Here is a 67,345-nt window from a genome sequence, read left to right as displayed (position 1 = left end):
CCTTGTTGTCTCGGATTCTCCAGCATCTGCAGTTCCTACTATCTCTGGTTCTCTGGACATATTGCTCCTACACTTCACCCTAAAGGGAACATGTTGGGCCTGTATTCATCCAGCGCCTTTTTGAATGCCTCCCACTGTTCTGTAGATTTGCCTGCAAGCAGTTGTTCCAGTCTACTTTGACTAGATCCTGCTTTATTTTCTTTCTCCTTTTCTATAATAAACTCAAAACATGAGGTCTTCTGGTCACTATCACTAAAATGCTCTCCACTGATAGCTCCAACAACACCAGTCTGACTCAATGCCCCAGAATTAGGCCAAGTACTGCACCATTCCTTGGAAATCTATTTACGTATTGACATCAAAATCTCTCTTCTTTACGTTTCGGGAAATTTGCCTCCTCCAAACCCTTTATATTATGATTATCCCAATTAATATTAGGGTGTCAAAATTCTCTAATATATATTACCTCATTGTTATTTTTACATGTTTAGTGAATTAATTACATATCTGCTCCTTGCCTGCTATCTGGGGCCTATGATACACTCCTTGCAGTGTGACCATTCCCTTTTCATTTCCAAGTTCTACCCACAAAGCCTCATTTGACCACGCTTCCAAGATAACATCCCTCCTTACTGTAGTAACTGTTTCCCCAACTAATAATACAACACCACGTCCACTTTTGCTCCCTCCCCCATCCCAACTGAAGATCCCATACCCTGGAATGTTAAATTGGCAATTTTGTCCCACCTCAACCACGTCTCTGTGATGGTAGCAATGTTGCAGTTCTATGTGTCAATCCACACCCTTAATTCATCTGTCTTTAATATTCCTGGCATTAAAGTAGAGGCCACCAGCTGCACTTTACTCCCTTGAGACACCATTTGGCTGAACTAGCTCTGCCTTGATTCCTTTTCTAAGTTATGCTGTGTTGCTGTAGAACTAATGCACTGTGACCTCTGTCCCTGCTGAGCTCGTAATGACCCCTCTGAAGCTTCTTTATCCTCAGACACTGTTATACACTCTTCCAGATTGCTGTCATCACCCTCAGCTTAAAAACAAACACCATTAGCTCCTTCAGTCTTTGTAGAATGTGTTTTGCCTCCTAAATGTGTCCATCCATAATGAAATTCTATGTTTTAATGCCTCCAATAGGGTTTCATCCCTACCAGACTACTAAAATAGGTCTTAATCACAACATACTACACATGTCATAGTTTTCTTGGGCCAATAAAACCTTTCTCAACATTATAAGATAGTCACATGATGAAATTGTTATGGATACTTAACTATTTTGAGACCCAATTCTCAACCTTACCCACATTAAACATCTAAATTTTTGCCTAATTTTCAGTGCCAATTCAGAAAATTTATTTTGCATGTGAATACTGAACAAATAGATAATGCTAAATTACACATCCAGTTGCAAATTTTGCTAACAGATTACAGTTTTACTGGCATAACACACTAATTGTTTCATTGACTGACATTTCAAAACTAATTCAAAGGATCTTAATTTGGCAAGGCCATCTGTTATTTGTTAGCATTGCCAAGTATTGCTGGTATGGGGAAAGGGTGTTTGTGGTTGTCTTTGAGGCACTGGCTATTGTAGTAATTGTAACAAGGTCAGCGAGCCGGACCTCATGGAATATGAGTTCCCTAATTGGGCTCTTAATCTGGTCCAATCAGGGAGTCCTGACTGACCTGTAAAAAAGGTGAGGGTCAAAGATACTGATACTCTGATATCTGATTCTGTATGAGTCAGTATTATAGTCAAGGACTACTCATGTGTAACATAGAACGTAGAACATAGAACAGTACAGCACAGTACAGGCCCTTCGGCCCACGATGTTGTGCCGAACTTTTACCCTAAACCTAAGGTCTATCTAACCTCCACCCCTACCTTATACTATCATCCATATGCCTATCTAATAATGCTTAAATGCCCCTAATGAGGCCGACTCCACTACCCTCTCCGGCAATGCATTCCACGCCCCTACCACTCTCTGAGTAAAGAACCTACCTCTGACGTCTCCCCTATATCTGCCTCCACTCACTTTAAAACTATGCCCCCTTGTAATGGCTACCTCCACCTTAGGAAAAAGTCTCTGGCTGTCCACTCTATCTATACCTCTGATCATTTTGTACACCTCTATCAAGTCACCTCTCATCCTTCGTCGTTCTAAAGGGAAAAGCCCCAGCTCTCTCAACCTTTCCTCATAAGACCTTCCCTCCATTCCAGGCAACATCCTGGTAAATCTCCTCTGCACCTTTTCCAATGCTTCCACATCTTTCCCGTAATGAGGTGACCAGAAGTGGACACAATACTCCAGATGTGGCCGAACCAGGATTTTGTATAGCTGGAGCATAACTTCACGGCTCTTGAACTCAGTCCCTCTATTAATGAAAGCTAACACACCATACACCTTCTTAACAACTCTATCCACCTGGGTGGCAGCTTTCAGGGAACTGTGGACATGAACCCCAAGATCACTCTGCTCCTCCAAACTGCCAAGAATCTTTCTGTTAACCCTGTATTCTGCTTTCAAATTTGTCCTTCCAAAATGAATCACCTCACACTTTTCAGGGTTAAACTCCATCTGCCACTTCTCAGCCCAGCTCTGCATCCTATCAATGTCCCTTGTAAACTAGAATAGCCCTCTGCACTATCCACAACTCGACCCACCTTTGTATCGTCTGCGAACTTACTAATCCACCCTTCCTCTCCGACATCCAAATCATTTACAAATATCACAAATAGAAGAGGACCCAGAACAGATCCTTGTGGTACACCACTCGTAACTGAGCACCATGTTGAATATTTTCCGTCCACTACCACCCTTTGTCTTCTAAGGGTCAGCCAATTCTGAATCCAATCTGCCACATTTTCCCCTATCCCATGCCTCCTTACTTTCTGCATGAGCCTACCATGGGGAACCTTATCAAACGCCTTACTTAAATCCATGTATACCACATCCACTGCTCTACCTTCATCCATGTGTTTGGTCACCTCTTCAAAGAATTCAGTAAGGTTTGTGAGGCATGATCTACGCCTCACAAATCCATGCTGATTATCACGAATCAAACTGTGTCTATCCAAGTGATCATAAATCCTATCTCTCAGAGCCCTTTCCAATAATTTGCCCACCACTGAAGTAAGACTAACTGGCCTGTAATTTCCGGGGTTATCCCCATTCCCTTTTCTGAACAAGGGAATGATGTTTGCCTCTCTCCAATCTTCCGGCACTATACCCGTGGACTGTGAGTACGAAAGGATCATTGCCAAAGGCCCTGCGATCTCTTCCCTTGCTTCCCATAGAATCCCTGGATAAATCCCATCAGGCCCGGGGACTTATCTATCTTCAAGTTCCTCAAAATTTCTAGTACATCTTCCTTACTAACATCCACCTCCTCTAGCCTACCAGCCTGTTTCACACTGTCCTCCTCGACAACTAGGTCCCTCTCAGCTGTGAATACCCAAGAAAAGTATTCATTAAGGACCTCTCCTATCTCTTTAGGCTCCGTCTACAAATTCTCTTTACAATCCTTGATCGGCCCGACCCTTTCTCTGGTTATTCTCTTATTCCTCACGTATGTGTGAAAAGCCTTGGGGTTTTCCTTGATCCTATCTGCCAAGGTTTTTTCATGGCCCCTTATAGCTCTCCTAAGCCCTTTCTTCAGCTCCTTCCTGGCTAACTTGTATCCCTCTAGAGCCTTTTCCGATCCTTGTTTCCTAAACCTTATATAAGCATCCTTCTTCCTCTTAACTAGTCATTAGACCTCTCTTGAGAACCAAGTCTCCCTCACTCGACCACATCTTCCCTGCGTGCTAGGGACAAATATATCGAGCACACGCAGTATGCATTCCTTTAACAATCTCCACATTTCTATTGTGCTCTTCCCTGACAGCATCTGTTCCCATTTTACGTTACCCAGTTCTTGCCTAACAGAATTATAATTACCCTTCCCCCAATTATAAACCTTACCCTGCTGTATCCTTTTTCATGACTATTGTAAAAGTAACAGAGTTATGGTCGCTACAGCCAAAATGGTCTCCTACCAACAGGTCTAACACTTGGCCCGGTTCATTGCCAAGCACTAAGTCCAAAGTGGCCTCTCCTCGTGTTGGTCTATCTACATGCTGTGTCAGGAATCCTTCCTGAATGCACTGGACAAAATCCGTTCCATCTAAACTATTACAACTAAAAAGTTTCCAATCAATATTTGGAAAGTTGAAGTCACCCATGACTACAACCCTGTGACTTCTGCACCTTTTCAGTATCTGCCTCCCGATCCTCTCCTCCACTTCTCTGCAACTATTAGGGGATCTGTGAAAAACCCCCAACAAAGTGACTGCTCCTTTCTTGTTCCTGACCTCAATCCAAACTGACTCCGTAGACATATCATTCCCGAACTGCCTTTCAGTAGCTGCTATACTAGCCCTGGCTAGCAATGCCACTCCCCCGCCTCTTTTACCGCCCTCCCTATTTCTTTTAAAGCATTTAAATCCCGGAACTTCCAACAACCATTCCTGTCCCTGAGTTACCCAAGTTTCTGTAATGGCCACAACATCGTAGTTCCAAGTACTGACCCATGCTCTAAGTTCATCAGCCTTATTTCTGATACTTCTAACATTGAAGTGTACACACTTCAAACCATCCCTGTGTCCACAATTATGCTCCATCGACTGCATTTCTTTAGTTGTGTCTGTTGGTAGGCTGAATACCTCATCCTCTGAATTACAAATCCGATTCCCCACCCCCTGCCAATCTAGTTTAAACCGTCCCGTATAGCTTGAACAAACCTCCCTCCCGGGATATTTGTGCCTTTCCGGTTCAGGTGCAACCCATCCTTACTGTACAGGTCCCAGCTTCCCCAGAATGTGCTCCAATTATCCACATAATGGAGGCCCTCCCTCCTATACCAGGCCTGTAGCCACGTATTGAGCTGCACTCTCTCCTTATTTCTTACCTCGTTATCACATGGCACTGGTAGTAATCCAGAGAAAACTACCCTGTTTGTCTTGGACTTCAGCTTCCAACCTAAGTCCCTGTACTCGTTTTTCACATTCTCAGTCCTTTTTCTACCTAGGTCATTGGTACCGATGTGTACCATGACTGCTGGTTGCTCACCCTCCCCCTTAAGAATCTTGAAGACACGAACTGAGATGGCACGGACCCTGTCACCCGGGAGGCAACATACCATCCCTTCGTCTCGTTCGCGTTCACAGAACCGCCTGTCTGTGCCTCTGACTATTGAATCCCCCACTACAATTGCTCTCCTATTCTCCCCCCTTCCCTTCTGAGCCACAGGGCCAAACCCTGTACCAGAGACCCGGTCCCTGTGGCTTACTTCTGGTAGGTCGTCGTCTCCAACAGTATCCAAAACAGTATACTTATTGTTGAGGGGATTGACCACAGGGAATCCCTGCACTGACTGTTTTCTTCCCTTCCCTTTCCTTACTGTCACCCAACTGCCTTCATTATTAGGGGTAACTATGTCCCTGTAGCTCATTTCTATCGCCACCTCAGCCTCCCGAATGATCCTGCGTTCATTTAGCTCCAGCTCCAGTTCCCTAACGCGGTCTTTGAGGAGCTGGAGCTGGATGCACTTCCCACAGGTGAAGTCAGCAGAGTCACTGCTGTTGACTCTTACCTCCCATATCCTGCAAATAAAGGGTGACTCAGTGATGGGATACTGGCCTCTGTAGAATTATTTCAGTGACAATGAGAGTAAAGCATGATCCTGAAGAAACTTGCTTGCAACAATTGTCTTTGAATGGAGGTAAGCATTTTTTTTTAACTTCATGCCTTTGTTTGGGAAGCTTGATTCTTTTGCCACACCTGTTGAGGATGGGCTTAGTATGTGGAATTAATGGGAACACAACATTGTGGCAGATGAAAAAACAATGAGTAATTATCCTAACAGCCTGGGGAGCTGCAGCTTTTCCAGTCTTTAGGAGCCAAACTTTCTCTGAGGCACCAGATACTAAACCTTTCAAGAATTGACTGACATAGTTAATGAATATTATGATTCCAAAACTCCTCTAATTCTCAGGTGCTATTGTTTTTACACAACAATTTGAGAAACAGGGAAATCTGTATTGGGGTTTTTGAGTAGGTAAGGATGACTCACAGAAGCCTGTGAATTTGGTTCAATCCCAACTGAGATGCTTAGATCATCTGCGATATAACAATGCAAAATGCCTGTTAGCTGAAGCTCAGCTGGACTACAAACAGATGTTACAATATAATTGGAAAATACAGCAAGTAGAGCGTGTCAGTTGTAAAGTATTTTGATAGCAGTACCAGTTTGGAGTTCTGGGCGATCCAAGATGGAGGACAGAAGAAAATTGTGGCTGTAAGAGCTGCTCTTTTTTTTGAGGTTTTTTTAGTGATAGAACTGATTTCCTCAATTTCTTGGAGCAGTAATTACTGTCTTAAGCTGTTGCTTTGTTTTGGAACTTATGAAAAAAAATCAAAAAAGTGCTTCAAAGTAAGACGGAGAGGAGGTACCATGTGGGAGGTGAAAAAAGGAGCAGTGAACCTGCACAGCTGATGACCAAGCAGTGAACTTTCACAGCTGACTGTCTGTGCAGTTTAATTACAAGTATCTGCAGACATCAGAATTTGGTCTAAGAAAAATAAAGTGAAATTCATAGCTGACCTTGGAGGAACCTCTATTGGGAACTGCTCACAGTAGGGGAACAGCTAAGTGTTTTTTAATTCTAACCATACTTTTATTTAGTAAATCTACAATAGTGAGTAGGGTAATTTTTTTGTTTGTTTACATGTTTTATTGAGATTTGTCACGAGATCAAACTTCTGTTAAAATATAAAACAGAAAATATAACATGTAGAGAGAGGTAAGGCTGTGCTATCTTCTAGCTCTGTAGATTAGGTGCAAAGATGGTCTTTCGTAGAGTGATGTGCTGTTCCTTTCAAATGTGGGAGATTAGGGAGAATTTCAATGTTACTGATGATGTCTGCAGGAAGTGTTTGCTTGTGAATCCTGTAGGATTGCATGGACAGGTGGAGTGGCAGTTAGAAGCAATGAGGAATTGCTAGGAGATGTGACAGATGGCAGTTTCAGGAAGGTAGAAAAACTACAGGTACAGTCCTGTAGATGGGCTACCTCTGGGAGAGGTAGGCAGGTAAGTGCAGGAGTCTTCTGTCATATCCCCATCTCAAACAAGTATGCTGTTTTGGAAAATATAGGGAGTGATGGACACTCAGGTGAATGTAGCACTGACAATCAAGTTTCTGATACTGAGACTGGCTCTACTGTAACAAGGCGTATATCAGGTTGTAAGCATTCAATTGTGATAGGGGACTGTCTTGTCAGAGGCCCAGACAGACATTTCTGTGGCCAGCATTGAGATGCCAGAATGGTATTGCCTTCTGGATGCCAGGGTCAAGGATGCCTCGGAGTTTGCAGAATATTTTCAAAGGGAAAAAGACCAGCAGGAGGTCATTCTACACATTGGAACCAATGTTCTGTGGAGACAATATAGGAAATTAGGCAGGAGGTTTAAAAAGTGGGTCCTGCAGGATAGTAATATCTAGATTACACCTGGTGCCATATGCTAGGGAGAGGTAGGAATAGGATGATAGAGCAGACGAATGCATGGGTGAGGAGCTGGTGCAGGGAGAAGGATAGATAAGACCCCTGGGCCAGAAGGGACATACCCAAGGTTGCTATGGGAAGCGAGGGAAAAGATTGCTGCCCCTTTGGCAATGATCTCTGCGTCCTCACTGTCCGCTGGAGTAGTACCAGAAGATTGGAGGGTGGCAAATGTCATTCCCTTGTTCAAGAAAGGGAATAGGGATAATTGTGGGAATTACAGACCGGTCAGTTGTACTTCTGTGGTGGGCAAATTGTTGCAGAGGATTCTGAGAGATAGTGTTTATGATTATCCGGAAAAGCACAGTTTGATTGGAAATCGTCTGCATGGCTTTGTGAGGGGCAGGTCACGTCTCTCAAGCCTTACTGAATTCTTTGAGGATGTGACAAAACATATCGATGAAGTTGGAGCAGTGGATGTGGTGTATATGGATTTCAGCAAGGCATTTGATAAGGTTCCACATGGTAGGCTCATTCAGAAAGTAAGAGGCATGGGATTCAGGGAAATTTGGCTGTCTGGATACGAAACTGGCTGTCCAATAGAAGACAGAGGGTGGTAGTAGATGGAAAGTATTCAGCCTGGAGCTCGGTGACCAGTGGTGTTCTGCAGGGATCTGTTCTGGGACCAATTATAAATGACTTGGATGAGGAAGTGGAAGCGTGTGTTAGTAAGTTTGCTGATGACACGAAGGGTTGGTGGAATTGTAGACAGCATGAAGGGCTGTTGTAGGTTGCAATGGGACATTGACAGGATGCAGGGCTGGGCAAAGAAGTGGCAGATGGAATGCAACCCAGAAAAGTGTGAAGTGATTAATTTTGGAAGGTCGAATTTGAATGCAGAATATAGGGTTAATGGCAGGATTCTTGGCAGTGTGGAGGAACAGAGGGATCATGGGGTCCACATCCATAGATCCCTCAAAGTTGCTACCCAAGTGTATGGTGTGTTGGCAGGGGAATTGAGTTCAAGAGCCGTGAGGTTATGCTGCAGCTCTATAAAACTCTGGTTAGACCACACTTGGATTATTGTGTTCAGTTCTGGTCGCCTCATTATAGGAAGGATGTAGAAGCTTTAAACAGGGTGCAGAGGAGATTTACAGGATGCTCTCTGGACTGGAGGGCAGGTCTTATGAGGAAAGGTTGAGGGAGCTAGGGCTTTTTTTATTGGAGCGAAGAAGGATGAGAGGTGACTTGATAGAGGTGAACAAGATGATGACAGGCATAGATAGAGTGGATAGTTAGAGACGTTTTCCCAGTGTGGAAATGGCTATTACGAGGGGGCATAATTTTAAGGTAATTGGAGGAAGGTATAGGGGAGATGTCAGAGGTAGGTTCTTCACACAGAGTGGTGGGCGTGTGGAATGCGCTGCCGGCTGTGGTAGTGGAGTCAGATACTTTAGAGACATTTAAGCAGCTCTTGGATAGGCACATGGAGGATAGTAAAATGTAGAGTATGCAGGGTAGACTGATCTTAGGAGGATAATAGGTTGGCACAACATCGTGGACCGAAGGGCCTGTACTTTGCTGTACTGTTCTATGTTCTATGATGCACATTTTTGGATCATTGGAATCTCTCTTCTTCTGGGTTAGAAGCAACCTGTATAAGGAGGATGGGTTGCACCTGAATTGGAAAGGGCTTAATATACTGTCAGGGAAATATTCTAGAGCCACCCAGGAGAATTTAAACTAGTGGGGGGACCCAAAAAATATTGAGAAAAGGGATCAGTCCGAGGTTGGTGCAGTTGGGAAAAGGAGCAAGTCAGATTGTCAAGGCAAGCAGGGGCAAACAGAACAGGGTAGGACTGTTAAATTAAACTGCATTTATTTCAATGCAAAAGGCCTGGCAATTCAGGCAGATGAACTGAGGCATGGTTGGGAAATGCGACCGGGATATCAAAGCCATTACAGTGACATGGTTCAGAAATGGACAAGAGTAGCACCTTAACATTCCAGAATATAGACACTATACGAAGGGTAGAAAGGAGGGAGCAAGATAGGAGGTGGAATTGTGTTTTTGGTCAGGGATAATATTACCACTGTACTTGGGGAGGATATTCTGGGAAGTACGTCCAGGGAAGTTATTTGGGTAGAACTGAGAAAGAAGAGAGAAATGATCACCTCATTGAGATTATACTGTGGACCCCCTCAATAGTCAATGGGAAATTGAGAAGCAAATTTGTGGGGAGATCCGTTATCTGGAAAAATAATAGGGTGGTAATGGTAGAAGATTTTAACTTACCAAAGGCCAATTTTGACAGTATTGGGCAAAAACTTTCAAAAGTTAATTGGGGGCAGATATTTGCAGGAAGGGATAGCTGAAAAGTGGGAAGCCTTTAAAAATGAGAAAATGAGTCCGGAGACAGTGTATTCCTTTAGGGTGAAGGGCATGGCTGGTAGTTGTAGGGAATGTTAGATGACTAAAGAAATTTTTCATGACAAAGAAAGAAGCATATGTCAGGTATAGATAGCAGGGATCGAGTGAATCCCTAAAGGAGTATAACAGCAGTAGGAGTATACTCAGGAGGGTAAAAAAGGACATGAGGTAGCTTTGGCAAATAGGGTTAAGGAGAATCCAAAGGGTTTCTACTAATACATTAAAGAAAAAAATTGTAACCAGGGAGAGAATAGAGCCCCTGAAAGACCAGCAAGGCCACCTATGTGTGGAACCGCAGGAGATAGAGAAGATACTAAATGACTATTCTGCATCAGTGTTTACTGTGCAGAATAGAGAATTTGGGGAAATAAATAGTGATATCTAAGTGTCCATATTACAGAGGAGGTGCTGGATGTCTTAAAATGCATAAAGGTGGTTAAATCCCCAGGACTGGATCAGATGTAGCCTAAATCTTTGTGGGAAGCTAGGGAAGTGATTGGGCCCCGTGACAAGATATTTGTATCATCGATTGCCACAGGTGAGGTACCGGAAGACCAGAGGTTGGGTAACATGGTGTCATTATTTCAGCAAGGTGGTAAGGAAAAGCCAGGGAGCTATAGGCCAGTGAGCCTGACATCAGTAGTGGGCAACTTGTTGCAGGGAATCCTGAGGGACATGTATTTGAAAAGGCAAGGACTGATTAGGGATAGTCAACATTACTTTGTGCATGGGAAATTGTCTCTCTGGCTTGGGTTTTTTTTGAAGTGACAAAGAGGATTGATGAAGGCAGAGTGGTGGACATTGTCTATGTGTACTTCAGTAAGGTGTTCGACAAGGTTCCGCATGGTTGACTAGTTAACAAGGTTGTATCACATGGAATACGGGGAGTACAAGCCAACTGGATACAAAATCGGCTCAAAAGTAGAGTGAGGATGGTGCTGGAGGAGGGTTGCTTTTCAGACTGGAGGCCGGTGACCAGCAGTGTGCCACAGGGATCAGTGCTGGGTCCACTGCTTTTTGTCATTTATATAAACAATTTAGATAGGAATGAGATTTGGTTAGTAAGTTTGCAGATCCTTCCACTATTATAACCTCCAAAATTATTTCCCAATTTTTCATTTTTTTCCAACAATCTGCCAATCTCACTAATTTACTATCAGGGACAAATCTTTCTTCTAATTAGTCACATCTTCCAATTTGACATTCGCTGCAAATTTTGATTTTGCTCTATTTCAAGGCTCAGATGATCCATAACTAAAGCATACCAAATACAACACATTGAAAGAAGTACAGAACAAACATCACCAGTTATTTTGCCCAGCTGCCAAGTTGAAAATCCAATTTCAATACTAAGTTTGCTTAGGATTGTGAAGGAAACATTGAAGTTTTGCTGGTGAACACATCAACATAAACATTTATCCGACAGCAACAAAATCTCTATTTCATATGTTATGTTGCAATTTGTAAAATATGTAGATTTGCTAATCCTCATGATTGGTCTGGAGTCTCCAGACATTGAGTCTCCAAGACACACTTGTGTGCAACCCTGAAGAAAATTCATAGCCATGGCAAAAAAGATTTTCTTTGTCATTTGTCCTTACCATTTGTATGATGTTGCTTTCTAAATTGGTTTAGGAAAGCAGTGCAACACAACCACGAATGTGTTGGCCCACTAATGGCTGGAGTGTGGGACGAGCAAAACTCCCAGGAGTATACTTAATCATAGTGGACAACCCTAATCGCTAAATAAGCACTTGGTGAGACACAGACCATATCAGTTCATGTACCGTTTCCTGTGGTAGGATCAAAACTGTGTCCTTTTTGAAGCTGTAACAGCCAGTTTTTCATCCAGAGGTCCAGAATAGTTACCACTCACTTTCTCCATTAGCAGTGAGTCTGGACACGAGGAAGAACATTATAGATCATTTTGATTAGCCTCACCGTTGGCCCTGAAAGAAGAAAAATATTCTTCAAAAGGGCGGAATTGGAAGGGAACCCACTTCCCATTGGCTGTGACGTCGATCCTGTCCCCAACCGGAACAGAGAATGTTTGTTTCAGACAGTGCGAGGGCAGACCAAGTGGCGGTTGGTCGACGCAACAGTTCTGGAGTGGTCAGGGACGTATAGATTTGTCGGTAAACTGGACGGAGCGAAGATAAAACTGGAGTATAAACCCGTTGGAGCTGGAATGAGCCGAGATAGACGCCATGATTAAAGTGGTTAGTGGGAATGAACTGGAGATAAACCAGTGAGAGTGGGATAGACCCAGAGAGAAATCGGCCTGAGCTAGTTTCAACAGGTTACAGCAGGATAGAGCCAGTTAGAATAAGGATAACCGCTTACAAAGGGATAGAACTAGTTGGAAGTAGCCGTTCAGCGGAGTTCAAATAGAAAAGGAGGGGAGAGAAAGAGAAATAACCTTTTGGGGGAAGGGGAGGAATGGCAAGACATTAGAGAGATTAACTGTTTAGACATGGTGAATCATTGGCTGCACTGTTGCCTCACACCACCAGGAACCCAGGTGCGATTCCACCCTTGGGCGACTGTCTGTGTGAAGTTTATACATGTCTTTGTGCGATTTCCTCTGAGTGCCCCAGTTTCCTCCCACAGTCCAAAGACGTGCAGATTAGGTGGATAGTGTCCAGGGCTGTGCAGGCTAGGTGGATTAGCCATGGGAAATGCAGGGTTACGGGGATGGGGTAGCAGGGCAGGTCTGGGTGGGATGCTGTTTGGAGGGTACGTGGACTGGAGGGGCCAAATGGGCTGCTTCCATACTGTAGGGATTCTGTGGCTGGTGTACAATGCCTTTGCATATCCATACTTCTCCTATATCTCCATTTAAATAATATTCCTCCTTTCTGTTTTTCTCACTGAGGTGTAAACTTCACATTTAGCCACAGTGTACTGCACCTGCCACTCCACTGAACTTGTCTGAACCATCTTGAAGCTTCCCTGTCACCACCTCGAAGCTTCCCTGTCACCACCTCAACGCTCAATCCTGTTCAGTTTTCTGTCATTAGCAAACTTGGAAATGTTGCTTTTGGTGTCCTCATCCAGGTCATTTATATATATCATGAATAGCTGGGCCCAAACTCTGCCCTTTAAATACCCCACTCGTCACTGCCTACCACTTAGAAAACCACCCATTTATAGCCACTTACTGTTTTCTGCCTGTCAGTCAATTCTCAATCCATTCTGACATGTTAACCCCTATCCAATGAGCTATAATTTTACCCTAACCTCTTCTGAGAGACCATATTAAAGGCCTTCAGAAAATCCAAATACCTCAAATCCACTCGTTCTCTCCACCTATACTACTTCCCAAATGTTCTGTTATCGTGTCTTTTATAATAGACTTCAGCATTTCACCTCTACTGACGTAGAATTCTTTTTTTTCTTCCCTTTTGCTTTTTACATAGTTTAGCCAGGTTGAACTTGTTTTACCCATGGAAGGGAGTGAAATAAGATTAAACAGTTTGGTCAGGGTTGACTAAAGGAGTGAGATGGACGTTAACCTGTTTTTCCAGCCACAAGGTGAGTTTGCTGATCCACTGCCCCAAACAGTAAGTTCCATTGAGGCTCATAGAATCATACAGTGCAGAAGAGGCCCTTTTTCCATCGAGTCTACACCAACACGTGAGAAACACCTGACCTTCAACATAATCCCATTCACTAGCACTTGGCTCATAGTTATTGTAATCCCATGTGTCATTGTTATGACATGTCAAGTGAATCCAGGTACTTTTTTGTGGATGTGAAGCAACTCGCTTCCACCAACTCCCTAGGCAGTACATTCCAGACTGTCACCACCCTCTGGATGAAAAAGATTTTCCTCTCATTCTCTCCCAAAAATTCCTGCGCCTCACCTTAAACCCATGTAATGTTGAGACTGACCCTACAACTAAGGGGACAGCTACTCCTTATCCATTTTGTTCATGCCTTTCATAATTTTGTACGCCTTGATCACATCACTCCTCAGTTTTCTCTGCTCCAATGAAAACAACCCAAGCCTAACCAACCTTACAATTTAAATTTTTCATCTCAGGCAGTATCCTGGTGAATCTCCCCTGAACCCTCTTCAGTACAGTCACATCCTTCTTGCATTGTCGCAAACAGAAATGCACACAGTACGCTAGCTGTGGCCTTTATTTCACCACCCTTCTCACATGTCCTTCTGCCTTCAGAGACCTTTGGCCAAAGACGCCAAGGTCTTTTTGTTCCGTAAACTTCTTAGTGTTACGCTGTTCGTTGAATACTTTCTTGTCAAATTATTCCTTCCAAAGCGATTCATCTTCCAGTTTTCAGGGTTGAATTCTATCTGCCACTTATCAGCCCATTTGACTATCCTGTCTATATTTTCTTGTAGCCCAAGACACACAACCTCACTGTTAACCACCCAACCAATTTTTGTGTCATCCACAAACTTATTAATCCAAACTCCCACACAGTAATCTGTCATTTATATGAATGACAAATAATAGAGGACCCAGCACAGACCTCTGTGGCACACCACTGGACACTGGCTTCCAGTCACTAAAGCAACCTCCTGTCACCACCCTTATTCTCCAACAACTGAGCCAATTTTGATTCCACTTTTTCAAATTACCCTGTATCCTGTATGCATTTGCCTTCTTAATAAGTCTCCTATATGGGATCTTGTCAAAAGTTTTGCTGAAATCTATAAACTACATCACCTACGCTATCCTCCATCTACATGCTTGGTCACGTTCACAAAAAAATCAAACAAATTTGTTGGGCATGCCACCCACCCACCCCCTGACAAAGCCATTGCTGACTATCCCTGATCAAGTCCTATCTCTTCAAGTAGATACAGATGCTGTCCTTCAGCATTTTCTCCAGTAGTTTCCCTCCCGTTATGTGAAACTCATTGATCTGTAGTTCTGTGGCTTATCTCTACAACCCTTCTTCAACATTGGAACAACTTTAGCTGTTCTCTCACAGCTCCCCCTTGGTTAGAGAGGAATTAAAAAATTTGGTCAATACCCCTGCAATCTCCTCCCTTGCCTCCTATAGCAGCCTGGGACACAATTCGTCTGGATCTGGAGATTTGTCTACCTTTAATCCTGCCAGCACTTCCAATACCTTGTCCTTCCCTATGTCAGTTTGCTGAAGCACCTCACAGTCTCTTCCCTCCCTGGATTCCATACCTTCATCCTGATTCTCTTGAGTGAAGATGGTTGTAAGTTATTGGTTCAACACTCTGTCAATGTCCTTGGGCTCCACCCACAGATTGTCCCTTTGGAACGTAATGGGCCCTATTCTTTCCCTGGTTATCCTGCTAAAAGCTTCTCTTTTCCTTCTCACTGTATCCTGAATATCTGTGGTTATCCATGATTCTCTGAGCTGTTACTCCTTCCTAGTATCCTAAAGGGAACATGTTGGATTGTACCTTCCCCATTACCTTTTTGAACACTACTGCTGTTCTGTAGATTTCATCGCTTGTAGCAGTTCCCAGTCTATCTTGGCCATATCCTGCCTTATTTTACAAAAAATGTGCTGTCCCCAATCCAAAACTTATTTTTTGTTTTGCGGTTTGTCTATTTCTTTGTCCATAATAAGCTCAAAGTGTACCATGTTGTGATTGCTATGACTAAAATGCTCCCTAAATACCATCTCAACCACCTGTCTAGCTTCATTTCCCAGAATTAGGCCCAGAACAGCTCCATCCCTTGTTATATCCCTCTACATATTGGCTTAAAGAGTTCTCCTGTACACATTTCGAGAAATCAACCCCATCCAAGTCCTTAGCACTATGTCTATCTTAGTTAGTGTTGGCAAAGTTGAAATCACCTACTATAATTACCCTAAAATTATTATTTTTACACACAACTGTGAATTGTGCACATATTTGCTCCTCAATTTCCTGCTGACTCTGGGGGTTTGTAATAAACACCTTGCAATATGGCTGCCCTTTTTTAAAAATTCCTAGTTCTATCCACAAAGTTTCATTTGATACCCCTCCAAGATCATAGAATCCTTACCGTATGGAAGCAGGCCATTTGACCCATTAAGTCCACACTGACCCTCCGAAGAGCATCCCACCCAGGTCCACCCCTATCCCTGTAATCCTGCATTTCCCATGTCTAAGCCACCTAGCCTGCACAATCATGGACACCTATGGGCAATTTAGCATGGCCAATCCTCCTAAGATGTCATCATCTTACTGCAGTAACTGTATCCTTAACTAATAATGCAACACTGCCTCCTGTTTTAACCCCGCCTCTATCTTGCCTGAAGATTCTATATCCCGAAACGTTGGTTGCCAGTCTTGTCCCTCCGTCAACCACATCTCTGTGATGGCTACTATATCACACTTCCATGTGTCAATCATCACCCTAAACTCATCCTTTTTACCTGTAATACTTTGACATTAAAGACCATCTTGCCTTGCCTAGAAAATTAATACAGCTGCACTCCCTCTGACTTGATTGTTTTACTACATGATTCTGTGCCATATTCTGCTAACAGACTGTGTTCCCTTCCCCTGCTGAATTAGTTTAAACTCCTTCCAACAGCACTAGCAAACCATTCTGCAAGAATATTGATCCTGCTCTGGTTCAGATGTAGACCATTCCTCTTGTACTGGTCCCACCTTCCCCAGAAATGGTTTCAGTGATCCAGGAATCTAAATCCATCCCTCCTGCACCAACACTTGAGCCACGCATTCATTTGCACTGTTCTCCTATTTCTGTATCCACTAGCACATGACACTGGGAGTAGTTCAGACATTACAACCTGAGAGGTCCTGCTTTTTAGTCTATAGCCTCGCCCCATGAATTATTGATACAAGACCTTATTCCTACTTTTGTACCTATGTCATTGGGACCAACATGTATGATGACCAGCATTGAGTCACCTTTGCCTTATCATTCCTTAGGATGCTATGCAGCCATACAGTGACATCCTGGATCCTAGCACCAGGGAGGCCAGACACAATCCTGGAGTCATGTTGACAGCCGCAGTAGTACCTATCTGTTCCCCTGACTATGGAATCCCCTATTACTATTGCTCCACCTTCCTTCATGTCTAGTCAGGCTGCTTGTGGTGCCAGAAGCTTGGCTCTGTCTGCAGTTCCTGGAAGACCAGAGCTGCCCTCAGCCTCTAAGATGGAATATCGAATTCCAAGTGGTATCCTGGGGTCTCATGAATTATCTGCCTGTTTCTTTTGGACCACCTGGTGGTCACCTATTCTATTCCTTCTTTAGGCCCACCTCTCTAAACATGCTGACAACATTTGAATATTGTGTTTGAATATTCAAGTGCCGCCCGTGTAGATTAGGTGTTATTTGAAAAGCCAAGTGCTCTTGATGCTGGCAAGCTGAAGTAAATAGGTAAAATGCTAGAAATATTCAGCATGATGAAACATTAACTCTGTCTGTCTTTTCATAGGTGCTGCCAGGCATGCTAAGTATTTCCAGCAATTTTGTTTACTGCATTGAATGTTGCTTCCAGGAGGCAATTGCACTTTTTATTTTGTGATTTTTCTTTAATTTGAGCACTGGAGGAATTAGAATCTGCTGATTGGTGGAACAGTTGCAGGGCAAAAAGATAGGCACATTGTAACGTGGTGTAATAAATACTTTTCCATTAATGGACCAATTATCTATCACTCTCTTTGAGGTGTTAACACTTGTCTGTGGCTGGACTTCAATATAAAAGTGAAATTTTAATCAACATAAATCTTCCAACTTGTGCTTTTTGTAAGCTTCATTAAAAATATAAAATTAGAATCTTACTCAACTTTTCAATGCTCAATAATAATTGTCACATGGTATTCAATTGTTCTCAAGATATAGTTTCAATTCTGGCTGAACTTAGTTTATAATAAATAAATGGTGTGACTGTTTATTTGTTATGTCAGTTATCTCTGTACTTGTCAGTCAGTTGCAAACAAAATTCTTGCCGTGGAAATAGTGTAAGTTATTGGGTGTGCTTTCAAAATAAAGTTGAGGGAATGGGGTCATTATCCTATCAAACCATGTTGCAGAGTCTCCCTCATCGTCTGAAGCAGTTTGTTGCGATTGTGAATGTTTTAGTTAAATGACTCAAAGGGGTTCTGGGATCAGGGATAGATCTAATGTATAATTTGTACTTTGTGCTTGGTGGTGGTACAGGTAGTGCTTGTAGGGTGAGATAGTTGAGTGTTTTGATGATTTGTGTGCAATCTTTGTCTTGACAAATCTCAGGAATGCTTTGACGACCCCTCTAATTTTTATTGTCCACTTGTAAATGTCATGTGAGAGAACTCTGATTAGAGCAGTTACTTCTAGGTGGGTGTAGATGCATGAGCAACATGTTCACCAGCAGAGCTGGTTTTGAGTGATTAGCATCTTAAAGTGGGCATATTGGTTTGGGAGAGGATATTGTTATTGGACCCCCTTAGTTGCCAATTGATTTGGAGAATCTTGAGCAGGCACCATTGGTAGTTCTTCTCCATTGCTTTGAGATGCCCTTTTATGTTCTTTTCGTGTAATGTAGGCATCGCTTGCCAGCCAGCATTTATTTCAAATTCCTAATTGCCCTTGAGAGAACGTGGAGAGCATCCTTCTTGAATTGTAGTCCATGTAGGGTAGGTAAAATCATAGTGCTGTTGAGAATAGTTCCAAGATTTTGACTCAGTGCCAATGAAGGAACACTAATATATTTCCAGGTCTGTATGGCGTGGCTTGGAGGGGAACTTGCACATGGCAGTGTTCCCTTGTATCTGTTACCCTTTTCCCTCTAGGTGGTACAAGTAGTGGGTTGACAAATGCTGTTGAAGGAACCATATTGCATAGCTGCATGGCACCTGAACCCTGGTCCTTCTGGAGTGAAGTTATAAAATGATTTGTGGAATAGGTCTCCTGGTTGTGTAATATCAAGCCATAACAGCTCATCTTCGTAGCAAATGGAATTGGTGGATGATTGGAGGGGAAAAAGAATCTGTTTGCAAATGGAAATTGTGCCTATGAAGTTTTGTACGGTTTCATTATCAAGTCATGGGGATGTCAGCATCAGGTCACTTATTAAAATGCAGACTATCCAATTCAGCGGATGAGCAGGAAAATAATTTGTTGTGGTTAGGTGATTCCAACACTGGAATTGCCAAATCTAATCCAGTTTGGCATTGTCTTAATATCATAGTCAAACTGACTTTAAATTAATTTGATGAACTCTGAAGCAATGAATTTAATGATTTTAAAACACTTTTAATATTATTAAAGGTATCTTCATACCATTACTTCATTCAATAAACCGTGCCACATGAATTCAATTTCAATTACTAGTTTCATATTTTTGCTTTCCCATTTAAAACTGGCAATGATCCACACCAACAGTTTAAATTTTATGTTCTACAAGTCAACTTGTGTTCTTAGAAATTTGAAAGGGTTGGTGATGTATGGTGGCAACCAAGGAATAGACGAGGTTTCACCCACAGGTAAGCTGAGGCAGCCACAAAGTTGGGCATATGAAGATGAAGGTGCTGGTCTTAGAGATTACAGATATACTAGAAACTCTTCATGGTTTGGCTGAAATGTAACATTAAGGTTGTGAGCCATCTGAATCAGCGTTGGACAATTTCCAGGGAGAGGGAGGAGTCAGTGGTGAGGAAGTGAAATATATGAAAGGAAAGGAAGGCAAGCAGACTGGTAGTTTAACAACAGTGAAGAAGGGAAGAGACCTATTTTCTAGCTTCATAAGCCTCATCTTGCTTCTGCTGTCCTTTAGATTTCTCTTCAAATGAACCTCCCTCTTGTCAAATTTGAATCCAGTAAAGGAATTGAGAAGACTCCTCAATAGTTCATTTCTGACAGGTACCTATTTTGGAAAAATGATTGCATTTGCAGCAGTTGCACTGACTTTTCCCATCATTTTTTTTTTCTATCCATTTGTGGGATGAGGGCGTTGCTGGCTGATCAGCATTTCTTGCCCATCCCTAGTTACCCTTGAGAAGGTAGTGGTGAGCTGCCTTCTTGAACTGCTGCAGCCCCCCTGCTGTAGGTTGACCCATAATGCAATTAGGGAGGGAATTCCAGGATTTTGGCCCAGCAACAGTGAAGGTATGGCTATATATTTCCAAGTCAGGATGGTGAGTGACTTGGAGGTGGTGGTGTTCCCATATATCTAATGCCCTTGCCCTTCTGGATGGAAGTGGTCTTGGGTTTGGAAGGTGCTGTCTGAGGATCTTTAGTGAATTTCTGCAGTGCATCTGAGTGGTGGAGCGAGTAGATACTATTGCTGAAGTTGTCAGAGTTGTGAGTTGATATCTCACATTCCCACACATGTGATGTCATAGCCTCCTGAAATAATTGGCACTTCCAGAATAAATTGGGAGCTAAAAAGAACATCACTTCCCCATAGCAGTCAGTGTCGTGGCCTCCTTACCAATTAATTTTATGGGTTTAAAGGAAAGATAGGTGGCCTTCAGAGAGCTTACTGTTTGCATCGGACTAATCAATTTACCCAGAGGCTGGCTTTCTCTATCCTAGACTACATTGCCTAATATTAGTATATCATGTAACATTTCCCAGCTGTCACCAGCAGATATAGTGCACTTGGATCTCCAAAATGCACTTGAGAAGGTGCTACGCAAAGGGCTATATGCTATCTTAGACTGAGTTCAGAAACAACATCGAGGTAAACTTAATCAAGTTTACTGGAGTTTGTGTGATATCAAGATTATATATGTACTGCTATGATCCTGGCATGCCAAATTTATGATCTGGGGATGTCAATGGGATACTAATAATATTATTATTAATCCAGAACCCATGCTAATGTTCTGAGCATTCTACAAAAGCTTTGGATCTTGTCAATATTTTGGCAATAGTACTGAAAGCTTTAACTCCTGAACTTGATGCGCCTTTAGCCAAACTATTCTAATACTGCAAGACACTTGTCATCTACCTGTGATATGGAAAATTGTACAGGTATATATTCTATACACAAAAAGCAGGACAAATCCAACCTAGATTGTACTGCCATCAGTTTGCTTTCAATCATCAGTAAAGGCATCGGTAGTGCTCTTAAGCAGCACTTGTTTAGCAATAGCCTGTTCACTGATGCTTTAATTGAGTTCTGCCAGGACCAGTCAGCACCTAACTTCATTACAACTTTGATTCAAACATAGACAAAACGAGCTGAACCTCTGAGGGTAGGTAGTGTGCCTGTGACACCAAGGCTGCATTTGACTGGAGCATCAGAGAGCTCTCTTCTGGTTAGAATCATAGCACAAAGGAAGATAATTGTGGTTGCAAAAGGACAGTCATCTCAGCTCCGGGAGATCTCTTCATTCCTCTATCAATGACCTTCACTACTTCAGAAGTGAGGCTGTGTGCTGATGATTGCATAGTGTTCAACATTATTTGTGACTCCTCAAATAATGAAGCAGTCCATGTTCAAATGTAGCAAGACCCGGATGATATGCAGGCTTGGGCTAAGAAGTGGCAAGTAACATTTGTACCACACAAATGCTAGGCAATGGTCATCTCTAGGAAAAGAGAATCTTACGATTGCCTCATGACATTCAATGACATTACCATCAATGAATTTCCCATGGTCAACAACCTGGGTATTCACTAAAAACAGAACAGGACTACCCATATAAGTACTGTGGCTATAAGAGTAGGTCAGAGGCTAGGAATCCTGCCATGAGTATCTCAATTCCTGACTCCCAATGCCTAATCTATCATCTACAAGGAAGAAGTCAAGAATGTGATGAATGCTTCCTACTGGCCTGCATAATTGCAACTCTAATAACACTCAAGATGAATAACACCACCCAGCACAGAACAGCCCACTTGATTGGCACCACATCTCGAACATTCACTCCTTCCACCACTGCACACAACAGCAGCTTAATGTACTGTCCACGAGATGCACTCCAGAAATTTATCAAAGCTTATTAGATTGCACCTTCCAAACCCATGACCTTTATTATCTAGAAAGACAAGGGCAGCAGATGTATGGAAATACTACCATCTGCAATTGCCCCTCCAAGCTATACATCATCCTGAGTTGAAAATTTATTGCCATTCCCTTACTGTTGCTTTATCTAAATATTGGAATTCCTTCCCTAACAGTACTGTGAATATATTTACACCAAATGAATAGGGGGAGTTCAATAAAACTGCTCACTACGACCTGAAGGGTAACTAGGGATGGGCAATAACTGATGGATTCAAATTCCCAGCATGGCACATAGTGAAATTTCAATTCAGTAATCATCTGGAATAAAAAGCTAGCCTAATGGCAATGATGTAATCATTAAGTTAGCATAAAAATCTACCTGGTTCACTAATGTAAGTTAAGGGCTGGGTCTGGCCTGCATTTGACTGTAGACCCAAAAAAATGAGGTTAACTTTTAAATGCCCTCTGAAATGACCAAACAAGCCACTCACTTCAAAGACAGTTAGGGATGAGCAATAAATGCTGGTATAGCCAGCAACACCTACATTCCAGGAACAGATAAAACAAGTTAATTTTTTTTGTTTAAAGTAGGCAAAGTTTGAAGTTCCAGTTACTTACTGATCTAATTAAAATGTAAAGCTCCACAGTCTTGAGCAAACAAAATAAACTTTATAAGGTTAGAAAAAGTAAAAATTAATATGACGTGAAATGTGAATTAATAGACAAACTGCTTGAAATTACCACAGTGCGCATCACATGTCAGATGCAGTTAAGACAGTTCCCATGGATTTCTTTGTACCCCATCCAGATGTTAGAACACGGTGAGTTACGAAATCTTATTATATTTTTGCCACCTTCAAAAGGGATTCAGATTCTTTGCTTTGAATATCTGGAGTCCAAATTTCCTTAAAAGCTATACTAACTTGGGCTGCCTCAATGATAGCTATCCTCTTGGTGGTTCACAGTGTGTCCCACTGAACTCAAAGCTCTCCTTCCTCAAATTCCAGCACAATTCAGGCTCTTCTGCAGACCGCTAACTTTACTAAGCTGGTGTCATCCCTGTGCTTCTTTGAACTCCAGTCTCCAAGCTGCACTAAACAAAGACTGCTCATTGGTTTCCTTCAGTTTCAACTCTCAGCTGTACAAAACAGTTCCTGGGAGCTCTACCCCTCAGCATCACAAGCCACCAAACACCACCTGAGACTTCTCCTGAGCCTCAACTGCACAAAGCTACCAGATGGCTCTAGGGATTTCAGTGAGGCCCCCCCGCCGCTCCAGCTCCTCGGAGTTAATAGCAGGGTTTCAGCTGTCTGGGTAAATCTTCCTTGGCTATTTCTTTCACCGATTAAAGCTGGTTGAGAACTGCAATGCCTTTGCCACCTTAAATTTCTTTTGCCCTCAAACAATTGACCAACTAACAGTTAAAAGGTAGCAACTTTCTGCTTTAACTGCCTCCAACCCACTGACTGAGTCAAATGGGTTTCCTTTTTCCACTGGCCTCGATCCTGTGGTCTCCTTTCACATCAATTTCCACAATATGGGGCACTGCAGTTAGAGTGGTCTGGCCCAGCCTATCTCTGCTGTTACAGTAGGATAACTTGGAGTATACACTGTCAAGTTGACATGCATATGCCAGGACTCCCAAGCCATGTGGAAGTTTGTGTTTTCAGCCTTGCTGAGCATTTCCTGAATAAACCTTTTTGGCATTTCTTCATAATATGACATACAAGTTAAGAGCAGAAGTTGGCCATTTGACCCCTTAAACCTTTTGATTACAATTCAATAATCAGATCTACCATGATTTTGGGGGCTCAACTCATGTCTAGCTCATACGCCCTTTGAGAAGGAAGTCAATCAAGAATCCATCTAAATTCAGAATTACAATATTCAAAGACCCATCCTTCTCTGGGGAAGAAAATTCAACAGACTAATGAACCTCGGAGAGAAAATAATTTTCCTCATCCCCATATTAAAGGGAGATCATTTACTTTTAAACCCTGTCCCTTTAGTTCTGGTTGTAGACTCCCATAAAGTGAATCCTTTCAGCGTTCATCCTGTCAAAATCCGTCAGGGTCCTGCATGTTTCATTTTAATAAGATTATCATCTTCTAAGCTCCAATGTATACAGGCGGAATATAGTCCAACCTTTTCTCATAATGCAGTCCCTTCATCACAGAAATCTCTGCTTCTAATTCCATTATGTTCTTTCTTAAACAAGGAAAGCAAAATTATCTACAGCACTATGTGGTTTCACCAATGCCCTCTATAACTGAGTGGAACTTCCCTACCTTTGTATTTAATTCCTCTTGGAATAAACAAATTCTGCAGTCCCTGTCCATTAAGTAACATATTGCTTTTTTATTACATTTTTTAACCAACCTGATGTTGTTGTACATCTCTGGAGCAGGTGGAACTTGAACCTAGGTCTTCTGGCTCAGAGGTAGGGACATTACTACTACACCAAAATCCCTTCCCTGCTTTTCTGTTCTTGGTTGTGAACAACCTGGTTCAGATGACAATGTAAAGTCATGAATTAGAATAGACCATATGACTCCCTAAAGCCTGCTCTACTATTCAGTGGAATAATGGCTGATAGTCCATCTCATTTCCATTTTCATGCCCAATTCCTATAACATTTTTCAATTAGGGTGAAGTGCCTGAGTGAAGCCCTAATTAAATACTCAGAAGTTTTGCAGGAAAGACTAGTGTGATGGACCAGACCAAACCCCTTCAAAATATTCATAAGGTAGTCTCGACTTAACTTTTTGTTATTTTAAAGGTAAATGCAAATTGTTGCATTCCAGATGCAATTTGATTGGCTAAACTACCGGATTTAAAGCAAACCACACTTTATTCATCCACTATGGTTAAAAAGCAACAAAAGAGAGAAGGAATTGGAATAATTTAACTCTACTGGAAAACCTAACAGAATAATAGATACAGTAACTATTACTAATTAACTGTTCCAACATAGTAACATGCCATAAACACACCCTTGGCAAAAGGTAAATTAAAAAAACAGACTGTCCCTTCAAGGGTGTCACGGTGGCTCAGTGGTTAGCACTGCTGCTTCACAGCATCAGGGGCCTGGGTTTGATTCCACTCTCAGGCGAGTGTGGAATTTACACGTGTCTGCATGGCTTTCCTCCGGGTGGTCTGGTTTCCTCCCACTGTCCAAAGATGTGCGAGCTGGGTGGATTGGCCATGCTAAATTGCCCATAGTGTTCAGGGATGTGTAGATTAGGTGGGCTATAGGGGGATGGGTCTGGTGAGATGCTGTGAGAGTCAGTGTGGACTTGTTGGGGCAAAGGGCCTGTTTCCACACTGTAGGGAGTCTAAGTCATATCTGAGGAGGAAAGAAAACATTGAGGAAATTTCTGAGAGAATGTAGCAGCCGGGAGAGATTTACTGCAGCTTCCACACCTGCTAAGACCCCAGCAACAACTGCTGCTCCTGAAAAATACTAAAAAACAAAACTGAAAATCTTGGTTCTATGAGAGCTTTGCCACACCCTGTCAGGCTGCTTATATTGTTCCAACTTTAAAAAAAAAAATCCAAGAGCCCATGAGCTGTTTACTGTAGTGAATCTGGTAGACTGCTTGTTACATTGTCTTAAAACCTCTCTTTAAAAGAAAACCGGACAAAATACACCTCTTAAAGCCACAATGTCATCACACTAGGGACAATCAAAGGAGCCAAGGCCACCTTATATGTTGACCAGGAAGAAATTCCACAGTTCGGCAAGACTTACCTCGTGCCACTTGCCTTACGTGCAAAAGTAACGGCAGAAATCGGGTGGCTGGAAAGTGAAGGAATGACCAAACTGGTACAATTGTGGAATGGGCAGCACTGGTCATACTGCTTGTAAAGCCTGATGGGTCGGTCTGCCTTTGTGGGGATTTCAAGCAAATGGTAAACTGCTTCTCAGAGAGGACTTGTACGCAAAAGTGGTGGAGAGGCTGTACTTCATGAAGCTGGACATGAGCCATGCATATCCTGAATTGCGAATAGATGAGGAGTTCCAGAGGTGTGCCATAATTAATACCTATAAGGGCTTGAACTAAGATACCAGACTGCCTTTTGGGGTATCATCACCCTGTGCCATTTTTCAGCAGATGACTCAGATTATTTTACAAAGCCTATCCCAGGTTGTCACTTATCTATGACATGCTAATAACCGGGAAGATGGATAAAGAGAACTTGGACATAGCACTTAAATGTTTCTCCCAGGTGGGTGTATGCCTTATGAAAAAAAAGTATGTTCCAGGCACCAAAGTGACTGACTTGGGCTACAGAGTTGACCAGACAGGTTTACACCTGTTGGAAGATAAAGTGAGGGTGATCAAAGGTGCCCTACCTTCCATGTCAGTACTGGAGTTTAAGTCTTTCCTTGGGTTGATAAATTATTATGGAAAATTCATATGTAACCTAGCCTCCATCTAGGTGCCCTTACATGTGATGTTGAAAAAGGGTCAACCTTGAAAATGGTCATGAAGCCAAGAAGTAGCTTTTAGGGAAGGGAAAAAGCAGTTATCATCGTCGAAGGTGTTGGTCTACTATGATCCCAAGCGAGAGGTGGTGCTGACATACAATGCCGTCCTGTACAGTACTGGGATGGTGTTGGCTCACTGGCTGCTTAACAGAGAGGAACACCCAATAGTGTATGCCTCCTAGACTCTGGCTGATGCCAAAGGTCAATACACATAGAAGGAAGGTTTGGCGGTCATCTTTGGTGTGAAAAAGTTCCACCAATACTTTTACGGATGTAAATTTGGAGTTGTAATGGACCACAAATCCCTGATCGGACTACTGAAAGAAGACAAGGCCATACTGCCCATAGCTTCTGGTTGAATTCCGTGGTGGGTCCTTATTCTCAGTGCACACAATTACAAGTTAGAACACTGTACTAGAGGCCAACTGGCAAATGCGGATGCCTTAAGCCACTTACTACTGGCAGATACACCACTGGTGGTGCCTCCCTGGAAGAGTCTGCGCTGGTTTTAAATTTTCTGGACACCCTTGCAGTCCCACTGACAATATCTGACTGTGGACACAAAATGATCCCACCCTGACAAAACTAAAACAGCTAATGGTGATGGGCGAAGCAAAAGGGCCATCACAACCCAAATTGAAACCTTTCTGGACCTGGCAAGACCGTAGAGGATGACATATTATTACGTTGAGCAAGAGTGATTGTTCCGAGTAAGTGTTGCTGCCAGGTACTGTCTGATCTCCTCCAGGGTCGTCTGGGGGTTTCCATAATGAATTTGTTGGCAAGAAGTTATATCTGGTGGCCAGGATTGGATGCTGACATAGATGTGTTGGTGGAGCAGTGCCCAGTGTGTCGACAAGACAAACATTACTGCCATCAGTTCCCTGAAATTTGTGGGAATTGCCACAGTTACATGGACTCAGTTACATGGTGGCTATGCAGGTTGTTTCATGGGCTCAATGTTCTTGGTCATTGTGGATGCCCATCAAAGTTGTTGGATATGCTTAGTGTTCATTCGTCAAATTCAGGAGTGGCGATTGAGAAGCTGCGAGCTTCGTTCACAATTCAGGGACAATTGGATGTCATTTACCAGCAGGGATTTAGAGTACTTTCTAAAGTCGAATGGCATCAGCATGTTCTGACAGCTCCATACCATCCATCATCCAATGGTCAGACAGAAAGAGCAGTCCAAATGTTGAAGGCAGACTGAAAAGAAACAACCTACACCTTCACTCGATATCAAATTGGCTGGGATCCTGTTTGATTATAGGACCACCTGTCCTGCAGCTACTAGGATAACTCCAGATTTGGTGAAGAGAAGACTCCACATCAGCTTAAACCTAATATTCCCAGACTTGGGGGGGAGAGTGGAACAGTAGCAGGAACGCCAATGCCAGCCACTTGCCTCCTCAAAGCAAGAGAGACAGTTTACTTTAGAGGCCGAAGTTTTGTGTCGAAACCACAGAAAGGGCCCTGCATGGGTACGAGGCAAGGTCGACGGGAAGTCAAGTCTCATGACGTACAACGTTCGGCGAGGTGAGGTGGTCTTGACAAACATGTGGCTCACATGAAAGCAGCTACTTCGCAAACAGGGCAGGGGCAAAACATATCCGGCCCCTCAGAACAGCCAGAAAGACTGTCAGAAACCGTGGGTCCTCCCCCTCCATCTAGCTTCGAGGAAACCTCAGAGTCCGAGATGCAGTTGATATCCCAGCCTCGAAATTATTAGTGCCTGAAGAAAAGGAGGAATTTCTTCTGAGACACTCTAGGGGCAAGAGACAGGCTATGATCCAGTACACGCTGCCCATGTCTGAGTCAGAGCCAGAGGAACCGGACTTGGTATGAAAATGGCCCAGGAGAAGCTACAAGAAAAAGAACAGGCCTATGTTTCCAGACAAAGTGGAGGGAGGGGTGTAGTGTTTGGAACAAGATTGGCCAGGTGGACCTCATTGTGTATGATTTCCCTGATTGGCCCAGGTTAACAACCCCAATCGGGGTGCCCTGGCTGACAGATATAAACGGGAGTCTCTCGGAAGTCATCCCTCTTTCCTGTAGAGTCTGGGGTGGAAGGTGTTGCATGCAGCAATCCTGTGTAACCGCAGATTGCAGTGGTTCATAGACTCCCGGCCCAACTGTCTGTTTTACAGTGCTGTGGAGTCTGTGGACCATGTATATCTTGGGTGTGGGCGCTTTTCAGTTATATCAAAGACCTCCTTTTGTGTTTTTGGTTGCATTTCAGCCCCACGCTCCTGATCTTTGGGCACCCAGTACGGAGGGGGGCGCCAGGTTAGAGGATCTCCTCGTGGGTCTGCTCCTGGGCCTGGCCAAGCTGGCCACTAATAGGTCCAGGCAGTGGGCCGTGGAGGGGGTCGTTATGGCCAATTGCCTGCCCCTCTTCCGTGGCTATGTCCGTGCCTAAGTGTCCCTGGAGAAGGAGCACACAGTGTGCACTGGCACTCTCGATGCTTTTCGGGAGAGGAGGGCACCGCAGGGTGTGGAGTACTTTGTTTCCCCTACAAACACTATTTTGATTTGATCCCTGCCCCCTCCTCACTTTCTTTCACATAGGCATTGCCCCTTAGTGGCTCTGCTTGCCACTGGTTCCTTGGTTACATGGGGCATTTCCTCGTGGTGGATTATCAATAAAGTTATTTACGCACCTGGTGTTTTTACTGTGTCTCCCACCTCCACAAATGAAAGAAATATAAACAGGGGATTTAGAATCTCCTTAGTTCAAAAAAAAAAGAGACCAGAATCTCCAAGAAGAAAAAAAAAAGGGAGTCTCAGATTCATGTTAAAAATAACTGGAGTTACGGAGATTCTCCTTACTCTCAGGACCAGCTCTGAGCTAGCTGGTCAGAGTCTATGTACTATGCATATGTAAGTAAAGGTTGACTTGGTGACAGGTTACCGGCTTTGTTGGAGTTATTTCAATATCCCCCTGATTACTTCGGAGTCTAAAAATCTGTGGTGCTCAACCATGAAGATATTCAACAGTTGAACATCTGAAGTCCTCTGATGTAGTGAATTCTGAAGACTGAGACCACTGTGAATGAAAAAAAATTATTTTAGTTCAAAGTTATCAACAGTGTATCCCAAGATCCCCTTTGTTCTGGACTCTTCAGCTAGAGGAAGCAGTTTTCCATATTTACTGTGTGATACCCTTTCAGAAATGTTACTTAATGAGATTAATTCCTATTCTTACTCCGGGTATAGGCCCATTCTACTCAATCTCTTCTCATAGGGCAACACTCATCTCAAGAATCGGTCTTCTAAATCTTTGCTTCCTGTCTTAAGGGAGGTAGATCCTCCCTTAGGCACAGGGACTAAAACTGTACATGGTATTCCAGGTGTGTAATTTAGCTAAAGTCCTTTCCAATTGCAGGAATATTTCCTAATGTTAAAACTTCCTGATGAAGGCTAACATGGTATTTGACTCTAATTGCTTACAATACCTGTGTATTAACTCTGTTTTGTCTTCAAAGATGCCAGCATTTAAAAGTGTTATGTTTTTCTATTTTTCCGACTGAGTGAATGAGACTGCACATTTTCCCACATTAGGCTAATGTGAACCTTTTTTGTCCACTCATTTTTACATATACATAATCTGTTTGCAGACTCTGCCCTCTTTACAGCTTACTTTTCCACACAGCAATGTCTCATCAGCAATTTTGAATATATTACAGTGGGTCCCTTCATTTAAATCATTGGTATGGATATCAATAGCTGAAACTTTATCACTGATCTTTATTCCACCCCTAGATTAATAGACTGCCCCTTTATTTCTATTCCTTGCCTATCCTTTAGCCAAACATCGTTTCAGGCCAAAATATGAACCCTGTGCATCAGCATTTTAAGTGGTAATTATCAACATACCCTTAAAAAACCAGGTACATGGATGACATCCACTTGTTCCCCTTCATCTGTCTTTTAGTCACATCTTCAAAAATCTCAGTACATCTGTTAGGCCAATTTCCCTTTTATAAAAAGCACATTGATTGCATCTAATCACGAGATTTCTCTAGGCTATCACTTGCATAATGGTTTCCAGTATTTTCCCTGTGGTTGTAGTATGCAGATTGGAAATGGAGATGTTTACAATATCTAGAAATAGGAAATGGGGATGGTAAGAAAACTAAATTTACAGTTATAACAAACTGGGAAATACTGAATTTGAAAACAGGCTGATTTAATACAGAGGAACCAACAGTTTGGGAAAGAGGATTCATGAACATCAGTTAACATAGACATACTAAAGTACTGAGAATTGTGGAGGAGGTGTAGAGAGGCAGTTTTCTACAAATCATGATGGTTGGAAGGGATTTACAGATACAGTTGAATTGATTCTGTTGAAGTCAGCAGTACAATAGAGCAGGTGAGATCTCGGTCTCTATTTAGCTTGATAGATAGAGCACATTGTTTTTATTTGACCATGGAGTGTGGGCATTGCTGGCAAGGACATTATTCATTAGCTATCTGTAATTGCTCTGGAAAAGGTGCTGTTGAGCTGCCATCTTGAATCACCTAAGGGGTAGGGACATCCACAGTGCTATTAGGAAGGATTTTGACCCAGAAACAATGAAAGAATGTTGGTATAGTTCCAAGTCTGGATAGTGTGTGGTTTTGCGAGAAACTTGCAGATGGTGGTATTCCTATGCATCCGCTGCCTTTGATCTTCCAGTTGGTAAAGGTCATGAGTTTGGGAGGTGTTATTGGAGGAACCTTGGTGAGTTACTGCAGTGCATCTAGTAAATGATGCATACTTCTGCCATTAATGTACTGTTTCATCAATATTCAATGTTGAAAGTGTTGAAAGTGGTGATTGGAGTGCAGCCAAGTGGGTAAAGTGGAGCTTCTTGAATATTGCAGTATCTGCATTAATCCTATCAAGCAGAGAGTATTCAATCACAATCCTGGCATGTGCCTTGTAGATGGTGGGCAGGTATTTGAGACAAGAGAGGAATTACTGCAGAATTCTTAGCTTCTGACCTGCACTTTTTAATGTGGCAAGTCCAGTTCATTTTCTTGTTAATAAGACTATAATGAATAAGAACAGGAGTAATCCATTCGACCCCTCGAGCTTGCTCCATCATCAATAAGATCATTGCAAATCTGATGTTCCGCATGTTCATTTGTCCATTTTCCTGCCCTTTCCCTATAACCCTGGAGTCCCTGAATGAATGAAGAATCTATTTATCTCAGAATTAAATATACACAAGGACTCTGCCTCCATAGCTGTCTGTGGCAAGGAGTTCCAAATCTCTCAATCCTCTGAAATTAGCCAACCTTAATTCTGAGATAATGCCCTCTGGTCCTAGACTCACCCATCAGGGCAAATATTCTCTCAGCATCTACCCTATCAAGAATTGTATATGTTTCAATATTTAAATAGTTTCAAATTCCAATCAGTAGAGTCCCAACCTGTTTAACCTTAAGACAACCCTACATATTAGGATCATCCTAGTGAACCTTCTCTGCCTCCAATGATATAATATATTTGCTTAAATAAGTGGTTCAAATTGCTCACAATACTCCATATGTGGTCTCACTAGCACCTTGTACAGTTGCAGCAAAACTTCCATACTTATATACTTCAACCGCCTTGAAATAAAGGGTTGAAATAAAGCCTTCCTTATTATCTGCTGCACCTGTGTGCTGCTTTTTGTGTTTCGTGCTCAAGTACTAATAACTCCTAGGATGTTGATAACAAGGTATTCAGTGGCAGGTATATAGTTGAATGTCAAGGGGTTAGATTCCCCCTTGTCAGAACAAGTTACTGCCTCGGCATGTGTGGTATGACTGTTACTTGCCACTTATCAACCAAAACCTAGATGTTGTCCAGATCTTTCCGCGTATGGACATGGACCGCTTCAGTATCTGAGAAGTTATGAGTGGTGCTGAATGTTGTGCAATCATCAGTGAATGCCCCTAATCCTAACATTATGTCAGACAGAAAGTCATCAAAGCAGCAGAAGATGTTAGGTCTGTGGACACTGTCCTGACAAACACCTGCAGTGGTGTCCTGATGCTGAGATGGTTGATCTCCAACTACCACGGCCATCTTCCTTTGTTTAGGTATTATTACAGACAGCATTGTGTTTTTTCCCCTGATTCCTATTGATTCCAGGTTTGCTGGTGTTCGTCAGTGCTACATTCGATTGAATGCTGCCTTGATGTCATGGGCAGTTGCTCTTAACCTAACCTCAGAAGTTCAGCTCTTTTGTCCATGTAATGAAGTCAGGTTCCAAGTAGTCCTGGCAGAACCAATCAGTGGCAGTGAGCAAACTATTCCTTTATAAGCGTCTCTTGATAGCACTGTCGAGAATCCCATCCATCACTTTAATGATGATTGAGGCTTGAGTGATAGGGTGGCATTCAGTCAAGTTGGACCTGTCCTACTACTTCTGTACTTGACACTTTTCCACGTTGTTAGGCAAGTGTTATACTATTGTAAATTGTGTGTTTTTATGAAATGGTTGTCTGATCCCATTCACAGACACAGACTTCTTAAAATTGCTCAAAGACATTTCAGAATTAGATTGATAGTCAGATTCATATAAAATAGTTCATAACTGTATGGATGCATGTAAGAAGGCATTTTCATAGAAACCGAAGAGGTTGGCAAAGTAAGTGTTCATATAATTCAAACAGGAAGTGAACATAGTGGGCCAAAGCTAGATATTATTCACTCATTGCTAGTTATTATGGATGTTAAATCCTAGAGAGGTCTTGAACTAGAAGTTGCAATATACATTAAGAAATAATTATTAAGTATCTATCCAAGTGTTTTAATGGACAGATTACAGAATCTTGAACGCTTTACATCAACTTTGGTCAGTTGGCCAGATCAGTGGCACATGGAATTAAACCCTGATGAGATGAGATGTAAGGTGATGTTACTTCTTCCAAAGTTCAAGAGAATACTCAATGAATGGCAGGATATTAGGAACAGGGAGGAACAGAGGGATCTTGGGTGCTTGTACGCAAAGATGGCAGGGCATTTCAGTAGTGTAATTAAGAGGGCATATGGCGCATTTGCCTTTATTAGTTGAAGTATAAGAATAGAAGAGCAAGAAAGTTACCTTGGAGCTGTGAAGAAATTTGGTTAGGCCACAACTGGAGCACTATGTGCAGTTCGGGCTCCAGGAGGATGCGATTTCAGTAGAGGGGTCTGAAAGGAGATTCATCAGGATGTTGTCTGGAATAGAGCATTTCCCCTACGAAGCTTGGGTTGCTTTCTCTGGAGTGCAGAATGTTGAGTGGAAAATTGATTGGAGTGTATATGATTATGATGGGCATGGACAGGGTGGATGGAAAGCAGCTGTTCAGTCAAAGGGTAAAGAACAAAGAGGCATACATTTTACAGTGAAAGGTAGAAAGCTTAGAGGGGATTAGAGCCATAGAGATATATAGCACAGAAACAGACCCTCTGGTCTGACTTGTCCATGCCGATCAGATATTCAAAATAAATCTAGTTCCATTTGCCAGCATTTGGCCCATATCCCTGTAAACCCTTCTTATTCATAAATCCATTGGACGCTTTTTAAATGTTGTAATTGTACCAGCCTCCACCAGTTCCTCTGGCAGCTCATTCCATACACGCATCACCTTCTGTGTGACCCTAAGGTCCCTTTTAAATCTTTCCCCTTTCACCTTAAACCTATGCCCTCTAGTTTTGGACTTCCCTACTCCGAGGAAGACCTTGTCTATTTGCCCTATCTATGCCCTGATGATTTTGTAAACCTCTGTAACCTCAGTCTCTGACGCTCCACAGAAAATAACTCCAGTCTATTCAGCCTCTCCCTATAGCTCAAACCCTTCAACCCTGGCAACATCCTCGTAAATCTTTTCTCAACCCCTTCAAGTTTCATCGCTTCCTTCCTATAGCAGGGAGACCATAATTGCATGCAGTTTTCTAGTAGTGGACTAACCAAAGTGGACAAAAGGGTAACAGCTGCAACATGACCTCCCAACTCCTATACTTGATGCACTGACCAGTAGAGGCAAGCATACCAAACGTCGTCTTCAGTATCCTATCTACCTGTACTCTACTTTGAAGGAACTATGAACCTGCACCTCAAGGTCTCTTTGTTCAGCAATCCTCCCAGGAGCTTACCATTAAGTGAATAAGTCCTGCCCTGATTTGCCTTTCCAAAATGCAGCACCTTATATTTATCTAAATTAAACTCCACCTGCCACTCCTTGGCCCATTGGCCCATCTGATCAAGATCCCATTGTACTCTGAGATAACCTTCTTTGCAGTCCACTACACCTCCAATTTTGAAGTCATCTGCAAACAACCTCCTATACTCACATACAAATTATATATATAAATGACGAAAAGCGCTGGACCTAGCACTGCTCTTCTGGCACACTGCTGGTCACAGGCCTCCAGTCTGAAAAGCAATTCTCCACCACTACCCTCTGTCTTCTACCTTCAAGCCAGTTCTGTATTCAAATAGTTAATTCTCCCTCTAAATCTAACCTTGCTAACCAGTCTACCATGAGGAACCTTGTTGAATGCCTTATTGAAGTCCATATAGATCACGTCCATTGCTCTGCTCTCATCAATCCTTTTCATCATTTCTTAAAAAAACTGAATCAAGTTCATGAGATACGATTTCCCATGCACAAAGCCATGTTGACTATTCCTAATCAATCCTTGCCTTTCCAAATACATGTAAATCCTGTCCCTCAGTATTACCTCCAACAACTTGCCCACCACCGATGTCAGGCTTACTGCTGTATAGTTCCCTGACTTTTCCTTACCATCTTTCTTAAATAGTGGCGCCATGTTAGCCAACCTCCAGTCTTCTGTCACCTTATCTAACTATCAAGGATACAAACATTTCAGCAAGAAGCCCAGCAATCACTTTCCTAGCTTCTCACAGAGTTCTAGGATACCCCTGATCAGGTCCTGAGGATTTAACCACCTTTATGAATTTTAAGACATTCAGCAGCTCCTCCTGTATAATATGGACATTTTTCAAAATGTTGCTATTTATTTCCCCACATCATCCACAGTAGACATTGATGCAAAATATTCGTTTAGTATCTCCCCTAGCTTTTGCGGTTCCACACATAGATGACCTTGCTGATCTGTAAGGGGCCCTATTCTGTTCCTAGTTACCCTTTTGTCCATAATGTATTTGTAGAATCCCTTTGACAAAGCTACCTGATGTCCCCTTTTTGCCCTCCTGATTCCCCTCTTAAGTATACTCCATTATACTCTTCTAGGGATTTACTCTGTCTCTGCTGTCTATACCTGATGTATGACACTTGGTGTTTGCGATCCTGGCTCCAGGGAGGCAACACATCATTCTGATATCTCACTGTCAGCAGCAGAAATGTCTGTCTGTGCCTCCGACAATCGACTGCTTGGAACCTGGCGTACTCCACATTACATTATAGCCAGTCTCAGTGCTAGAAACCTGGCTGTCAGTGCTACATTCCCCGGAGACTCCATCACCCCTTACCTTTTCCAAAACAGCATACTTGTTTGAGATGGAGAGAGCCACAGGAGATTCCTGCATTAACTGCCTGCCTCTCCTACCTTTCCTGGAGGTCACCCATCTACCTGACTGTTTGTAAAAACCAAGTTACTGGAGAAACTCAGCAGGCCTGGCAGCATCTGTGAGGGGAAAAAACAGAGTTAACATTTCGGGTCCGGTGACCCTTCCTCAGAACTGATGGTGGCTGGGAAAAGGTCACTTTATATACAGAAAATAGGGAGGTGGGAGGGGTAGGGAGTAAACGATAGGATAGAGCCCAAAGAGAGAGAAAGACAGTTGGACAGACAAAGAAGTTGCTAACGATCAGGCTGGGAGGGTGAATTGTTGTTAATGGGGACTGTTAGTGACTAACAACAGGGGGTGTGTAATGGCAGGCTATGTGGTAACAAGGCCTGGCGTGTGGGGTAGGGGGCTGGGACATGGGAGAGTTTAAGCCCTAAAATTATGGAACTCAATATTGAGTCTGGAGGGCTGTAGGGTCCACATCCAGAAGATCATCAGACGCCATTTCTGCCACCTCCAGCGAGATGCCACCACCAGACACACATTCCTCTCCCCTCCCTTGCCCACCTTCCGCAGGGACCGTTCCCTCCGGGACACCCTGGTCCATACTTCCTTCACCACCAACACGTCCCCACAGCCCTATGGCACCTTCCCCTGAAACCAGCGAAGGTGCAACACCTGCCCATTTACCTCCTCCCTCCCCAGTATCCAAGGGCCCAAACATACCTTCCAGGTGAAGCAACACTTCACCTGCACTTCCCAGATTCTAGCCTACTGCATTCGCTGCTCACAATGTGGCCTCCTGTACATTGGGGAAACGAAGCATAGACTTGGCGACTGCTTCGCAGAACATCTACGCTCTGCTCGCAAAAAAAGGACCCTGAACTACCTGTTACCTGCCACTTCAACGCACCACCCTTCTCCCTGGCCAACGTCTCTGTCTCTGGCTTGCTGCAGTGTTCCAGCGAAGCCCAACACAAGCTGGAGGAACAACACCTCATTTTCCGCTTGGGGACCCGACAGCCCTCCAGACTCAATATTGAGTTCAATAATTTTAGGACTTAAACTCTCCCATGTCCCAGCCCCCTACCCCACACGCCAGGCCTTGTTACCACATAGCCTGCTATTACACACCCACTGTTGTTAGTCACTAATAATCCCCATCAACAACTATTCACCCTCCCGGCCTGATCATTAGCAACTTCTTTGTCTTCCAACTGTCTTTCTCTCTCTTTGGGCTCTATCCTATCGTTTACTCCCTATCCCACCCACCTCCCTATTTTCTGCATCTCAATTGATGTTTTCCCAGCCAACATCAGTTCTGAGGAAGGGTCACCGGACCTGAGACGTTAACTTTGTTTTTTCCTTCACAGATGCTGCCAGACCTGCTGAGCTTCTCCAGCAACTTTGTTTTTGCTCCTGATTTACAGCATATGCGGTTCTTTCGGTTTTTACCTGACTGTGTGGTCAGTTTATCTTCCTCCCTGCAACTGCCATCCATCACACCCCCTAGGTCCTGTAAATTCCTCATTGCCTCTAACTGCCACTCTAACCGATCCATGCGATCTGATAGGATTCGCAACCATGCACTCTTGCTGCAGACATAATCATCAGTAACAGGAAACACTCCCTAGTCTCCCACATCCAACAGGAAAAGCACATCACTCTACTAAAGACAACAAGGTGCAGGGCTGGATGAACACAGCAGGCCAAGCAGCATCATAGGAACAGAGAGGCTGACGTTTCGGGCCTAGACCCTTCATCAGAAGAGGGGGAGGGGAAGGGGGTTTTGAAATAAATAGGGAGAGAGTGGGAGGCGGATAGAAGAGGGATAGAGGAGAGGATAGGTGGAGAGGAAACAAACAGGTCGAAGAGGCGGGGATGGGGCCAGGAAAGGTGAGTGTAGGTAGGGAGTTAGGAAGGGGATAGGTCAGTCCAGGGAGGACGACAGGTCAAGGGGGCGGGATGAGGTTGGTCGGTAGGAGATGGAGGTGCGGCTTGGGGTGGGAGGAGGGGATAGGTGGGAGGAAGAACAGGTTAGGGAGGCAGGGACGAGTTGGACTGGTTTTGGGATGCGGTGGGGGGAGGGGAGATTTTGAAACTTGTGAAATCCACATTGATACCATTGGGCTGCAGGGTTCCCAAGCGGAATATGAGTTGCTGTTCCTGCAACCTTCGGGTGGCATCGTTGTGGCACTGCAGGAGGCCCAGGATGGACATGTCGTCTGAGGAATGGGAGGGGGAGTTGAAATGGTTCGCGACTGGGAGGTGCAGTTGTTTGTTGCGAACCGAGCGTAAGTGTTCTGCAAAGCGGTCCCCGAGTCTCCGCTTGGTTTCCCCGATGTAGAGGAAGCCACACCGGGTACAGCGGATGCAGTATACCACATTGGCAGATGTGCAGGTGAACATCTGCTTGATGTGGAAAGTCTTCTTGGGGCCTGGGATGGGGGTGAGGGAGGAGGTATGGGGGCAGGTGTAGCACTTCCTGCGGTTGCAGGGAAAAGTGCCGGGTGTGGTGGAGCTGGAGGGGAGTGTGGAGCGGACAAGGGAGTCACTATCCCTCTTCTATCCGCCTCCCACTCTCTCCCTATTTATTTCAAAACCCCCTTCCCCTCCCCCTCTTCTGATGAAGGGTCTAGGCCCGAAACGTCAGCCTCTCTGCTCCTATGATGCTGCTTGGCCTGCTGTGTTCATCCAGCCCTGCACCTTGTTGTCTCGGATTCTCCAGCGTCTGCAGTTCCTACTAACTCTACTAAAGGCCATCTTTGTACCTTAACGATCTAAAGACCCAGAAAATAGCAGTTTTTCTGCTCTAAAAACAGTGCTCCAGGCTAACTTAGTACCTATGCTTTTTATATTTTTAAAGTTTAATCAGGAGACAGATCTCAATAAAAACTTATAATCAAAAAAGAACTCACTATTGTAGATTTACAATAAGAAAGTAAGGTTACACTTTAAAACTAGCCACTTAACTGCCCCCCTGCTGTGAGCTCCCCCATACAGGTTTCTCCAAGGTCAGCTATGAATTTTGACGTTTGTTAAATTTTCTTAGACAAACTCTGATGGCCAGAGATACTTAAAACCAAACAGCAGAGGCAGTTAGCTGTGCAGGTTACTGCTGGGTCAGACAGCCATGTGGGTTTCCTGCTCCATTTTGATTCACTTTCCATGTGGTCACTGCCTTTGTCTCTCTTCTTCCTTTTTAAAGTGCAGTTGTTTTGATCTTTCTTTTCCTCAAAGTTCCAAGGCAATGCAACATCTTATAATACTGTATTTACTGCTCCTAGAATTTGAGGAAATCAGCTCCAACACTGAAATTGCCGTAAAAAGAGAGCAGCTCTTACAGCCACATATTTTCCCCCTTCTTCCACCTTGGCTTACCGAGAATCCTTGAAAATGTTTTCACCCAGTGGGTGGTGGAGGTATACAATGCGCTGCCTGGGCGGGTAGTTAAGGCGGGTAACCTCACAGCCTTTTAAAAAGTTCTGGGTTGAACATTTGTGTCATAACGTTCAAGGCTAAGGGCCTAGTGTGGGGAAGTAGAACTAAGGTAGGTACGGGTAGTTCTCCTATAATGCAATTGTTGCATTCTTACGTGACCTCGTGCTATAGAAATTCGCAATATAGGGAAATCGCTGTAGAAAATTGTGATACCTGTACAGCAGAAAGTTCGCGTTATACAAACACTATTCACATGCACTATTCATCAATCATGTTAGCCAATTCGTGTTAATGAAACACACGTTATAGCAGAACTATCTATAGTAGTATGTTTTTTGGCAGTACAGATGATGGGCTGAAGGACCTTGAAATAACCATTCAGAGACAGGCATTCCATTGCCATTCACACTTTTTGTACAAATGCATAGCCTTTGACAATAGTACTGCCTCTCACTCTCAGGCATTCAGCAACTCAGTATCTCTGACATTTAGCTTTTTATGTCAGCCAGACCTCCCTGATCAGATCAGATTAACCACCCCAATCAGGGAAGTCATATTCTATGAGCCATGGTAGACTTTCACTCCCTTCTTCCGGAGACCGAAGTGTCGAGGTAACGACTTCTGTCATGTGATTTAGATACTTCTGATTCAGAGGACTCCACCGAATCGTATTCCCGGCATTTTCAGGTAATCTGTCCTGTTGGTGGAGGGAATGAAGGATCAGTTGGCCCAGTTCCCAAAGAACATGGCCTCCCTCTTGCCTCAATTTACCTTGGCACCTGAGGCCAGTTCGAACTTGTTGCAGATTCTCATGTTTGATGGAGAGGGTGAATCAGTGGGAACCTCAAGTATTCCTGAAGGGATCATGGGGCAGAGCAAGTTATGTTCCCACACAGTCTGCGAATTTGCAGCTTTCAAATGGTTCACGTGCTTATTCAGGACAGTCACACCTACCCAAACTTTATAAGTCACTGTAGTGAACTCATATCAGTCATGCCTCTTACCTATGCAGGGCTAGTTCTGTGATGCTTGCACAAAATTTTGTTATTTTTATCAAACTCTGTCTCTCACTTGGTGGAATCTTGGTTTGGCATTGGAGTTCCTGATGACTTTTCAACCTCCCTCCCCAGGTCTGAGAAGATCAGACTGAGCCTGGTGCAGAAACTAAATATTAGCAACTCTGCCAGTGCTTTCTTTGAATTTGCATGTGGTGTGGTCCTATAATCGAACAAGAAAGTTGTATATGGTAGACTAAAGGTTGTTTCTTCAGTCCAATCTTCCAAGTTTTGGATCATTTTTTTTTTGCCAGGTCATTGGATGATGTCTGTTATGGAACTGTCCTAATATGTTGAATCCCATTCGACTTTCAGGAGTAACTAAACAATGGCTCGTCTTCTGTGATCTATTTCTCTGGGACGCCACGTGTTACAAAGGATGGGCACAATTTTTCTATCATTGTTCCAGTATTCGATTAATGGACTCTATGCATGTCAAATCACTTGCATACTGAGCTGCATACTGAGTATTCGGCACAGTCACCACGACTAAACAGCGGAGACCTGCAGGTTAAAGCCTCCCTGTACTTGGATGATGTTACAGTTTTCTGTCAGTGTTTAGACTTACGAGCATCTGTGACAAGTTTGAACTGGGCTCGGGTGCCAAGGTAAATTGAGGCAAGAGGGAGGCCATGTTCTTTGGAAACTGGGCCAACTGATCCTTCATTCCCTTCACCATCAGGACAGATTACCTGAAGATGCTGGGGAAAAAGATTTGGAGGGGCCAGGATGTGCATAAAAACTTGGGAGGAGCGCATTGCTAAAGTGAAGCAGTAAAACTTGGTCATCAGGTGCTCTCTGTTGTATGTAGCACAGGTGTGGCCCCTTCCCCAAAACTGTGGTTTTTGTCAAGGTTCGTCCCAGCAGTTCTGTGTCACGGGACTCTGTGCTCTACGATCTGTTCCCTGGGATGCACACCGAACAAACATCGACTGCGCCTGGAGGACCATCAACTCAGTGAAAGACGCTCTTTGGTCTGCCCAAAACTTGCTGGTCTTCCAATTGAAAGAGTTGACTCCAACTGAATGTGGCAGACTGGCGCATTCCACGGTCCAGGACTATGTGCTGATGGACACTTTAAAGCTTGGGGCAGCTGCAGCCAAGATGCAGTGGGGAAAGACCACCGTGTAAGGTCTTTCTGCCAAAATATAACGAGGTCCATCTAGCTATCAGACCCTCCCGATGCATCAGATAAATGCCTATCGTTAAATTATGAACTATAATTTAGTTTAACAATGCTAAATTCCAATGTTTGTTTTCTTCTCTGTGAGCAAAGGTGACATAGATCTGAACAGCTTCATTAACTGTGTATGTACATACAGATTTCCTTCAATGAATAAAATATATTTTTGCAATAAAAAAGTTCTGGAAGAAATCGGCGCAGTTGCCATGACTGAATAGCGCCGAATAATTCCCCAGTGATAAACAGAAGGAACAGCATCGAACAGAGGGTGGTAGAGAGACTCCACCAAGGAGCATTCTGGGAGAATCCTTATTTAATAGTTGAGAATCAGGAAAGCTTCCCAATCAAATCTGTAGCCAGGCAGCTTGCCTTGTTTTGTGTGTGTTGTATAGAGCCTTTTGCTGACTCCAAGGAAGAATGTGAGTCTGAGAGGGGTTACTGTTCCAGGCAGCAGAGGCCTGCAGGTCAAGGCCTCCCTTTACATGGATAATGTCGCCATTTTCTGCTCGGATCCGCTATAAGTGCGCAGTTGCAAGCATCTGCGACCAGTTCAAAGTGGTCTCAGGATCCAAGGTAAATCGAAGCAAGAACAAAACAATGTTCTTTGATAACTAGGTCAACTAATCCTCTGTCCCCTTCACTGTAAGACGAATACCTGAACAACATGGGAATATGGTTCAGAGGGGACGGGGCATACGCAAAATATTGGGAATAGTGCATCGTCAAAGTGAAGCAGAAACATCTTTTTGGAGCACTGCTCCCTCTCCATTGTGGGTAAAAACCTGGTCATTAGGTGTGATGCACTCTTTCTGTTGTTGTACACGGTGTAGATCTGGCCCAGCCCCAAAACAACACAGTTTCGATCAGCTGAGCCATCTTCTACTTCATTTGGAGGCCTAAGATGAGCCGTTTCTGCAGGGACTCCATGTACAGAGCTCTGGAGAAGTGGGAGAGGAATGTACCCAACATCACCCTCATCCGCTACATTTGTGTGCAGCTGCATTAAGCTGTGTGTTGTTCCTCGGTATGCAAACATTGTGTGACTATTGACTGAGGTTCTACCTGTTGCCGGTTTTGTGAAGGGTGGGACTGGCTTTGTTGCTGTGGAATGCTCGAAGTAGTTGGACTATTCTGTATCATCTGTCGTCTGGAGAAACTTGCAAAGAGAAACAGCTTTGACCACAAGTCCGGCAGGAAGTCGTCAGCACGTAGGATCGAGAGACTCTTCAGGAAAAGGAGAGGGTGGATCCCTGAGCAGACTGTCAAAGTCATTTGATAGATCGCTTGGCTGGTGGTGAGAAGGCCACTACCTGTGAGATGTTTCATGTATGCCCAGTTGGTTTGCACCACCGCACACTGCCCTCAAAGCGGCTGCAGGGGTGTTGAGATTGTCACAGGAAAGGAAGTCTGGAGAAAGATGCAGTGGTTTTCGTCAAGGCTCGTTCTGTGCAGCTCCATGACACGGGACTCTGTACTGTATGCTTGATCCCCAGGATGCACCTGAAACAAACATCAACTGCGCCTGGGGGACCATCATCTCAGTGAAAAATGCTCTTTGGTCTGCCCTAAACTTGTTGGTCTTCCAAAACAAAAAGTTGGCCTTGACTGAGTACTGCAGACTCGCATGTCCCGAGGTCCACAACCACGTGATAATGGACATACTAAAGCTTGGGGCAGCTGTTACCAAGCCGCAGTGGGAAAAGACCACAGTCTGAGGCCTTCCTGTTGAAGTTAAATTGGGGTCCCTTCAGTTATCAGACCCTCCTTGTGCCTCAAATATATGTAAATTATAGTATTGCGACTATAAGAGAGGCCTTTGATTTTTTGCATAGAGTCAAAGTCCAATGTTTTGTTTGTTTACTTGATATGCAACTATGCAGAACCAAACTGCATTTGTGACAATGTATCTATACAAAGAGATTTTTTATGAATGAAGTACTTTTTCGAAATAAAAGAAAATTCTGGGAGAAGTCGGCGCGTGTTGGAAGAACCTGGAAGAAACTGGCTTATTGATCTAGGGGTGCGATTCTCACTTTGGTGTTTCTATTCAAATAGTATGCAAGAGGTCCCGGGTTCAAATCCAGGATGATCTCTGGTTGTTTGGTTGTACTTTTATGGGTGGCGCGGTGGCTCAGTGGTTAGCACCGTTGCCTCACAACGCCAACAACCCAGGCTTGATTCCACCCTCAGGCAACTGTCTGTATGGAGTTTGCACATTCTCCCTGTGTCTGCATGGGTTTCTGCTGAGTGCTCTGGTTTCTTTCTACAGTCCAAAGATTTTGATTGGCCATGCTAAATTGCCCATAGTGTTTAGGGATGTGTAAATTCGGTGGATTAGTCATTGGAACTGCAGGATTACAGGGAAAGGGTAGGGTAATGGGTCTGGGTGGGATGCTCTTTGGAGGGTCCATGTGGATTTGTTGGGCCTAATTGCCTGTTTCTGCACTGTGGGGATTCTATGAACCCGGTGTCAAGGAATGGTAAGCCCCAAACATTACGTTACTGTAGCGTTTCCATCCTGCCCTCCTCCTCTAGCCAAAAAAAAAGAGAGATTGAGAGAGACTGTTAGAAAGTTTGTTGTAGCCTTGAAGGTACTTGGTCTGTTTGTAAAGACTGCATTGTAATTTAAGTGCCCAGTTAATTAGAAATTACCAGCATAATAGTTTGAGAGGGGCTACTGTGTGTTGGAAGTGCTGCCTGTTGGTACAAGTGCAGGCTTCGGTGAATACTGGGCTTCAGTGAGAAAGGCAAGCAAGGTAAGATTCTTTTATCTTCCTTAGTGTAAAGGGACGGAGATGGCAGTTAGGGCAGTGCTCCACCCGCCAGATATGGGGGAGATCAGTGAGCAGTCTAGTGTCCCTGACGACTATGTCTGCGGGAGGTGTGACTGGCTGCAAGTCCTCACAGACCAGATTATTTGGTTGGACACATTGAGGAGCATACAGGGCACAGAGAGTGTGATAGACACTAGTTACGGGATCAGTCAGGCAGATGGGTGACTGCCAGAAGAGGCAGGCAGGTAATGCGGGCGACTCCTGTGGTTATTCCCCTCTCTAACAGGTATACTGTTTTTGATACTGTTGTGGGTTGGAGTGGTGGGGAATAGCCTCTCAGAGCAGTATATGAGCAGCAGCCAGGCCTGTGGCACCACAACTGCTGTGGAGCAGAGTCAGGCAAAGTCCAAGTGAGCAATAATGGTAGGAGTCTTGCTAATTTGGGGTACAGACAGGCGTTTCTGTGGCTGTGTTCAAGACTCCAAGATGGTTTGAACCAGGGTCAAGGACGTCTCTGAGTGGTTGCATGGAATTCTTAACGGAGAGGGTGAGCAGCCAGAGGTGGAAGGGCGCATTTCTGAATGGAGGGCTGTGACTAGTGGTAATCCTCAGGGATCAGTATTGGGACCTTTGCTGTTTGCAATATATATAAATGATTTGGAGAAGAATGTAACTGGTCTGATTAGTAAGTTTGCTGATGACACAAAGGTCAGTGGAATTGCAGATAGTGATTAGGACCGTCAAAGGGTACAGCAGGATATAGATCAGTTGGTGACTTGGGCAGAGAGATGGCAGGTGGAGTTTAATCCGGAAAAATATGAGGTAATGCATTTTGGAAGGTCTAATCCAGATGGAAAATATACAGTAAATGGCAGAACCCTTAACAGTACTGATAGGCAGAGGGATCTGGGTATACAAGTACACAGGTCACTAAAAGTGGCAACGTAGGTGGAAAAGGTAGTCAACAAGGCATACGGCATGCTTGCCCTCATCGGCCGGGGCATTGAGTTTAAAAATTGACAGGTGATGTTGCAGCTTTATAGAACCTTAGTTAGGCCGCGTTTGGAATATTGTGTTCAGTTCTGGTCGCCACATTATTGGAAGGATGTGATGGCTTTGGAGAGGGTACAGAAAAGATTTACCAGGATGTTGCCTGGTATGGAGGGCATTAGCCATGAAGAGAGGTTGGAGAAACTTGGGTTGTTCTCACTGGAATGACGGAGGTTGAGGGGGGACCTGATAGAGGTCTATAAGATTATGAAGGGCATGGATAGACTGGACAGTCAGAAGCTTTTTCTCAGGGTGGAAGAGTCAGTTACCAGGGCCATGGGTTTAAGGTGTGAGGGGCAAGCTTTAAAGGTGATGTACAAAGCAAGTTTTTTTACACAGAGGATGGTGGGTGCCTGGAACTCGCTACCAGGGGAGGTAGTGGAAGCAGATACTATAGTGACTTTTAAAGGGCGCCTTGACAAATATAGGATTAGGATGGGAATAGAGGGATACGGTCCCCGGAAGAGTAGGGGGTTTTAGTTGTGATGGGCAGCGTGTCGGTGCAGACTTGGAGGGCCGAAGGGCCTGTTCCTGTGCTGTAATTTTCTTTGTTCTTTGTTGTTCTTTGTAGATGTGTGTGCACATTGGCACCAATGACATAGGTAGAAAGAGAGATGAAATCTTGTAGAGTGAGTACAGGGAGTTAGGAAAAAGGTTGAAAAGCGGGACATTGAGAGTAGTAATTTCTGGGTTACTACCCGTGCTACGTGCTGGTGAGGCAAGGAATAGAAAGTTAAGACAGATGAACGTGTGGCTAAGTAGCTGGTGCAGGGGGCAGGGTTTCAGGTTCTTGGATCATTAGGACCTCTTCTGGACAGGGGTGACCTGTACAAGAGGGATGGGTTGCACCTAAACTGAAAGGGAATCAATATCCTCACAGGGAAGTTTGCTAGTGCTACTTGGGAGGGTTTAAAATAGAGTGAGAAGGGGCTGGGAACGAGACAGCAGGTCACCAAGTAGAGGGATTGAGGGGAACGTAGATGCTAGGACCAGTAAATCAGAAAGGAAGGACAGGCAGAGACAGATAGATGAACACGATGGTACTAATGGGCTGAAGTGTGTCTATTTCAACGTAAGGAGTATTATGGGTAAGGCAGATGAGCTTAGAGCTGGAACAGCACATTGGACTATAGTGTTGTGGCCATTACAGAGACTTGTTTGAGAGAAGGACAGGACTGGCTGTTCAATTTTCCATGGCTTTGTTACTTTAGATGAGATAGAGATGGAGGTAAAAGAGGTGGAGGAGTTGCGTCACATCTGCACTCAGAGAGGACGTACTGGAGGACTTATCCACTGAGGCAGTATGGGTGGAGCTCAAAAATAAGACAGGTGCAATTAGAGTAATAGAGTCCTACTGCACGGAGACAGGTCCTTCAGCCCAAACTGGTCCATGCCGACCAAAATGTGAATTTATACTAACCTCATTTCCCTGCACTTGGCCATATCCTTCTAAACCTTTCCTATCCGTGTATCTGTCCAAAGGCCTTTTAAATATTGTTAATGTAGCCGCCTCAACTCTTCTCCTGGCAGCTTATTCCATAAGTGTACCACCTCTGTGTAAACAAAGTTGCCCTTCAGGTTCCCATGTATTCTTTCCTCTCTTACCTTAGACTGATGCCCTCTAGTCCTGGAATCCCAAACCCTGGGAAAAGACTGAGGGCATTCACACTATTCCTGCCTCTCATGATCTTATACACCTCTGTAAGTCTCCTACACTCTAAAGAAAACGGTTCTAGCTTGTCCAACCGCTCTTTATAACTCAGTCCGTTAAATCCTGGCAACATTGTTGTAACTCTCCTCTGCACTCTTTCCAGTTTAATAACATTCTTCCTAAAGCAAGGTGACCAAAACTTGGGCGGCATGGTGGCTCAGTGGTTAGCGCTGCTGCCTCACAGCACCAGGGACCCGGGTTCGATTCTACCCTTGGGTCACTATCTGTGTGGAGTTTGCACATACTCCCCATGTCTGCGTGGGTTTCCTCTGGGTGCTCTGGTTTCCTCCCACAGTTCAAAGATATGCAGGCTAGGTGGATTGGTCATGCTAAATTGCCCGTAGTGTTCAGGGATGTATAGATTAGGTGGGCTGTAGGGGGATGGGTCCGGGTGGGATCCTGTGAGGGTCGGTGTCAACTTGTTGGGCCAAAGGGCCTGTTTCCATACTGTAGGGATTCTATGATGATAATGATCAAAACTGAACACAATACTCCAAATGCGGCCTCACCAACGTCCTGTACGATTACAACATGACTTCCCAGCTTCTGTACTCAGTGCCCTGACTGATGAAAACCAGTGTGCCAAAAGGCTTCTTCACTGCTCTGTCTACCTGTAACTCCACTTTCAGAGAATTGGGCAGCTGAATTCCAAGGTCCCCCTGTTCCACTACACTCCTAAAGGCCCTACCATTCACCATGAAACTCCCACCTCGATTTGACTTTTCAAAATGCAACACCTCACACTTATCTATATTTAACTCCATTTGACATTTCTCACCCCACTTCCTCAACTGATCAAGATCCTGCTGCATTTTCTGATAAACCTCCTCACTGTCCATGATACTGCCTATTTTAGTGTCATCTGCAAACTTACGAATCATACCTTGTACATTCTCATCCAAATCATTGATACAGGTAACAAACAGCAATTGGCGCAGCACTGACCCCTGAGGTACGCCACTAGTCACAGGCCTCCAGTCCGACAAGCATCCTTTCACTATTACTGTCTGCTTCCTACTGTCAAGCCAACTGTGTATCCAATTTGCCAGCTCTCCCTGGATTCCATACGACCTAACCTTCCAGAGCAGACTTTCATGTGGAACCTTATCAAAGGGCCTTACTGAAATCCATATAGACTATGTCTATTGCCCTGCCCTCATCAACCTTCCTGGTCACTTCATTAAAGAACTCTAACAAATTTGTGAGGCCTGATCTCCCACAAATGAAGCCATGCTGACTACTCCTAATCAAACCCTGTCTTTCTAGATATATGTATATCTTATCCCTCAAAATCTTCTTAAGTAACTTACCTGCCACAGATGTTAAACTTACTGGTCTATAATTCCCAGGTATGCCCTTCTTGAGTAAGGGCACAACATTTGCTACCATCCAGTCTTCCGGGACCTCACCCATAGCTAATGATGATGCAAATATGTCAGCCAGGGCCCCCGCAATTTCTTCTCTAGCCTCTTACAGTGTTCTTGGATATATCTGGTCAGGACCAGGAGATTTATGCACTTTCATACATTCTAAGACTTCCAATACCTCCTTTACTGTTATATGGACTATTGGAAGATATGGCCACTAACTTCCCCAAGTTCCCCAGTCTTCATGTCTTTCTCCACGATACATATCGAGGAGAATATTTCATTGAGGATCTCACCAATCTCCTGCGGTTCCACACATACATGCCCACTTTGGTCCTTCAGGGGTCCTATTCTCTCTTTAGTTATTCTTTTCCCTTTAATACACTTAAAGAATGTCTTTGAATTCACCGTAATCTTCTCAGCCAAAGCTATTTCATGCCCTCTTTCACCCTCCTGATTTCTTTCCTCAGTAAACTCCTGTATCTCCTATATACTTCCCTTGATTCCGTAGATCCCAGCTGCCTATACTTGAGCCATGCCTCCTTTTCTCAGGTCAAAGCCTCAGTACCTCTTTGTCACCCAGGGTTGTCTACTCCTGCCAACCTTGCTCTTCACCTTCACACGAACATATAAACCTTGAACTCTAGCTATCACACTTTTAAAGGTCTCCCACTTGCCAGCAGTCCCTTTGTCTGCAAACTATTCCAATCAACCCCTGCAAGCTCTTAAATAAAAAGCGAAAGAACTGTGGATGCTGTAAATCAGGAACAAAAACAGAAGTTGCTGGAAAAGTTCAACAGGTTTGGCAGCATCTGTGAAGGAAAAAATCAGAGTTAATGTTTCGGGTCTGGTGACTCTTCCTCAGAACTGATGATAGCTGGGAAAACGTTGGTTTATATGCAGAAGAAAGAGAGCGGGGTGGGGTAAACGATAGGATGAAGGATAGAGCTCGAAGAGAGAGAAGAGCATTTGGATAGACAAAGGAGTTGATAATGATCTGGCTAGGAGGATGAATAGGGACTGTTAGTGACTAAGATTAGGTAGTCTGTAATGACAGTCTATGTGATAACAAGGCCTGGTGTGTAGGGTAAGGGGCTAGGATATGGGAGAGTTTAGGCCCTAAAATTATTGAACTCGATTTTGAGTCTGGAGGGCTGCAGGATCCCCAGCAAAAAATGAGGTTGAGCTTTGCTGGAACACTGCAGCAAGCCAGAGACAGAGATGTTGGCCAGGGAATAGAGTAGTGTGTTAAAGTGGCAGGCAACTGGAAGCACAGGGTCCTTTTTTGCAAGCAGAACGTAGAAATTCTGCGAAGTAGTTACCCAGTCTACACTTCATTTCCCCTATGTAGAGGAGCCCACATTGTGAACATTGAATGCAGTAGACTAGATTGCTTCACCTGGAAGGTATGTTTGGGCACTTGGATACTGGGGAGGGAGGAGGTATATGGGCAGGTGTTGCACCTTTACCGGTTACAGGGGTTCCATATAGGTGTTCCTGTTCTGCTTTGCGTAGTTCCGGGTTGCTGCAGTGTGTTGTGGCTCATTTAAATAGTGTGCTGATGCAGCTCTGTTTGTGGGTGTTGGCGTGGATGCTAGTATAATTGAGTATCTGGTCCGTATGTGTGGTCTTTCTATATACGCTAGTCTGGGCTTCCCTGTTGCTTTTGTGTTCTACAGTTATGTTCAGGAAGGTTAGTTGGTTGTTGTTCTCTTCTTTTGTGAATTTTATCCCGCTGAGGATGTTGTTTATGTGTCAGTGGGTTTCTTCTAGTTCTGTGCATTTGATAAGCACGAAGGTGTCATCTTCATACCCAAAACCAGCAAAACCGGTGTAATATACAAAATACCATGCAAGGACTGTGACTACATAGGCCAAAACGGAAGAAAATTGGCAATTCAGATACACGAACACAGATGCTGCCAGACCTGCTGAGCTTTTCCAGCAACTTCTGTCTTTGTCCCTGCAAGCCCTTGTTTAATTCCATCAAAATTCGCCTTGCCCCAGTTTAGAACTTGAAATTGTGGACCAGTTTTGTCCTTCTTCATGAATATTTTAAAATTAATAGAACTATTCACTCTGAGTGGATTTTGCTATATGCCCCTGAGCAGCCTCCGAGACGTTGAAGAGCAAAGAGGTAGGCAGATTATGGAAAGATACAACTACAATAGGGTTATCACAGTGGGTGACTTTAACTTCCCCAATATTGACTGGGACTCCCTTACAGCAAGAGACTTATTGGGCAGAATTAGTTAAGTGCATCCAAGAGAGTTTCTTGAAACAGTGTGTGAATAGTCTAACTAAAGATGGGGCCTGCTAGAACTTGTATTTGCTCAAGGGCCTGGCCGTGTGACCGGCCTTTCAGTGAGAGAGCATTTTGGAAACAGTGATCACAACTTCTCAAGTTTTAAGATAACTATGAATAAGGATAAGTCAGGATCTTGCAGGAAGGTACTAAATTGAGGGCAGGCAAGTTATGTCAGTATTAGGCTGGAACTAGGCAGTGTTAATCGGGAGAGGTTGTTATCGGGTTAGTCCACATTTGACATGTGGGTTTTGCGTAAAGATCTACTAATCAGAGTTCAGGACTGGCATTTTCCAGTAAGGAGGAACAACAAGGATGGCAAGGTAAGGGACCCTTGGATAATGAGGAAATAGGGAAATAGAGATAATCCAGGAAACTATAGATCAGTGACTCACACCTCTTTGGTTGGGAAGCTGTTGGAAAGGATTCCGAGGGATAGTGTTTACGCGCATTTGGAAAAGCATGGCCTAATTAGGGACAATCAGCATGATTTTGTGCGCGGCAAGTCATGTCTTACGAACTTGATTGAACTTCTTCAAGAGGTGATGAAGGTGACCGAATTGGCTTGTCCATAGAAGACAGAGGGTAGTGGTGGAAGGTTGTTTTTCTGGCTGGAGGTCTGTGACTAGTGATGTTCCACAGGGCTGCATACTGGGACCTCTGCTGTTTGTGACAAATATATATAAATGACTTGGATGTGTGGGTTAGTAAGTTTGCAGACAACACAAAGATGGTGGAGTTGTGGGTAGTGTAGAAGGTTGTCAAAGGATACAGCGAGATATAGATCAGCTGAAGATATGGGTGGAGAAATGTCAGATGCAATATAATCCGGTAAAGTGTGAGGTGCTGCACTTTGGGAGATCAAATGTTAAGGAAAGTACACAATTAATAGCAGGACCGTCCCTGGGCTGACCTATCCCCACCCTGACTCCCCACCTACACTCATCTTTACTGGCTCCATCCCCGCCTCTTTGACCTGTCTGTCTCCTCTCCACCTATCTGCTCCTTTATCCATCTTCCATCCGCACCCCCCTCCCTCTCTATTTATTTCAGAATCCCCTTCCCCTCCCCCATTTCTGAAGAAGGGTCCAGACCCGAAACGTCAGCTTTCCTGCTCCTCTGATGCTGCTTGGCCTGCTGTGTTCATCCAGCGCTACACCTTGTTATCTCAGAGACTGAGGGGAGACTTGATAGAAGGCTATAAAATTATGAAATGCATAGATAGGTTTGACGGTCAGAATCCTTTTCCCAGAGTTGAAATGTCTAATGTTAGGGTGCATGCATTCAAGTTGGGAGGGGAAAGTTCAAAGGAGATGTAAGGGGCAAGTTTTTTTACATGGAGAGTGGTAGGAATCTAGAACGTATTGCTAGGATGGTGGTGGAGGCAGATACGATCGATGTGTTTAAGGGACTTTTAAAGAATCACATGAATATGCAAGGAATGGAGGGATATGGACTAAGGGCAGAAGGGGTTAGTTTAATTTGGCGTCATTTTTAGCGCACCATCGTGGGCCGAAGGGCTTGTTCCTGTGCTGTACTGTGCGCACCATCGTGGGCCGAAGGGCTTGTTCCTGTGCTGTACTGTTCTATGTTCTATGCCTGCATAGTCAACTGACAGCCAAATCCAAGGTTTACCCAGCCATTCCCACAGATGGTGGTAGCTGCTGGTGGTAACTTTTGTCCTTGTTGACGCTCTGGGCACTGTCTCACCAACCCTCCATCTTTACATAGAAGTCTGGCCACCAGACATAACTCATTGCCAACGTCTTCATTTTGGATACCCCTGGTTGGCCCTGGTGGAATTCAGACAACCTTTGCTCAGGACAAATACTCTCGATCCCCACAACAATATGCCATCCTCTACCGTGAGCTGATCTCACGGCGTTTTAATTCTAGCTGCAACAACTCTTTGGTTCTCCCCAATAATGTCAATTGTTTCAGTTTGGAAAGGACTGGATCTTTCTGCATTCAATGTCTGATATTGTTAGCTGTAACTGGTAATATGTCCAGAAAATTCAATGTCATGACACTCTTCCACTGGCGATACCACAGGTGGTATATCTGCTAATGGAAGACAGCTCAATGCATTGGTATTCTCTACTCGGCCTCTTGGGCGATGTTCTGATTTGTAATTACAAGCACTTAATACTAGACCCACTTCAGGATGAGGCACTGCCTTAATCCCTTTAAGCGGACGAAGTAGGGGTTTGTGGTACTAAGTTATCACAAATCTTCATCTATAACAGCATTGGTGGAACTTTTACTCCAATGCAACTATCAAGCCTTCTTTATCCATTTGGGTGTATTTGCACTGTCCATTAGCCAAAGTCTGGATGAATATGTTATTGGGCATTCCTCTCCAGTGGGCCACCTATGAGCTAATGCTGTCCCGATGCAAGGAGGTTAGATTTCGCACGTCAATACCAGATCTTTCTTGGGATCAGAGTGTGCCAACACATTAGAGGATGATTTTTTTTAACTTCATTGAAAGCTAGGGCTTATCTATGAGACCACTTCCAAGGCTGACCTTTTTTTTAAGAAGTTGATGCAATGGTGCTAGGATGGATCCCATATTGTGTATGAACTTTCTATAATAATTTACCAGCTCCAGAAATGACTTGAATTCCTAGACAGATATGGGGGCTGGGGCACCTTTGATTATTCTCACTTTATCTTGTAATGGGTGTAACCCAGTCTTGTCAAGCCTTAGACAATGTAGGCCACTTGGGAGGCCTGGAACACATATTTTCCCTTCTTAGGCATACACCTGCCTTGGAAAAATATCTTAGGACTATATCCAAGTTCTAAATTTCCTTATTATTTTTCCAATATCAGGCTCGTCACCTAGGAAAAGGATGACCTAAGGTAAACCTTGCAAAGTGTTCACTGAAAAATTGAACAGGCTGATGATACCTCAAATGGCAGCCTCATATATTGATAAGAAACCTTATGGGTACTAATTGCAGCATACTTCTGAGAATCCTGGTCTAAATACAATTGCAAGTAAACATGGCTCATGTCAAGCATCACGAAGGACAAACATCCTGTAGCTTTGCATACAAATTCTCTCTCCAAGGGATTGTGTATTTATCCAACTGCTAAAAATGGTTTACTGTTTGTTTAGAATCCCCACAAAAGCGAACTGACACATTGAGCTTCAAACATGCTACGACCGTTGGTGCCCATTGTGCAGATTAGACTGGTTTGAAGATGCCTTCATTTATTAGTCTTCTGAGTTCTGCTTCTACTTGTCCTTAAGGCACATGGCACTGGACAGGTCTCACGGAAGAAAGGAAGAGGACATGCCCCCATCTACGTTGACAGAGCTGAGGTGGAGAGGGTCGAGAGCGTAAAGTTCCTAAGACTGACAATAACTGACAATCTGTCCTGGACTTCCCATGTAGATGCAACAGTCAAGAAGGCACGGTGACTGAGTGGTTAGCTCTGCTGCCTTACAGCTCCAGGGACCCAGGTTCGATATCAATCCTTGGGCGACTGTCTGTGTGGATTTTGCTCATTCTCCCCGAGTTCTGTGTGGGTTTCCTCTGGGTGATCTGGTTTCCTCCCACAATCTAAAGATGTGCAAATTAGGTGGATTGGCTATGCTAAATTGCCCATAGTGTCTAGGGATGTACAGGCTAGGTGGGTTAGCCAGGGGAAATGCAGGATTACAGGGATAGGGTGGGTCTGGGAGTGATGCTGTTCAGAGGGTCAGTGTGGACTTGATGGGCCCACTGTAGGGAATCTATTCTATTTTTCTATTCTAAGGCACAACAACACATCTTCCTCAGGTGGCTTAAGAAATTCAGCATATCCATAAAGACCCTTACCAGCTTTTACAGATGCATTTTCTCTGGGTGCATAATGGCCTGGTACGGCAACTGCTCTGCCCAGGACTGTAAGAAACTACAGAAAGTTGTGTGCACAGCCCAGACCATCATGGAAGCCAACTTCCCATCCGTGGACTCCATTTATACTTCTCGTTGCTGCAGAAAAACTGCCAACATCATCAAAGACCCCTCCCACCCCAATAATGTTCTCTTCCAACCTCTTCCATTTGGCATAAGATACAGAAGCTTGAACGCACGCACCAACAGGTTCAAGAACAGCTTCTTCCCTGCCGTTATTAGATTGCTGAATGGACCCTCTAACTTCAAATAATGTTGACGTTGCTAATGTTGATCTTGCTTTGCACACCTCCTGTGCAGTTGTAACCTCGTAGGCCTCGCTCTGTCTCAGCACCCTATGATCTGTATGTCTTTGTTTGCTATTACCCTACCTGTACTGTTCACAAAACTATGCTTTTCACTATACTTAGGTACGTGTGACTACAATAAATCAAATCAAATCAGTTTTCTATCAGTTGTTTAGTTATGCCCGTGAACATTTGAATCCAGTTTCTATTGCTTATTTAGAAATATTAGCTTTTCACACTTTTAGTTTAGCATCAAAAACTGAAATATTAAATGTATGAAATGACAAAAATTGTGAATTTGAATATAAACAGTTACCTATTGTCAGCATTCTTAAGACACGGTAAAAGAATAGAAATGCTGCAACTAATATTTTACAGGATTTTCATGCTGCTTAACCAGTAACATACATTCATAGCATACTGTAGCATAGTAATTGAAATGTGCTCTGAAGGGTGTAGACTACTAAATGAATGTTTAAATTAGCATGCCACCATCATGAATATCATGAAACAAATGTTTTAAAAGTCTGACTGAAATATGAAAATTGAATTAAAAGTTGTATTTTGCAATGATCGCTGAATGAAGATCCCTACATGCTAAGAATCCATTTTGTTAAGAAAGCTGTAATTAGGGTCAAGCCTAATCATACAAACTTCACTTTATATATGTTGCTTTACAATACAAAACAACTACTGACCAGAGTTAATCTATCTCAATTCTAAATGTTTGTTTCTCACTGAATTGAGTTTCTTATAAGTTTAGCAGACTCCATTGTGTTTTGAATCCTAGTTATATTTTGCAGTTTCGCAAAAGACAAACAAAATCGCGCAGTAGGTAGGTATTTTACACTTATTATAGGGTTTTATCACTTTAACAGTGAGCTGGTTTTATTTTGTACAATTCGGTGGTTCTGCCTTTGTTGAGCTCATTCTGATTGCATATGTATTAGAATCATAGCACGTTTACATTTTAACACGCTTGAATTTTGTGCTTGCTAGTTCCTTGTTTGTAGTGTTAATCAGTATTGAATACTTACTTTCTCTCTGGCAGTGCTTAGGTACTTCTTTGAATCATAGAATCCCCACAGTATGGAAACAAGCCCTTCGGCCCAACAAGTCCACGCCGCCCCTCTGAGGAGTATCCCACCCAGCCCCATTCCCGTAATTTCCCATGTCTAACCCACACGTCCTTGGACACTATGGGCAATTTAGCATGACCAATTCACCTAACCTGCACATCTTTGGATTGTAGGAGGAAACCAGACCACCTGGAGAAAACCCACGCAGGCACGGGGAGAATGTGCAAAATCCATACAGACAGTTGCCCAAGACTGGAATCGAACCCAGGTCCCTGGCACTGTGAGGCAGCAGTGCTAAATACTGAGCCACTGTGCCGCCCTATACTTTTATGGTGCTCCATTCTGTGGCTGACTGTAATTTTATTTTGTTAATTGGTACTGTTTTTCTACAATTGCAGTGGTTTGTAGGTGGAAATGCCTCTCTTGGTTACATGACAATGGGAGGGACGTCTTGTCACATTGATGACCATTGTGCAAGAGGGAGAGAAATGCCCTATGGAGATAATTACTGCAGTAACAGGTCTTAGTAACCCTGATAGTCTCATCAATAATCTCTATGAAAGAAGATTTTCGTGATAATATGGCAACAAAATCCAGATCCTTTAAACAACAGGAAGTGCGCCATTAACGAGGTTGCATTTAATAAGTGAGTGTCGAGGAAAATATTTCAGTTGCATATTATGTCTATTTTGTAATATTTCGCGTTCTATTCTTAGCAATGCTTGAAGGAATTTATATGATTGCCCGGTCAAAATATAAAGGTTGAAAGCAATGCTGTTTTGTTAAAAATTTTAAAAACAGTATCAATTGTTCATTCTGCTTCCATAATCCTTTTCTGTACCCAAGTTCTAGGGATGTGGTTGAATGGGATTTCGGCAGTACATTTTTCTCACAATCCGCTGACAGACAGCATTCCTTCGCAGCCCACATCAATGTCAGGTGTGCACAGAAGTCAACTTCCTCTCTTCAAATTCAAAACTCGTCATGAAACCGTCAACTGGAGGCGAATTAGTGCCATTGACGTGGACAGAGTGGCTCATGAACTGGATTTTGTCACTTTGCAGGAAAATATAATGAATATCACCTTTTGCAACATGGATACTGAAAAATGTCCTTATTGTCAAAATCCGCTGGATCCTACTCTGTTAAAACTGTTCAGATTGGCACAGCTCACGATAGAATATCTTCTTCATTCTCAAGAGTACCTTACAGCTAACTTGCAGATGTATGAAGAAAAATTGCAAGCATCAGAATTTGGAAAAGAGCAAATCAAAAAGGAACTTTGCAATTTATCTGATGAAATGAAGTCTCAGAAAGAGGAATGCAAACGCAGGAAGCAGATCATTTCTTCTCAACAGATGATGATTCAGCCTGGTGCTAATAATTATTATAAGGTATGAAATGTAAAAAGAAACTGCATTTGGTGAGTTTGAAATCATGAAAATTTTCATATTTACGGGCTAGGAACAAAGCTTGTTAACGATGTTTTGGAATTTAAGGTGTGCTAAAAATAAATTGAAAAGGTTGTCTTATGTTTGGGACATAAACATCTTTTTATAGAGTTCAGCTTCAGTATAATAACGTCAAATGTGTGTGCATAGGTTGACCAGATGGTCCCTGGATATTTTGTCTTCCCTTTATAATCCAGATTAAAATCATAAAAACAAGGACTAGGATTTAGATCTATATTTAATTATTTTGTCTCATATACTATTAATTACAATATTTTGTTCTTTCTTATAGTGTGCTGGATCACACAGCATTTTTAAGAGTTGATATATATGCGTTTGATTTACTGAAAAGGGCTGTAATACATTGTATGTGTATACAGAGCCAGATTACACTTTTTGCATATGAGGTGGTTTTGCTTTGCCATTCGCAAAAAAAAAAGTAACTTAGGGAGATCCACTCCAAGATACTGAAGGTCCCATGAACACAACCTTTCAAAAAATTATATCCAATAAGATTGTCATTATTTTGGCATTTGATAGTGCAGAATAGAAAGACAATACAGAATCAGGATTAAAATCTTCCATTTTAAATGGAAAGTGAACTTGAGAGAAAAAAGTATCAGATTGGATGAGATTATGCTATTAAATCGAAGCTGCTCTTGAAAAACAACTTACAACTTTTGGGTGGCACGGTGGCTCAGTGGTTAGCACTGCTGCCTCACAGTGCCAGGGACCCGGGTTTGATTCCAGCCTTGGGTGACTGTCTATGTGGAGTTTGCACATTCTCCCAGTGTCTGTGTGGGTTTTCTCTGGGTGCTCCAGTTTCCTCCCACAGTCCAAAGATATGCAGGATAGGTGAATTGGCTATGCTAAATTGCCCATAGTGCCCAGGGATATCTTGGTTAGACATGGGGGAATGCAGGGAAAGGGAATGGGTCTGGGTGGGATGCTCTTCAGAGGGGCAGTGTGGACTTGTTGGGCCAAAAGGTCAGTTTGCACACAGTAGGGATTCTATGATCTATAAGGCCTTTGACATAACATAACCTCTCAAAGCATCGCAAAGAATATGACAATAAAAATCCTTCAAACCTTTCTTAATCTCTGTTTGCCTAGCAACTAATGCATAAAGTGGGAGACAGTGGTGTAGTTGAACTAGCAAACCAGAGGCCTAATTTTTTGGGGGGCATAGGTGCAAATGCAGGATGGCAACTGGTGGAATTTAAATTCATAATAGATCTGGAATTGAAAACTAATCTTAGTAATAGTGACCCACAAAATTGTTGTCCTACTCATTGTTGTAGAAACCTGTTTGGTTTAACAAAGCCCTTTATGGAACGAAATCTGCCATCAAAACCTCTTATGTGTGATTCCAGACCCGCAGTGGTTGACTCTAAGCTGCCTTCTTACTTAGTCTAGCAGTTACTATATTTCAGCAGCAGTAACACATGGGCAATATTGTTGACCTTGCCGCAATACCCAAATTTCTACGAACGAACGAACAAATAAAAATCACAGAGATTGAAGAATTTAATCCTGAAATCAATGAAACAATTGGAAGCAGATGAAGATTCATTAATTAATTGTCACAAACCTGTCAACAAGGACAATAAATCAAAAATAATGGTAACTACTGAGAAGTGTTACAGATAGAGGATTTCCATTGTTTCAAAAAAAATGAAACCTACCTGAAATTTATTGGATTTAATTTTGCTTTGATTGACCTTAGTTGATTTGAGTTATAAATTTGTTTGGATGTATCTGATAGTCAAGATAGATTACAAGAATATGAGAACCATTTAATTTGCAGTAGTAAATGACATTGAGTATTTGCTGTCTTCGAGCTATCACAGAATACATATAAAATCACCTTTTGCTGGCTTTGCGCATAAATTAGGAAAGGCCTTTTAACAAAAGACTGGTAAGTAAAATCAGCTTCACCGACTCCACTGGAAGCCAAAAATTGTCGAGACAACAGCAAAATTACTTTCCAGAATGCACCCAGAGAACCTTGGGGAAAATTGTAGAAGCGGTGAAAAATGTCTGAACAATTAATAACAGGTTGATTAAAAATTAGGTTCTTCTAAACTAGGTGGCATATATGTTTACCAATTGCTAAACAGTCGGCCAAAACATGAATGTGTGCTATTGTGAAGTGGCGACAACTATGGATTTCTCCACCTCTCAATACACAGTAATAAAATCTAAATGTTGGTAATATTTCTATAATGCTTCTATAAAGTATAATACTTTATACTGCTAAATGCTTCTATAATACTTCTGTCTATAATACGCGTATAAAGATGTATGAAACATCATCAGCGCTTGTTCAAAGCATTGTGAGCTAAAAATTTAAATCAGGGACTTGAGCAAAAACCAGAAATAAGACAGACCAGCTGAGGACATAGGAATGTTACATGCAGTATGATATCACAACTATGACCGAGACTTGGCTGAAAGATGGACAGTTTTGACATTTCAACATTCCTAAGTTATAGGGTATTCAGACATGAAACAGAGGAGATAGAAGTGAAGGAAAGTTTACAAAATTGATCAGTTATAGCAGTGAGGAAGGGTGATATTTTGGAAGGATGGTTAAATGAGCCAAATATGCTGAAGTGAAAATGTAAAAGGGGCAAACAGAAGTGAAGGAAGGGTTGCAAAATTGATCAGTTATTTCAGTGAGGAGGGATGATATCTTAGAAGGGTGGTCAAATGAGCCAAATAGGTAGAAGTAAAAATTGAAAGGGGGCAAACGGATTAGTGTGTATTATAAGCCCCAAAACAGTAATGCAGAGACAGAGGCGTAACTATGTAATTAAATTTCTGAAAAATGCAAGGATGATAAAGCAGTAATTGTAGGGATTCTAACTACTGAACTAATTAGAATTGTTTTAGTATGCAAAGTAGGAGGCAGAAAAATTCTTAACTTGCATTCAGGAGAACTTTTTTGGCCTGTACATAGAAAATCTATAAACAAAGGGGAATTTCTGGACCGAATAGCTGAATATGAGCCGAGGCAAATGAAAAGCATAATAGTAGGAGAATATTTTGGACACAGTGACCATAACTCAGATTTAAGGTAATTGGAAAATGACAAGGATGTGCCAGGAATAAAAGTTATAAACTGGCGAAACACTAATTTCACGAAGATAAGATATAATTCGGGCCAAGTGGACTTGGATCAGCTGCTTGCAGGTAAGACTGTCAAAGCAATATGAGGCATTGAAGGAGGGAGTAGTGAGAGTATGGGGCAAATATGTTCCCATAAAAACAAAAAGTGGTGCAAGGAGGTGTAGTCTAGGTAGCTGTGGGAGTCAGTGGGCTTGAAATAGCTGTCGGTTTCAAGGCGGTCACCAGAGATGGAGACAGAGAGGTCCAGGAAGGAGAGGGAGGTATCGGAGATGGTCCACCTTCCGGTCACGAACCATTTCAACTCCCTCCCCCTCCCACTCCCCCTCCCACTCCCTGAATGACATGACCATCCTATGCCTTCTCCAGTGCCACAATGACGCCACCCGCAAACTGGAGGAGCAGCACCTCATATTCTGCCTAGGGACCCTACAGCCCAATGGCCAAAACGTGGAATTTACCAGTTTCAAAATCTCCCCATCCCCGGCCTCATCCCATGACCGACCCTCCCTCTCATCCCCGCCTCCTTGACCTGACAGAACCTGTCCATCTTCTCTTCCACCTATCTGCCCCGCCTACCTTACTGACCAATCCCCACCATTATCTACCTGCACTCACCTATTACCATCCCACCTACCTTCTCCAGCCCCACCCCTCCTCCCTCTATTTATTTCTGAGCTCCCTTCCCACTCCCCATTTCTGAAGAAGGGTCCCGACTTGAAACGTCTACTTTCTTGCTCCTCTGCTGCCTGGCCTGCTGTGTTCCTCCAGCTCCACACTGTGTTATCTCTTATATATGGAATACTTGCCTTTGTTAGCTGAAGCATAGAATACAAGAACAAGAAGTTTTTGATGGAGTTGCATAAAATGTAATTGGGTCACAACTGGAGTATAGCATTCATTGAAAACAACAAATGCTGGAGATCACAGTGGGTCAGACAGCATCCAGGGAGAAAGGGCAAGCTAATGTTTCAAGTTTAGATGATTGTTCATCAGAGCTGGAGTGAAGTGTGAAGGGGGCAGCATTTATGCTATAGTTGGGGGGTGCTGTGGGAGTGGTGGGTGTAGAGTGCTGGTGGAGAAAAGATAATTCAGATTAAGTGATTGAAATGTGAGAATGGCAGAACAATGGTGTGTCTAACTGCCAGACTAGAAAGAACAGACAGTCCCACTGGGGTGGGGGGAGGGAAGGGAGGACATGGTGACAAAGAATGTAACAAGTAAAACTAAAAGAAAGGGAAACAATGTGAGTTGGTTCACAATTTGAAGGTGTTGCACTCAATATTAAGTCAAGAAGAGTGTAAAGTGCCTAGTATGAAGTTGAGATGTTGTTCCTCCCGTTTGCGCTGTGATTCACTCGAGCACCGCAGTATGCCGAGGACAGGCAAGTGGGCATGCGAGCAGGACGCTGTCTTGAAATGACCAGTTAGGGGAAGGTCAGGATCATGCTTGTGCACAGAACGGAGATGTTCTGCAAAGCGGTCACCCAGTCTGTGTTTGGTTTCTCCAATGTAGAGTAGGCAACTTTGGGTGCAGCGACTACAATACACAAGAATGCTGCTTCACCTGGAAAGACTATTTAGACCATTGGATGGTGAGCAGGAAGGTAGTGAAGGGGCAGGTGTTGCACCGTCTGCGGTTACTTGGGAAGGTGCTGTGGGAAGGGGGGTTGCTGTTGGTGGTCGTGGAATGGACTAGGTTGACCCAGAAGGAATGATTCCTATGAAATGCAGACAGGGTGAGTGAGGGGGAGAAGTTTGGTGGCGATCTGATGGAGTTTGCTGAAATGGCGGAAAATGATGCTTTGAATGCAGAGGCTTGTGGGATGAAAAGTGATGACAAGGGGGACTCAATCGCACTGATGTGAGTGATGGGAAGGGGCAAGGGCAGAAGCACGGGTAATAGATCGGATGTTGTTGAGGGCCGTGTCAACCATAGTGGATGGGAAACCACGGTTACGGAAGAAGCAAGCCATGTCAGCAGTGCTGTTTTGGAAGGTGGCATCATCTGAACAAATGTGATGTAGGCGAAGGAACCTGGAGAATGGGATGGGGTCCTTGCAATGTGTTGGGTGTGAAGAGCTGTAGTGAAGGTAACTCTGGCAGTCAGTGGCTTTGTAGTGGATGTAAGTGGACAGTTTATTCCCTGATTGGAAGTTAAAGTAAATTCTGTAAGACCATATGATATTGAAGCAGAATTAGACCATTCAGCCCATCAAGTCTGCTCCTCCATTCGATCTAGGCTGATATGTTTTTCAGCCTCATTCTCCTGCCTTCTTCCTGTAACCCACAGTCCTCTTACAAATCAAGGACCTATCTATCACTGTCTTAAATATACTCAATGACTTGACCTCTACAGCCCTCTGCGGCAGTGAGTTTCAAAGATTAACCATCCTCTGACTGAAGAAATTTCTCTTCATCTCAGTTCTAAAGAGTCATTTGTTCACGCTGAGACTGTGCTCCCGGGGCCTAGTCTCTACTACTCATGGAGACGGTCTATCTAGATCTCTCAGTATTCTGTTTCAATGAGATACCCCCTCATTCTTTTAAGCTCCATTGAGTACAGACCCAGAATCCTCAACTGCTCCTCATATGATGAGCCCTTCATCCCCGGAATCATTATTGGAAACATGTTCTGGGCCCCCTGTAAGGCCAGCGCATCTTTCCTTAGGCCCGGCAACCAAACCTGTGGTCTGCAGTGCGTTATACTGTCTCAGCAGTACATCCTGCTGTTACATTCTAGCCCTCTTGAAATGAATGTTAACGTTGCATTTTCCTTTCTAACTGCTTTGTTAACCTTAAGAGAGTCCTGAACCAGAACATGCAAGTCCCTTTATGCTTCAGATTTCCCAAGCTTTTCCCCATTTAGAATATATTCTACATCTCTATTCTTCTACCAAAATGCAAAACCTCACACTTTGCTGTCTTGTGTTCCATCTGCACTTCTTTGCCCAATCTCCTAGCCTGTCCAAGTGCTTCTGCAGTCTCTCCACCTCAACACCACCTATCCCTCCAGCTATCTTTGTGTCATCTGCAAACTTAACCAGAATGCTGTCAGTTCCTTCTTCCAGGTCATTAATGTACAACGTGAAAAGTTGTGGTCCCAACATTAGAACCCCGCTAGTTACCAGCTGCCATCCTGAAAAAGATCCCTATGCCCCCCCTCTCTGCCATCTGTCAGCCAGCCAGCCAATCCTCTCTCCATGCCCAACACAATGTGCTCTTAGCTTATCTAACAGCCTCAGTGCAGCACCTTGTCAAAGGCCTTCTTGAAATCCAAACAGAGCACATCCATTGGCTCTCCTTTGTTTAACTTGCTTGTTACTTTGTCAAAGAATTCCAGCAGATTTGTCAGGCATGACCTTTCCTTTTTCAAAGCTGTGCTGACTCTGCCCTTTTACTGTGCATTTCCAAGTACTCCACAATCTTATCCTTAATGACATGCTCTAAAATCTTACCAATGATTGAGGCCAGGCTAACCAGCCTATAATTTTTCATCTTCTGTCTCCCTCCTTTCGTAAACAATCCTTTGCGACCCCCCCTGACTCCAGTGATTCCCGAAAGATCACCACCAGTGCTTCCACAGACTCATCAGCTCTCTGATGTATCTGTTCTGTTCTCTGATTGTGTGCCATCTCATCCTGGAAGAGACAGGCATAGTGTCAAGCTGGCAGCATTGGTAAGTGTGTGAGGGTGAGGTGGAGTACCAGGGTGTTAGGGATGGGTCCTAATGGCCAGGGATTGTGTGAGAAGATAGAGTGCAAATACTTTGAACCTGAACAGTCCAAAATCTCTGTTGGTCAAAATTCTTAAAGGTGTTATTGAAAGATTCTCATCTAAGGCGCACAAGTCATAAGATGTCAAGCTGTTCAGATTGTCTTAAAATATTTTTTAAAAATACTGCTGGAAAGCGACATATATTGCCAAGGGATAACAAGGTGTAGAGGTGGATGAACACAGCAGGCCAAGCAGCATCAGAGGAGCAGGAAGGCTGACGTTTCGGGCCTAGACCCTTCTTCAGAAATGCTGAAATTTTGTTGCCAAGGATTTTGACCTGACAGCTATGAGGATAGACTCAAGAATCAAATAATCATGACAATTTATACTACAGGGTAAAAACAGTGCTCATTTGTTGGCAGAGGCATGCAATGGGGAAAGTAATGGCTCCCTGTGAAGTCCGATCATTCAAAAAATGTGAGAGGCTTTTGTTTACAACAAAGTGGTCCCTGCTGTATCATTTCTGATAAGTTTATGTGAGCCACTTTGTCTTAAATTGATTGTTATCGATTGGTTTATCTGTTCCTGGAAGCAATAAGTAAAGTATTGACTGAACTAAGTTTGAAAACATGCCCACAAACTTCTCTCTAATTCAGTTGCTAATTTCCTACATTCTAGCTGCAGGAGATTTGTGTTTTTAAACCATGTCTCATAACCTAAATACAACCTAGAAGTTGAATGAGGGTACATCTTGCAGACTGTGTATGTTACGTATAAAAAAATTAATCTTTGAATGCAACTTTTCTGTAAGTTTTCAGTCTTTTGTTCTGTTTCACTGTTACAAGATACCGTACAATTCTGTCCAAGTGATTTATCCAGTTTTCATTTGCAACACAAATGTGTGGAAGAATTGTGAGGCCTAAAGGCTAACCTAGACATACAGATCTGCAAACTTGACAAAGGAGAAGATTAGTCATCCTTAATTAGTGTCATTATATCAACTAAAATACATACCAGAATGATAGGTCCAAATTCATATCCATTGGATCTAACGCTTTGCATGATTGGGACCTTGCTTGAAAGCAAGCTTAAAAAAAAATCACTTGATGCACTTGAGTAAGAGCACATAGCTGCTGGGTGATATATGTACATGATAGGGTTCATCCTGATGACTCATTGTTTCTAAACATGCATGGTCTGCCCAAGACACACTATTGTGATGTTCCTTTATGTCCTTTCATGTCTCTGATCACTTCTGCAGAACATGAATTGGCCAAACATTGGGTGATTTGCTGTAATCAGTTTTGAATGGTTTTCTACATAGTGAGGGATCCTTCTCGTTTGCTAAGACTTATATATTGATAGCTAAGCCCTGTCCATGTGTTTATTTGGCATTGCTAGCCTATTCACCAGTACACCACTCAAGGAAGCAATAGACTTTTTAATCATTCGTGGGATATGGACTTTGGCCGGGCACCATTTATTGCCCTCCCTGGTTACTATTGAGAAAGTGGTGGTGACCTGCCTTTTTGAACTTAATGTACCTATACCCACAAGGCTGTTAGGGAGGGAGTTCCATGATTTTGATCCAGTGGCAGTGAAGGAATGGTGATGTATTTCCAAGTCAGGATGGCGAGTGACTTGGAGGGGAACTTGCAGATAGTAGAATTCCCATGTATCTGCTGTTCATGTCCTTCTAGATGATCGTAGTAGTGGGTTTGGAAGGTCCTGTTCTCTAAGAGTCATAGAGAATTTCTGCAGTGCATCTTGTAAGTAATACACACTGTTGGGACTGAGCATTGGTGGTGGAGGGGTTGAATGTTTGTGCATGTGGTATCATTCAAGTTGGCTGCCACTTCCTGGGTGGCATCGCACTTCCTCAGTATTGTTGGAGCTGCATCCTTCCAGGCAAGTGGGGGATTATTCATCATACATTTGACTTATAGGTGGGGTGTCAGGGTGTGAGTTACTCGATGCAGGATTCCTAGCCTCCGACCTACTGTTGTAGCCATAGTATTTGCGTGGCTAGTCCAGGTTAGCTTCTGGCTAATGGTAACCCCAGAATCTTGATCGTGAGATTCAGTGATGCAATTGAATGTCAAGGGCACTCATTACATTCTCTCTTGCAGATGGTCCTTGACATGAGTGTTATTTACCACTTGTGAGCTCAAACCAAGATATTGTTTAGGTCTTGCTATGTTTACACTATGTCTCTAAATCATGGCAATCCCCAGCTACCACAATTGTGTGAATCAGTATATACTGATTTTATAAACTCAGCAACTCTCATAGTTGAGTTCAGTTTTAATGACACCATGTATGTACAAATATATGCTGTTGCCATGGGGTCTACTGTATGGTGAGATGTTGCAAATACCTTTATTAGGTTCCATGAAAAATGTGCATATCACACAACTTATAAGTGGGCCTAAGGCTACCACGTTCAATCCTGAAAAGTCTATCTCATATTAAGGTATCTCAAAAACGGAGCCATAGGTGAAGCTAGCTGTTCCATGCTGGTAGCATGCAGTGGCAACGAGTGGAGTTCGTCACTAACAGGATGCTGCCATTATACTAAAAAGATGTTCTGCTTATCTCACAAATGAGTAATATGATATGTGACTTTTAGGGTACAATGTGATTCAAGGTCTGTAGGCCATCTGTTCTAAAGACTTGTAGATTGTTTTAAACAGCAAAGCCCCTCATCTGTTCACAACAGAAAAGGCACTGACTATACAACCAGTACATGCTTGTAAAACTCAATGGTGTCCACTATTAGATGTGATTGTCCATTTGCACAATGTTTGCTAAATAATGCATACATTAAGAATTATGACAATCTTGAATTGGTTATAAGCATTTAGGATTACAGCATGGCACACTTGCAATCAGTTGAAGCTACATATGTTAGGTCAGTACTAAAGATGTACATACCTTGTACCTGTTTCAATTTAAGAAAATATGCACAACTGCACTCTGAT

At 43.3% G+C, this 67,345-nt stretch overlaps 1 protein-coding gene and 1 long non-coding RNA gene across 2 annotated transcripts in view; both read left to right on the top strand.

Moving 5' to 3' along the window:
- Positions 1-12,048: 12,048 nt before the first annotated feature.
- Positions 12,049-43,407, top strand: LOC125483394. Its single transcript, XR_007262339.1, has 3 exons — positions 12,049-12,210; positions 13,411-13,525; positions 40,720-43,407. It is a non-coding gene; the product is annotated as an uncharacterized LOC125483394 (long non-coding RNA).
- A 13,515-nt stretch (positions 43,408-56,922) lies between these two features.
- The window catches only part of dzip1 (DAZ interacting zinc finger protein 1), a 77,123-nt gene continuing 66,700 nt past the window's right edge, over positions 56,923-67,345 (top strand). Inside the window, exon 1 of the mRNA XM_048598400.1 lies at positions 56,923-57,462. Coding sequence (XP_048454357.1) covers positions 56,923-57,462 — 540 coding nt within the window. The remainder of the gene's footprint in view (positions 57,463-67,345) is intronic.

Source organism: Rhincodon typus, chromosome 6, assembly GCF_021869965.1.
Source record: "Rhincodon typus isolate 14 chromosome 6, sRhiTyp1.1, whole genome shotgun sequence".
Lineage (NCBI taxonomy): Eukaryota > Metazoa > Chordata > Chondrichthyes > Orectolobiformes > Rhincodontidae > Rhincodon > Rhincodon typus.
The sequence above is the reverse complement of the archived record's forward strand: the minus strand, read 5'-3'. Positions and strand labels throughout refer to the sequence as shown.